Here is a 72,089-nt window from a genome sequence, read left to right on the forward strand (position 1 = left end):
ATCTAGTGTTTTAGAAATGTTACCCAAAATCGAAGTAGTTAGCATCAAATCGAAGAGGATGATGAGAGGATCAAGAATATGTAATTTATTTGGTTGCTAGCTCCCTAATCCGGATTTAGATGATGAATGAATGAATTTGGAAATTGGGTGTGTTCTTGCTAGAGAGAAAGAGAGAGAGAGTGAGAGATGGTTGAATGGTGGTAATTGGGGTAGACTAGGTGACCTAGTCAACTAGTTTGCCCCGTGTCAATTTTAGTCCCTCGAGTTTGTAGTCGGGTGCGGAAAATACCTAAACGGAATATTTTAAAATGCGTATTAACGGGAGATGTTATAAACATATAACGGAGTTTAAATTAGTATAACGGAAAAGAAAACGGAAAAAGGTGGGATGTTACACATATTGTAATAAGGAATAATTAAATTCATGTTACATTTTTTATGTTAGTCACTAAAGAAGCTTAGATTGACGGTTTGTGAGTTGATTAGTGGGTTGGAAGTATTAGTTATCAAGAACACATGAGAGAAAGGATAATATGACTTAGTGCAAAATGGATAATTAGTTCAATTAGGAGTGAGGAGGTTGTTTATATATGACAACCTCTTAAGTTACAAAACATACAAAGTTACCATGGTAAAAACAGTAATTACATTACATGATAAGAATAAAACCGTGTGCCACTAATCTATTACATAAACATATGTCAACAATCTCCCCCTTGGCGTGCGGTTTTCAAAAAATATCATCATCTAATCATCAGCTTTGGCTGGCACTTTCTGAGGCCTTTTTCTTTACTTCTTCCTCAGCTTTCATCGCCTTGATCACGTCACTTCCTGGTGTGTAATTCCTTTCATAGTGTTTGGGAATGATGAACTGTTTGAGGCTGGTGATTTTGTATTCGAACCTTGGAACATATTGTGAGCCTGTGAAGTAGTTTTTCTTTCTGTTGATTCCCAGTGAAGTGTCAAACTGCCTCATGTACAACCTGAATTCAAGAAGTTCATTAATGTGATTTGCCATCTCGTTTGTCATCAGCTTTGGGTAGTTCCCAATGTTTTCTGTTCGCTTGCATATGTCGAAGAACGTTAGTGCACGCTTGAGAGTCCCGTCAGAGTATTTTGGCAGCTCGGATTTGCGGATGAAAATTGGATTTTTGATCTTGTTGCGAAATATGAAACCTTCTTAGGGGCGTCTAAGCAATAGAAAATCCTAAATGAAGACAAATCCAGATCGCCGATGGTTTAAATTGGTGCGGAGAGCAGAATCTTCTTACAAATAGATTCGACACCTAGCTGCAGATCATATTGAGAAGCCAGTTTAATTATGTCTTTCATGAACCTTCTCACCCTTTCGATTGCCGTTTCGATAACCCAAGTATTTCTTATTTTGTTTCTCAACCAATTGTACAGAAACAATACGTCAACCGAATTGAGTTCAATCAGATCATACTCCGAGAACGTGTATTCATGGTCGTTTGAACGAATTACTCTAAAAAATGGAGTATACACTCTTTTAGATAATGATCTGCAGAACACACTGTTTATGACGATAATCGGATTCTCTTTCTGGTCTTCCATTTCAAACTCATCCCAGTTCTTATAAACTCTCCTTTGGTAACGGTACATTATCAACTTTTCTTTGTCATTGAGAAAATCATAACACCCGATTGGTTTGAACCTTTCAGCTACTGGCACGTTTTTGAGTTTATCTTCACTTACGAAGATCCTATAAGCTTGTTCCTCCAGCCAACAACCCTGTAATACTTCTTCAGATTGAGGTTCACCAAGTTTGATCGGAAGTGATCTGTGTTTGTTGAATTCTCCATGTTGAGGATCGGATGACGTGGATTGACCAGGAGGTGGTGGAGCGGTTGGTTTGGGAAACCTTGGTGCAGGTTCACCGGTGTATTCCTGAGTGACAAATCGGTCAAATTCATTCAACTCTTCCTCGTCCGGAGCTTCTAAGTTTATGTAATTTTCTTTAGTGAATGTTCCTTCAATGACCGTAGTAGGTTGGGGTTTCAAGTTTGTGACAAATTCTTCCTCTTCTTTTTCAGATTTTGGGATGATAAGCTGTGGTGCGGATGATATGATTGTTTCAGACTGAAAGGTGATGGGTTCGACGTCAGGATTTGTGTATTCCACCATAGCAAGGGTGGTTTCGGCTGAGGTAACCACTGCTTCGGATATTTCGATTTCGGTTTCAACTTCTTCTTTGACATCAACAAACATAACTTCATCTTCATCATCTTCATCATCAGAGTTGATTGTGATCACGTCATGTCCTTCGGGGGCAACATCATCTTCTTCTACCGTGTAGTCAACCCCTTCGACCATTCCTTCAGGCATGTCAGAGTCATCAACAATTTCTTTCCCTTTCCTGGAAGAGCTAGGTGGAGTTTGTGTTTGACTGATAGATTGAGTGATATGCACAGTGGATCTTCCTCCGATATTCTCCCCCTCATGTTGGCCGCCGGAATCGGGGTCATCATGTCACCTGGAGGAAGATGGTTGATCAGCATGACACGGGATTGGTTCAAGTACTAGTGGATAATTCGGGATGAGCTGAAGAGAGTTGAGAAGACCCAGGATAGCTTTCCTGATGTAGTCACCCTCAGAAAGATTAACTGAGAGAAGATAAGCGTGGAATTCGTTTTCCCGTTGAATGTACGTGAGATTTGGTTGATGAGTGATAGTCTGGGTGATAGGAGATGATGTCATGATTGGAGGTGATGACGGTGGTGGGGAAGCATTGAGATCAGGAGGTGGTGATGTTAATCGTGGTGGTGAAAGAGCCATGGAGATAATTGGTGAGGATGTGATGGAGCCCTGCAAAGAAATGTTAGTGAAAACATCCTGAGATTCTTGAAGAAACTCAGTTGTCCCCACTGTTGAGCTAGAGAGCTGAGCAGTGAGGCCTGATGAAACAGGACTTCCAAGCGATCTTAGAGAAGCAATTTTCGGAGATTTGCTAAGCTCTACACTTGTTGTTGCAGTCTGAGCTATAGACACTGAACGTTCGGTATAGGACTGCACCAAATCCTTGCGAGCACTAGATACATTTTCAAATTTTTTTTGGCGAATCTCATCTAGAGATGCCGATTCTAACTCATATGAAATAGATGTTTGTGCATCTGAGTGGCTTCCTAATGTCTGGGGGGGCTAACGTTTTCTTTTTGCCCCATCTCACTCCCGGTCCGCACATCCTCTCTTGATTTTTCAACCCCATCCTCATTTCCATCCTTATCACTCCGATCAATGTCCTGAAGAACCTTCTGGAGTTGTTTAGAGGTTACCTGCTTTGGTTTTGATTTTCTTTTAGGCCTATTTTCACCCTCAATTCTTTTCCCCGTTTTCTTTTCTTTGACCCTCGCTTGCTAAACCCCTCACCAGGTGTCCTATCAGCTCCTTGGGTAGGTTCCCTGGGTGGTAGGGGATCCATAGGAGCTCCTATCTCTCTTAAATAGCTCATTATTCTTGGATCGTCTCGTGGTCCGAGATTTAGTAAATGAGCATGTATGAGTTGAGCTTGAACATTTTTGGACCCTATTCTCTTTTGAATATATTTGATATATTCCTGCTCCACAAATGGTTCAACTTGATCTATAGGGATAGGTTCTGGAGTTCTGGCGTTGTCATCAATGATGCCTGAGAGAATGTTTGCGTAGAATCTCTGAAATTGAATGTACGATGGGAGAGGTGTTGAGTGTATTTCTATCATGCGATCCCAGATAACTCGGCCAAAATCAGCAGTTGGCAGGAACACAATTCCATAGAAGATCTTTAACAAGAAAATGGTGATGTGGTCGGATCCAGTCTGCATCGGGTTGAAACATCGGTTAACAAATATATACAGTACTGCCCATCGTTGTGCCATACGTTGTTTTTTGAACGCTCTTATCTTTGTGACCTCTCCATCATATCTAAGTTGTTGTACGGCTGCTAACATCTCATTCTCGGAAGGGAATGCATCATATTCAGCTCTTGCAGGGATGCCTAAGAATCTTCTCATGTCAGTTAGAGTGAATGAGACTCTCCGATCAGGGTTTTTAGTGACTAGGAAAGAAAAGGAGTCAGGGGTGTCATCAACAGATGGATGGTAAGTCATGGTGTCTCACATCAAGAGAAGCTGCTGCTCAGTAGCATGCTCGTACTCAGTGAATACATTGCGCATTGGGTGGTTTAGTAATATGGGGATCCAGTAGTCACATGGGGTGGGGACATCTTCATCGAAAAAGGCATTGTTCAACATTGCTGTTGTATCATGAGCATGGTTAGTTAAAACACAGTTCATATGGTGTGATTGAAAAGGTTGTGTCAAAAACATTTAATTATTTCAATTAAAATTTGTCAAAGACAGTTTTAAAACATTTCCAACACTTAGAAAATTTTGGGCAGAAACACTTTTTCGAGCAATGGAAGGTTTTCAGGCAACAAGGGGTTTTCGAGCATGCACCAGTACTCATTTTCAGACAGGTTTTCAGACAGAGCATTTCGAGCAGGGAGTTTTCAGGCACTACACATTTTTCAGGCACACTTTTCAGACAAACATGTCGAGCAGAGAGTTTTCAGTCAGTACTCAATTTTCATACATGTTTTTCAGACAAAATATTTTGAGCAGCAAGTTTTCAGTCATTGAACATTTTTCAGGCAACAATGGTTTTCAGGCAACATTTTTTGAGCACAAGAGGGGTTTTCATACAGTTATTTTTCGAGCACATAAGGTTTTCAGACAACAGCTTTTTCAGGCACATTTTTCACACAAAGACTTAAAGGTTTTCAGTCAGTCACTATTACGAGCACTGTTTTCGAGCGCTCGAAAACATGAGATTTTCGAGCACTCTGTCTGTTTGAGAACATATTCATTACTAAGCAGAAAAATCAACAAAGTATGCCAAATTGAGTTTTAATGAGTGAAATCTATGATAAACCTAACTCGATCAAAAGCATGAATTAAGGCCAAACCTTTATATGATCAAAGTTAGTCACGAACCCTAAAATTGGCCCCTTTTTCGAATTTGAAGTGACACAAGCATCTAACAATGAATTAAGGGAAGTAATCACGTGCTATTCATCACATATATGAACCATAAGTCAATTTATCCTATCAGATTGTAATTATAGGTGTAATTGAACAGAGCAAGATCTTAGGGTTCGAAACCCCATTGCACACAAAACAGAGATTAAGAACGTAATCATTCAAATCATGGCATGTTTCATGTATTTGGGTGATTACAGTGACTTTAAAGCTTCTATGAAACAACAAATTTAATCACACACACATGAAAATAGAGAAAAATACCGATTTGGTTGAAGAAAGATGAAGGTGAACAGTGATGATGACGATGGTGTTCTTAGAGTGCAAGTGGGTCTTGGTAATAATAATTTTAAAGTGAGATTTGAAAGTGATGGTTTAGAAAGTGAACTTTTCATCCTAATATAGACACGTGATGACTGAAAAATTCAATTTTCAGTCAGTGTTGCTCGAAAAACAATAAGACCAGATGCATTGCTCGAAAATTTACACTTTGGGCATTATTGCTCGAAAACCTTCATCATATGGACTTGCTCGAAAACTTTAAGCAGATTTGGATTTTAATGGGATTTTGGTACATCAAGATAACCTTTAAGAATTTTAAGAAATTCTGTGAAATAATCAAGTTAAAGTTTAAGCTTTAATTATTTTTTAAAATTTAATTTTCTCGGGTTTTAGCAGTTATTGAGACCAGGAACCATGAGGCAGTCATGTAGACACATCCTCTTGAGATAGTCACAAGGACACATCCTCCGTCATTTGTTGATTGTGATTTTGAGGCAGTCATTTAGATACATCCTCCTGAGGCAGTCACCAGGACACATCCTCCGTCATTTGTTGACTGATTTATTTGAGGCAGTCATCTAGACACATCATCCTGAGGTAGTCACCAGGACACATCCTCCGTCATTGCTGACTGAATGATATTAACTCCCCCTAGACAGTTGCCAGTTTCAGGAGAGCTAGATTTGAAAGAGCGAGTTTTACATTGTTATTTGTGTAAAAATCAGTTTAGATTTTGAAAATCACATTCACACCGGGTCTCACACTGTAATTTATGCGAGAGCCATCATTCTTATCTCCCCCTCAAAATGTGATGCATCAGATTTTGAAAAACTCAATACTCCCCCTAGGCAAGTGCATCACTCCCCCTAGGCACTTTCCAGGTTCCTAAATGGAAAAGAAATCAACCATGCCAATTTTACAAACCAGATTTTTAAATGTGGGTTCATCTAGTGCCTTGGTCAGTAAGTCAGCAAGTTGACTTTTGGTGGATACAAAATACAATTCAACATTCCCTTTCTCAACATGATCTTTAATAAAGTGATAGCGAATGTCAATGTGTTTGGTTCGAGAGTGGTGAACAGGATTGCTAGAGATAGCAATGGCACTCTGAGAGTCACAGTAGATCGGGATTTTGTGGAATCTGAATCCATAGTCAAGTAGTTGGGACTGCATTCACAGTACTTGGGAGCAACAGCTTGCAGCTGCAATGTACTCAAATTCAGCAGTGGAAAGAGAGATACAGTTTTGCTTACGAGAAGACCAGCTGACTAACTTGTGACCTAGGAATTGGAGACCACCAGAGGTGCTTTTCCGGTTTACTTGGTCACCACCATTGTAACGACCCGACTTTTTCGACTTGCTTTTGTGCCTTGTGTTTTAGCAAAACTGCGTATTTGTGCGTACTGTGATACTTTATACTCTGGAACCTTTATATTCATGGTTTACTTTCATTTATGTATTAAAACGTGCCTTAGAGTACGTAGGATACTTAACTTGTTCACTGGATGCTTTATGACCGTTAGTGTCACTTAACGTTTCGAATAAACCGCGAACTGCGCACACGTTTAACTTTTGTCATAATTGGAATATTACGACTATGAAATATTAATTATTATTTCATAATAATAATTACTTGGGTTTATGGATGCTTAATTACGCGTAGTAATTTAATTATGCTTACTAGTTAGTTTTGTTAGACTTTCTACCTTGTTGTACTTAAGCCCACCCTACTCTATCTAGTAGCCCATTTATTTAGCCCACTTATTAATTACTAGTGACCCATTAATAAGTAAGACAAATGCCCATTTATTAGAGAGAACATACTAGCATTTATATCAAGTATTATCCTTAATGTTGCATGAGATCCCAACATAAGCACCAACTTTAGACAACCATTAACTAAAAAGCAACTTTTTGTCCCCCCTTGTCCCCCTCCAAAATTTCGGCCATCACCACCACCCCCTCCCTCATTTCACTATAAATACAAGCCTTATTCCTCTCATTTTACACTTGCTCTCATTTGTATTTCACACACACTCACTCTCTAATTCTCTCTAGTTCTTTCTCTCTCTAAAAGTGTAAGTATTTTGAACTTTTCTTCTTCTTCTCCTTCTCATCATCACGAAATCATCATCATCATCTTCATGTGTCTAGCTTTTTAGCTTTTGATCTTGATTATATCTTGTAGATTCAAACATGGATTTGAATCTTTCAAGAACATGGAAGATTCAAGCTTTTTAGCTTTGAATCTTCACCCACTTTGTAGATCTATATTTTTTTACTTTAATCTTGCTATTTTGTTATAAAGATTCAAACTTGTGTTTGTAATCTTCATGTAACTTAAAGATCCAAGCTTTATGCTTCAAGATCTTCAAGAACAATCAAGATGCAAGCTTTCTAGCTTGGATCTTCATATCTTTTGTTGGATCTAAGTTTTCTAACTAATGATCTCATTATTTTTTTATAAAGATCAAAACTTGTGTTTATGGTCTTCATGTAACTTAAAGATCCAAGCTTTATGATTCATGATCTTCAAGAACACTAAAGGTTCAAGCTTTCTAGCTTTGTGACCTTAAAACTTGTGTGAAAGGGATCCAAGCTCTCTAGCTTAGGGTTCCATCACTTCATTTGACTTATATTTTGTTCATACTTATTTGATTGATGTAAAATTTGTAACTTTGTTTGTAAATAGGACTTGTATTTGTGTTAAGACTAAGGATATGATGTAACCTTGGTTCATCATCCATCTAACACTCTTAAATGAGTTGTGTTATTACTTGGTCTTAACATTTTGTGTATTGATGGTATAATCTTGGTCAAAAGTGATACTAAACCATCAACGAGTTGTACACTTGAAGCTACAAGCATTAAGGGATGAGAACCGTGATGAGCATCAAGCACTAAGAACCCCACCGGGGCACTTGTTTACAGTTTCTCGGGATCTTATCAGTAATCTGGGCTACTGTAAAGTTTATTAACAGTTAGTTCAGTTCGAGTAGATGATTTTCCATTTAGACCTCGTCTTAATCCGAGTTACGGTTTAGGATTTATGGCCTTCCGAAAGTCATTACACCCTATTAACGTTGTGCTGAAATTTCTGACATACTCTCACTTAAACCATCGCCACGGTCAAAAGAAGAAGATTTTGGTTTTGTAAATTTGTCAGCAACTAGGGGACTCACATACGGAGCCATAGCCACTGATTACGCATCTTTTCGATTTACGTAGAGGTCGTAACAGCTGACCGAAATCAGCCTATTGTTTCGATCTCTATTCTTGTCAAACTTACTTAGCTTTTATAATGATGAATGATGATGATGATGACACTTAAACTTATTTTATACACTATTAGAACTTATAAGGACAACCTATTGACCTAGTAACCGTAATTTAGGTTGACGACCTTTCGGACCGACTTACTACTTGCATACTTTCATTACCGACTTTACCGCTTTTATCACTGTGAGTTATAGCATCCCTTTTTACTTATACTATTTTTGGGACTGAGAATACATACGCTTTTTATGTTTTACTTACTTGACACGAGTACTTAAACTTTACATATGTGTGGGTTATACAACAGCATAAAGATTCCCCTTAGCACGATAACGTTTAACTATTGGTTTTTGAACCGGTAGACGCGAATATTAGATATGGATCCATAGGGTTTGACATCCCCACTCGGGCTAGTCGCGCTAGTATTTAACGGGTGTTTAATACTTCGAGGACATACGCACTCGCCAGGTGTAATTTCAGGGGGTGATATTTATATTTACGTTAAGTCTAGTTACCATGTGCCAACGGGTATACATATGCTTTTCATACTGTTTTGAAACATTGAAATCTCGTGGTCAATCTTATATTACTATTACAACTTAAACTATAGCTCACCAACATTATTGTTGACGTTTTTAAGCATGTTTTCTCAGGTGCTTAGAGGTTTGTTGCTTCCGCTGTTAGACTTGTTATCATGCTGTTTAGACTTGATGTTAAGGACCTGCTGTGTTAGATAACCGCTGCATAACTTAGAGATGTCTCAATCATGAAACTTTTAATTTGCATTCGCAACTTATGTTATTTGAATAATTACAATCAATTAGAACAATTACAAGCATACGAACAGTATCTATTGCAAGATGACAACAATTCCCCACCACTCAATCACATTGATGTACCAAGTTCTTCACGACCAAACCCTCCAATTGTTCAATCACAGGTGGATGGTACTCGAAATGCGCATCCCGGTGATCCGATTGTTGATCCGTTTATAAACAATGAAATGTTTGAAGATGATTTTCAAACGAACCCGTCTACTAGATCGAGTAATTATGGAAAAAACGCTATTCAACTTTCAACTTGGCCGTTGCAAGTTTCTCCATATACTTGTAGTTGTTGTCAAGTATTAAGAGAAATTTCACATACTAATGGTGTGTTTTGTGCCTTTTTCATCATCAAAATTATGAATTAATTTCATATTCCTCGTTTCAAATTTGATTAATTTCGTAACAGGCATCGATATTACAAAACTTGAAGTTCATGGAAGAATTGGAGTTATTTGTCACGCGATTCTTGATAAGTATAGTGTTGATCTTAATGCAAATGAAAACCAAAGTCACGAGTACAAAATGTTTGAGTAAGTTTTATTAATTAATTCCGCTATAAATATCATGCCATTAACTTGATTGTTCAGTTTGTGATCAGTTTTTGCAAGGAAAGTATAATTCGAGTGAAGAGTTTTCTCGAGGAATACTGCAAAGAACGAAAAACGAATGGTTACATAACGCTGCAAGATCCACTTTCTAATTATTACGAAGCCGTATGTGTTGGGTTGGATTGGATGGATAGTTTGGTCACTGATGATCTCATTCCTAATGACTCAGGTTATTCGTTTTCAAACACGAACAAATTTTTTGTAACATAATTTAGATACTAACATATGTAAAGTTTTACTTATGAACACATATTCTTGAAGCAGGTGGTCATCAAATGAACCAACCACAAGCAGAATCGAGTATAGCAAGACATCCAAACAGAACCAACCTTTCAATCCAGGTTAATTTGTTTACTTTAACTGATCTTTCAGTGTCCAGTATTATTATCACAATATATATAACTATCACAAAATAGCATAGTGGTTAGGTCCAAATATTTTCACAAGAGGTTTTAGGTTTTAACCTCACTAGCAGCGTATCTTGGGTGGGGTCAAGAAACAGTCACATAACCCAGTTAGGCCGCCTACATCTGATTAAAAGTATTCGCCATCCCCGAATAGCTTAAACAGGATAACCTTATTCGTTAATATCATGATTTACTTGCGTTTAGTGATCTATATCTTTAATTTAACTATTTGAGCAGAGGGAAAGAACAGGAAAACTAACAATGAGAGATCTAGTTAACTACTTCAATATTCCAATAGAATTGGCTGCAAAGGAGATAAATGTTTGTCCCACTGTGATCAAGAAAATTTGCCGAAAACATGGATTGTCAAGATGGCCATACAGAAAGGTTAAAACTAAATATTGACTAAACCACCATTATTATGTTAATAGTCAATTAGTCTAACATGTTTTGTCTATTGAAATGCAGATAAAATCGATTGAAAAGAAGATATCGGTGAGAGCTACATATTTAACCTCAGTTGATGTCGAAGAAAGATCTCGTGCTCAAGCCGACATCGATAAACTTAGACAAGAACTTACAGATTTGTATTCAACATTCAATGTATAATGTATATGAAAAGCATCTGTTGTAATACAAGTTACTAGATTATAAGATTTAATGAAAAGTAATACATATGTTTAGTTAGAATAAATTGCTTCTGTTAATAAGTTAACTTCGGTTTTAGTTATACAAAGTTGAAACAGAGAAACAAGAAATATGAAAGCCGGCTGCTTTACAAAACCTAAGATGATATCACATTAAAAAACAAACACCCTTAATATCATCATCATCTACAACACTAAATAATCCCTTTTCTTGAATTATCCGTACATACTTTTTCACCTATATAATAAACACAAATATGTTTAAACAAAATTATTCCGCAATGAAAAGTAAAGAAATGAGATTTTCCCAAACATTAGTTTGCGTAAAACAAGTGAAACAAGAAGCTGTTGAGGAATGGGATGATTCAATGCCGTTACCAGGAGACATTATCGAAGGCATTGCTGCTTCAAATGGTTGTACTCTAGAAGGCGTTGAAGAAAAGTCGTTTGTACCAACTAAAGTGAAATCAGAACTTAGATCACAACTAGCAAAGATTAGTAAAAGGAATGCAAAAGGTTTTGTTTGGTTGAAGGTTAGAAGGGGCAATCAGATGGTGAATCTTCGTGTTTGTGTAGTGCAAGAAAAGCGTTTTAGATTGAATCGAAAGTACAGTTTTTGTGCTGCTTCTAATGATAAACATATTGCGGTTTTAGATGATCTGGATGTTGATCAATGCACTGAACTTCAAGGTACATTTTCTTTCTTCATAATATTATAGTAATGCATTGTACTAATTCCTAGTTGTAAATTTTTCAAGAATTTTTAAATGTATAGTTTGTACACCAGTAAATATGTATTATAAAGTTGTACAGTACAACTTTCTAAAGAATGTTTAGTAGTTTACTGATAAATTTTAATTTTAGTGATGTACGTTACACCAGCAATTTGAAATGCAAAACAGAAGTTTTTGTAAGATCGCATAGCCCAAACACAATGTCTTACAATATAAGCCCAAGAGTCCATCCTTTTCTAAAACCAATTGGTATTAGAGGGACTTCCCCTTAGACTTATATACATACATTTGTTTTTATCTCCCTCCTATGTGGGATAGGTTTGCGCCCCAACAATCCTCCCCTCAAACCGAAGACCACATCACCGAGCCTCCCCTTCAACGATACTCCCGCCATCTTATATCACCGGTCTCTTTTCTTTCACTTTTCTTTCACTACCGGGACACGCCTCTTATACCGCCGATCTCTTTCTTTCATTTTTCTTTCACCATTGGGACACGCCGCACTTCCACGCTGGGAAGGAAGACTTTCGATATAGGCACCATGGCTCCATTATCGTTGGCAAACTGAGGGGTGTGCCATGTCGCACCGTGCGTTCAGGGGTGCGCCACCATCCTCCACCACATCGGGCTATAGCCTAGCTCTGATGCCATTTGTAAGGATCGTATAGCCCAAACACAATGTCCTGCAATTTAAGCCTAAGAGTCCATCCTTTTCTAAAACCAATTGGTATTAGAGGGACTTCCCCTTAGACTTATATACATACATTTGTTTTTGTCTCCCTCCTATGTGGGATAGGTTTGCACCCCAACAGTTTTGACACTTGTTTTGTCACTAAGTTTCTTGTTAATAGCCTTTCTTTAAAATTGTATCGATTTTTTGTGCAATGTATATGTAGACATGAGTAGGAGAGCGGTTAACGTGGTATCACGAGGGTTTAACCAAGAAGCGATAAAGTACAACTGGAGATGAAAGGTGGCTAATTATCTACCGGACCATCGGTCTACAGTTGTTAGTTCAATACTTTTCATGCCCCTTTCAGATGAGTACGATATCGATTCCATAACAACTAGAGCCATGGCTTGGTTCACTGCAACGGTTTCATCAGGAATACCTATTGTGTTCGTTAACATCCAAACTGAACAAATCATTTCCTTGGTAATATTTCCTTGAAACTTTTACCTAATTTATGTTTTGTGTAATTGATTTCAGGTTAATATCTAATGTACTTGTTCTGAACTTACATTGATTTTTTAGGATGGATGTCATTCGACTCGAATTCCTACTCATGGAATAAGGCTATGGTTTTTGCCAGGAATATCATAAATTTCATTTGAGTTAATACCAGAATACGGAGAAAATAGATTTGGCTTAGACGTAAAAAAAACCGATGAGGTACTTGTATCTTCACATTCCGGTATGCAGGGACAGAGGCTGAGTTAGAAAATTTTCTTAACGAGTTCATAAATATGAACACTAAGCCGCACATCGCGTTGCAGGGAGGGGCAATGGGGGAGGGGAGGTTTGACCACCCATGCCTCAGGATTGGGCCGGGTTTCTTCGTGGTCAGCAGTTTGGGGCAGGTTATGCAACTGCGGGAGATGAATGCGTGGGTGGTTCCCGAACTGTTGTTCAAAAAAAAGTTTTTTTTATTGGGTTCATAACTAGCTCTTCATAAGATGACTCCATTCCTGGGTAGGGGTATTTTTTTCATTTTACGTATGAGTACCATGGGTATTATTGTCATCTTATATAGGTATTCTTTTTGTTAGAGTATGGAGACATTTATACAAATCCATGCGCGGCGCGCTCCCTGCGCGCACTAGAGAAGTTTTGATCAGAAGGCCTGCTCGAAGTTTGGGAGTGTGCACGGCGCGCACGTTTAAGTGTGCACGGCGCGCACGTTTGCTGGCAGCAGCTGGCAACCTTTTTTCATGTGGGATCCGATTTTGTTTGATTCTCCTTTTGCTTTAGGTGCAAAGTGGATACTTTACACCTTGAATTGAGGCTGTGATCATGCTAATTCAAGGGTGTAAAGCTAGTTAGTTGGCAAACATGATAATTACTTGTCATGATGAAGATTCCTTGCTAGTTTATTAAGTGTTCTTGTTTCTCCTATAAATGGAGCTCATTGTATCTCATTGTAACACACCACTCTCAAATATTCAGTAAATAAACGATCTCTAGTTGGTCCGTGGACTAAAGCAATCATAACGATTGCATATAACCACGTTATATCTTGTGTCGATTTACTTTTTCGCATTTATATTCTTTCGTTCATTAAGTGGGTGAGTGATCTTGAAGAATCACTTGCGTTGTTTGGGTCCTAATATCCTAACACTTTTGTCATATCAGGGTTTTGTGTGCATTTACGCAGTGACCAAAGACTCGGCTGCTGATCGAGCGGGTTTAAGACAATTGTTTGAAAACTCGATTGAGACAGGGCACCTGGTTGTGATATCGCGGTTAGAAGGAAAAAGTGTGATGCCGACAATGGTTAGCTCAGATGGTTTAATACATTGTTGTGATCATGGTGATATAAGGGAGACTCTTGTTGGGGCGGTTAATCAACAAGAGTGCATAGGACTACACATCATGTCATGGCCTATGGCTCAAAATCATGGAGTTGGTGTTGCAGCCACTTTAAGACCTCCAATGTGATTCATATATTTCACATAGTGTTGCTTGTTAGTATTTGATGCAAAGTATCAAGGAAATTATACTTGGTAGAGATTTATTAACAATTCAATAGTCATCAGTGTGTTTAAAGGTTTTTTTTTTTTTTTTTTTTTTTTTTTTTTAGCATCAAGTACTTTTACGAGTATAATAATGTCTTCAATACTTTACACGAAATTATACCGATAATCTTTCTTTCAAAATAAATCTTCTATCACTTATTCGTCACGTTATGTCACCAAATCCAGGTTGATTGATGAATTAGTCTGTATATGTTAAAACAGATTATATATGTCAAGATTGGGAGAAATATTAATTGATTGATTAAATGATTAACTATTCGTTTTGATGGAATAATTAAATCACATATTGTAATAAGGAATAATTAAATTCATGTTACACATTTTATATTTTAAAAGAGTTGTACCAATTATCATTATCCGTATTATAATAATGAATTATCGAAACTGTGTTTAGTGTAACTATATAATGCTGCAAATGATTTTCCGTCACACGTCGCGAGCCATCTCTAAAACTAAAATACAGAGTAATATTTAAGGCATTAGCGAAATATTTTTCTGCACCAATGCGCAGATCTTTTGTTACGCATTAATATCAACATTCAATACAATCAAAAGGCACATGCTTTACCTGCCAAAAACAAAATGGTGGGTGCAATCTAACCAATAAACATATAAAGGCAAACACAACTAGCACACAAACGAAACATCTACCACAATGAGCATTCTAATATAAGTCGTCCCATCATTCATGGCGCGCTACAATTAGAGCTTACTTAATCAACATCAAATTTCATATTATCCCATTTGAGACCCCACATTTCTGCGACTTTAAAACTGGTTGACTTTTTTGACTTTCAGACTCAACATCTTGGTTCTAATATGTTGAACTATCACCTCCTTCAAATCATATACCTTTCTCTTCTTTCCTTTGAAAATCCTTTCAATTCCTTTCGTGCCGAACATTATACACCACTGAAGCAACCACCAATCTATTAATGATACCCCATATATTGAAAGTAAAGGGATAATCTGCAAGTGTGTTTACAATGTTATGCACACCATCAAGAAGCCCTCTAAATTGTTTATCCTTCATTATTTTCCACAGTTCATCAGCATAAGCGCATCTAAAAAATAGATGTTCATGTGAATCCACACATTGGTCACATAGAGCACACTTAATGCTCATATTTGAGTACCATCTATACAACTTATCTTGTATCACTGATGTCAAAGCTAAGGTATACGAAATAGTATTATTTTTAGTGCGAAAATACTATTAAATACGATACAATTTTACAAAAGATATTTATTTATTTATAGAATGGATATACTTAAACCTTGCTACAACACTTATAGGCAGTGTACCTAATCGTACAGTAGTGTAGTTTTTAGTAAGTCCGGTTCGTTCCACAGGGAATCTTTTTTTTTAAACAAAGCTCAACGCTATATTAATTTACATTTATAAAAATACAAACATATATATAAGTAATATTATTATTATAAAGGGGGGTTTTTACCATTTAATGACCGGTTTGTCGATTTTAAGACTTTAGTCGCAGTTAAAACCTAATGTAAAATATAAAATAAATACAAGACTTAAATTAAAGCGTAAAGTAAATAACGATAATGAAATTGCAATAAAAGTGCGATAAAATAAAATTGCGATAATTAAAAAGTACGATAATTAAAAGTGCGATTAAATAACAATAAATAAAAATGCGATAATTAGAAGTGCAATTAAATATAAAATAAAGGAAATTAAATATGAAATAAAAGAATTATGCTTATTTAAACTTCTGTAATCATGATGTTTGACGTTTTGATTTTAGTTTTATGCCCATGGGTTAATTGTCCTTTGTCCTGGATTATTTAATATGTCCGTCTGTTTTTTTGTCCATAACAGTCCATCAGTCATAAATATAAAGTGCGAGTGTCCTCGTCAAATTATTCTTATACACGAAGTTAAATATTCCAACTAATTGGGGATTCGAATTGTAACAAGGTTTTAATACTTTGTTTAATGAATACACCAGGTTATCGACTGCGTGTAAACCAAGGTTTTACTACTTTGTTAACAATTACACCAATTACCCTTGAATGTAATTTCACCCCTGTTTTAATTATTCTAGTGACTATTAATCCATTCCCGTGTCCGGTTAAATGAACGATTATTCGTACATATAAATACCCCGCCCATCGTGTCCGATCGAGTGTATATGGTAATTTATAAGGACGCCCAATTGTAAATCTTTATATTAACATTAACAAACTATCATTTAGTTAAACAAATATAAAGCCCATTAATAGCCCATAGTCTAATTTCCACAAGTGTCGTTCTTTTGTCCAAACCCCAATTATGGTACAAAGCCCAATTACCCAATTTTAGTGATTAGCCCAACATCATGATTACTTCGGATTAAATAAGCACAATAATAACTTAGCTACGAGACATTAATATAAAAAGGTTGAACATAACTTACAATGATTAAAAATAGCGTAGCGTTACACGGACAGAATTTCGACTTACACCCTTACAACATTCGCTAACATACCCTTATTATTAGAATTATAATTAAAATTAAAATATAAATTATAAATATAAATATAAATTTTACGTATGAATGAGGAAGAAAAAGATTATGAAAATGCGATCAAAATTCGGTTGGCTTTATAGGCAGTTTTTCAATTTGGGGCTCCGCGACTCGCGGCCATTTTGGCCTTCAAACTCCGCGAGTCGCGGAGTTTGAAATTCCAGCTCACATCTTGGAGTCTTTCTCTGCCGACGATTTTTATTTATAAATATAATATATATATAATTAATATAATTAATTATATATTATATTATATTTATATGCATAGTTAACTTGTAATTTTTAGTCCGTTGCGTCGAGCGTTAAGAGTTGACTCTGGTCCCGGTTCCGGATTTTCGAACGTCCTTGCGTACAATTTTATATTTTGTACTTTGCGTTTTGAATCTTGTACTCTTGTAATTTCGAGACGTTTCTTATCAATAATTGGAACCTCTTTGATTGTCTTTTGTTCTTTTGAGCTTTTTGGTCGTTTGCGTCTTCAATTCGTCGAATCTGTCTTTTGTCTTCATCTTTTATTATTTAAACGAATATCACTTGTAAATAGAACAATTGCAACTAAAAGCTTGTCTTTCTTGAGGAATAATGCTATGAAATATATGTTCGTATTTAGCATTATCAAATATTCCCACACTTGAGCGTTGCTTGTCCTCAAGCAATATCGTCTTGAAATACTAGAATCACTTCTTTATTCTTCACACTTTGTACATCAGTGATTTCTATACGGCGGTATAAACAATGGTAGTAACGATATGGTTTACAGTCCCACATGACTTTAAAAATTTAGATCCATTAAGGAAATTGGATCTTTATGAAAACATTTGATCTTTTGAAAATTAAATCTAGTTTTTACCCTAGATAAGTTTTCCGGAATAACCCTTTACCGGTGTTTGCAAAATATTTTTTTGTGGGTTTGGTGGGTTTTAGATTTGAAAATTTTAGCTCAAAACTTGCGGTTTTGTGTCACCCACTTGCTAACCTTGTATTTGGAAAGCAACACGTCCAGTTTACTTGTCCCGTATATTACCTTTCGGTAAACTACCGTCCGGTTGAAAGGAAAGCATTGAACAAGCAACTGTTAAGGCAATGTCCCCTGACATGCTTTTAGTTATGGTCTATAACGTGTCGGACGCAATTACTATCCTTGGTAGGAGCAATAGTAAAGCTTACCCTTATAATTTTTCGGTATGGCACAAGGTCCTGTCTTTGACCACTATGCAACCACCGTTCTTACGGTTGACACCCGATTTGGTTCAGGTGACCTAATGAATTCCAGGTGAATTCCTAGGATTTTACGTTCAATGGTAATGAACGCATTGAAAATAGGTTTTCAGAAAACAAATCGGTTTTATTTTTGATCAAAATATTTTCTCGTTCAAGCTCGAGTTTAGATATCATTGAATTCCATGAGTTTGTAATTCTCAATCTTTAAGGTCAATCTCAAGGATTGAGTAATATCAGGCTTAAAAGCTGATTTTTGATCTTTAAGGAGATTATCCTTTCTGGGGATCTGATTCATTAGTCTTATCAAGCTAATTTGCATGGTGCCCCCCATTGTACGAGATAAATCCTTCTCATGGTTAGGATAAATCTGACCACTTGGCGACCCTGTTTAATGCTGAGGTCCGTGGATTTCCTGCTGATTTTAGTAATGATTTTTCTAGATTTTTCGTCAACCTACAGCTGGTCTGGACGACAACTTCATGACCTAAATCAAGAAGCGCGTTTCTTTTTCGGAAGACTTTACTTCCTTTTAATGATGGAATTGATTCATCGTGTAGATCCATCTCTTCTTTTCTTTTATCGGGTAAAACAGTTTAGTTTAGTCCAAAGCAAAAGTATTTTCAGTTATTTGTTACAGATATATATGTGACATATGTTTTGAATAACTTGGAGAATTTTCCCACACTTGGCTTTTATTTTCCTTTTTATCGTCCTCTATTCCATTTTAAATGAATTTTAACATTTTAGTTTGTTTCTCAATTTATGTCCTTTCCGAAGTAACAATAATTTCGGTGTTAAAACCTAGTTTTATCGTTCATAAATATGTATAAACATGATTTGAATTCATTTAAATGAAAATTTTGAAAAATTTTACTAGAATTGGGTAGTCAGTATATAAGACCAGGGCTGTTCTTTATTATCAGAGAGCACTAGATTCTAATACAACTACTGCTTTACTAGTATTTTTAATGGTAACCAAGTGTTTAAGATAAAAATTTTAAAATCCGAAAGAATTTAACCCCTTCCCACACTTAAGATCTTGCAATGCCCTCATTTGCAAGAAATCAGTAACAATTTAAATTATTGAGGGTGATTTGTGTGAAAATGATTAAATTTTTACCAAAGTTTCCAAATATATTGGCGTTTGTTTGCTGAATGATAAATGGTGCACATCATTTGTTCATTCCGTCTTGTTGTTATTTCACATATATTTTGCATCTTGTCGTCAAAATTAGTTGCTTTTGCTGAACTTAATGCCAGTCTTTGAAAATGCGTTGTTTTACCCTGTTGTGTACATAAGATAAACTGCAAACATATATACATATTTTTGAAGTTTGGTATATTACCCCACATTCAAAAATTATTAAAATCTAAGAATAAAAGTTAGATAATTATAAAAATGATTACAATATTAACAAAAGTATTAAACGTATCAATAATTACAAATTATAAAATAAAATAAAAATAATAAGTAAACTAAGGATGATATTGGTACCAATAGGGGTTCCAGGCATAACCATAGGTGCTATAGAATGCTTCGGCAGGGTCATACGTAGGATACGGTGGCTGCATCTCTATAGACCAAGGAGGGAAGATGGGTTTTGGTGTAGGAATATAGTTTCTACCTATATGTTGGCAATGAGCTATGATTTGGTTCTGATGAACTTGTCAATCTTCAAATGCTCTCTGTCTAGCATTTTCGTATTCCTGAGAAGCTATAAACCTATGCATTTCTTGCATCTCATTCCCCCCTCCTACATTACCTTGCTGCTGGTTTCTCTCCACCTGTGGATGTCTACCATGGTATCGTACTGCGGCGTTATTTCGCCTCTTCAAAACTTTCGCACCATGGTATACATTTAAACCTATAGTATCGCGGGGTTCCGGTTCTTCTACTAATAATCCCCCCCGACTTATATCCACACCGAGATATTCACCAATCAAAGTAATAAAAATACCACCTCCTATTATGCTATGTGGTCGCATCCCCCGAACCATAGCTGATAAATAATAACCCACACAATACGGTATACTTACAGCGCTTTGTGGGTCTCGAATACACATATGGTAAAACAAATCCTGTTCATTTACTTTTTCCTTGTTCTTACCCCTTTGTGTAATCGAATTAGCTAAAAACCTATGTATCACTCTTAATTCGGCTCTATCTATATCCAAATAAGAGTAATTTCCCTCTTTGAAACGGTGATGGCTTGTCATTTGACTCCACACACCGTGTGTATCAAAATTTTCATCTATCTTTCTACCGTTTAGTATCAATCCTCTACAATCGGCAGACGCTAACTCCTCAGGCGTATATATACGTAAAGCCTGAGCCATGTCCAGTAAAGACATGTGGCGCATCGAACCGCCTAACAAAAATCTAATAAAAGAACGATCGGTTAAACTAGCTACCCGATCATTCAACTCTATACTACATAACAATTCTTCACACCATACTTTATATACAGGTCTACGTATGGTGAATAAACATACCCAGTCATTAAAAGTAGAATTACCATACCTCTGTACAAGTAATTCCCTAATTGGCCCGGCCAATTCTACAGCTTCTAAGGGTCCCCATTCTATGACCCTCGGTACCTCAACAACCTTAGAATGAAGAGTATGCAGACCCCTTTGATATTTTGGATAATCTATCCAAAGTCTGTCAAATCTCAGGTTCGGGTGCAATTCTTCCAAGTGCATATCGGAAAAGGTCATGACTGGATGAGGTATATCCTGCTTGTAGTAGTTATCCACCTCCTGTTGTTCCAAATTCTCAGCAGGAGCATTGCGGGCTTGGGATGAAGATTCACCCCTTTCATTCTGCAAAACACATCAAACACAATTTTTGTGCATCCAAATATGCATTAGTGTCAGCAAAATCATCAATCAAAATAATTACAATGACATTATCAATTTATATCAAACTTAAGCTCATTTTCACATTTTTATCAAATCTACACTTTTTCAAATAAGCATATACGAAAATGTTCGCCAAGTTCATAAGCATTCAACTCAAATAACATGTCAAAATAATCATTACTAGCAATTAAACAAGTCTCAAATGGCATTATCTTTCAAAAATCAAGTTCATGAATTTTAGACTTGAAAAAGTCCACTTTAATTCTCAAAATCATGTTTAGGCTCAAAGTTTGGATCATTTAACTACCTAGACATGTTACACTACTCAATTTAGCAACAATTCATGACAAAAATCGGCCATAACCTGTTTATATCAAAAAGCCCCAAATTTGCTCAAGAACACAAACCCTAGATTACTCAAAATTTGAAGTTTAAGGCTTCTAATCATGTTAAACAGCATCAATCTAGGTTATACAAGCATAATACATAAACAATTTAAGCCTAATTACACTAAAAAGCATCAAAATCAAATTGGGGAAAAAAATTGCTCAAGAACATCAAATTTCGAATTAAATGGTGTTTAGGTGTAGAAATTTACCGTTTTTCTTGAGTAATTCTTAGATAGCATCCTTCTCAACATGATTTTAGCAAAAGATTTGGTGATTAACGGTTTAAAAATTGTGATTTTTGGGGTTTTCTCTCGGGTTTTTCGCAGCTATTTTCGCAGGTTTTTAGTTTTTGTGGGTTGGGGACTGATCTGTTCTGCGGTTATATTTTTTTCCGATTTTTAGTCTCTCCGCGACTCGCGGAGATTTAAGCTCCAAACTCCGCGAGTCGCGGAGTTTGGTATTTTTTTTTTTTTTTATAATCATTAACTTATTAAAACAATTAAGTAATTAATTTTAAAATTTTGTTTCCCTTGTTATTTAGGACGAGGTAGTTTCGGATCGATGTCCTAGTCCGTCCTTCGACAAAATTTAAAAATTTGTCTTTTTGTAGCGATCGTTTTAAAAGCTTAAGATTTTTGAGTTTTTTCAATGTTTTTGGCATACTTTAATTCAATAAGATTAAAAATAATGATAATAAAAGTTCTCGTCCCTCCCTCGGGTAAAGCAATTTCGGTTCAAAGACCTAGTCTTCAACTTACGATGAATTTTAAAAATCATATTCTTAACTTAATGAGATAAAGTAAATTTTTGTTTTTAAATTCACACAACTTAAATATAAAATTCAAAATTAATATTAAAAATTCACACCAAACTTAAAATTTAAAATGCATAAAATTAAAAATTTATATTTTAAAAATTAAAAATTCACACCAACTTTAATTTAAAAATTTATAAATTTATATCAAACTTATATTAATTTTTCAAATATTTACAATTTTAAATATATTGTTTTTACAAAGTTTACAATATTAATTTAAGATTTAAATATTAATTTTAAAAACATGGTAAAAATAAATTTAAAAATCTTTTTGTCTTTTTATCAAACTTTAATCAATCAAATATTATCAAAAATATGCGCCCCTCTTTTCGGTAAAGTAATTTCGGTTCCAAGACCTAATTTAACTCATGACGAATTTTTGAAATATTTTGGTTTGATTGATTAAAGATATTTATACCTTAAGAATAAACGTTAAATTTCGCAGTGATGTAATAAATTTTTGAATGATATCAATAATTTCGGTCGCCAAACCTAATTTTATTCAATACCAATTTACCACTTTTTAGCGAACAAATTAGCGTTTATTATCAAAAGATTAAAAAATAAAAAAAAATAAAAATAAAAACTGTACAGACATACCTGTGAGATAGATTTCTTGGTTATATGATCCATCCCATTCATAAGATAGTCGGTTTAATTGATTTTCCATGGCTACATAGGCGTAACCTCGAGCATTCAGTATCTTTTCTTCTAAACATATGAACGGTCCGTCTCTGCATAAAGTAACAAATTCGGTATTTGAATAGGTTTGATTATTGGAACATTTACCTCCATGTGACCATTTTCCGCATTTGTGACATCGTTCTAGGTGTCGTGCTCTTCTTTTCGCTGCGGATTTTGATTTTCCTTTACCAAATTGTAACTTATTATCTTCGCATCTGGATTCTTTTCTAACTCCGTCCATTCTTTCTCTGATTACTGATACTATTTCACTCGGTAGTATGTCATTATTACGTTTAGTGATCAAAGCGTGTAGCATTAGACCATGGTTTAGTTCACAGGCAGTCTTCATTTCGTAAAAACCTAAAAAAATAAAAATTCAGAATGGGGGGAGAAGACTAGTTCTTTAGGGTCTGCTAGGGAAAGACCATTCGGGTTCCATTTTCGAGATTTACACAAAAACAGACAATCTAACTCTAACAGAAATATATATTATCCTTTAAAGACTTGATTCTCCCCACACTTAGTTAGCTGTGGTGTCGAAATTGTGATTAACTTCATTGTCGACTTCCATCGGACCATGTATGTAATGTTTAACTCTGTGACCATTAACTTTAAATTCAATCCCATTTGAATTTATTAATTCTATCGTTCCGTATGGGAAAACTCTTTTGACTATGAATGGTCCAGACCATCTTGATTTCAATTTTCCAGGAAATAGCTTGAATCGTGAATTGAAAAGAAGAACTCTGTCTCCTTCTTTAAATTCTTTTGAACTTCTGATTCTTTTATCATGCCATTTCTTCGTTCTTTCTTTATAGATTAACGAATTTTCGTATGCTTCATGTCTTAATTCTTCTAATTCATTTAGTTGACTTAATCGTAGACGTCCGGCTTCATGTAAATCAAGATTACATGTCTTCAAAGTCCAAAATGCTTTGTGTTCAATTTCTACTGGAAGATGACATGCTTTTCCATAAACAAGTCTAAAAGGTGTGGTTCCAATTGGAGTTTTGTAGGCTGTTCTAAAAGCCCAGAGTGCATCCTCCAATTTAATGGACCATTCCTTCGGATTTGATCCTACGGTTTTCTCTAGAATACGTTTTAAAGCTCGGTTGGTATTTTCAACTTGTCCACTTGTTTGTGGATGATATGCAGTGGAGATTTTATGAGTTACTCCATATCTTTTAAGAACTTTCTCAAGTTTATTATTACAGAAATGAGTACCCCGATCACTTATTAAAGCTTTCGGTGTTCCAAACCTTGCAAAAAGACGTTTTAAAAAGCTGACTACAACTCGTGCATCGTTAGTTGGGAGAGCTTGTGCTTCCGCCCATTTAGATACATAATCAATGGCTACGAGTATATATAGATTATTATGAGATTTTGGAAATGGACCCATAAAGTCAATACCCCAAATGTCAAATACTTCACATACTTGGATGACATTTTGTGGCATTTCATCACGTTGACTTATTTTTCCGGCCCTTTGACATGCATCACAGGATTTGCAAAGAAGGTGTGCGTCTTTGTAAATTGTAGGCCAATAGAATCCAGCTTCATAAACTTTTCTTGCTGTTAGTTGAGGCCCATAATGCCCTCCTGTTGGTCCTGTGTGACAATGGTTTAAAATTTTACTAGCTTCATCTCCAAATACACATCGGCGTATTATTCCATCGGGACAACTTTTAAACAGATGTGGATCTTCCCAAAAATAGTGTTTTATATCACTGAAGAATTTCTTTCGTCTTTGGTATGATAATCCTTTTTCAAGGAATCCACAAACTAAGTAGTTTGCATAGTCTGCAAACTATGGGATTTCTTTATAATCTATCTTCAATAGATATTCATCAGGAAAGTTGTCTTGTATGGCTGATTCATTTAGAACTTCTAATTCGGGATTTTCAAGACGAGAAAGATGATCAGCGGCGAGATTTTCTGCTCCTCTTTTATCTCGGATTTCAATATCAAACTCTTGTAAGAGTAAGATCCAACGGATTAATCTTGGTTTAGCATCTTGTTTTGAAAATAGGTATCTAAGAGCAGAATGGTCGGTATAGACCACCGTTTTTGCTAGAACGAGATATGAACGAAATTTGTCAAAAGCAAAGACAATAGCAAGGAGTTCTTTTTCAGTAGTTGTATAGTTCGTTTGTGCTCCTTGTAACGTCTTACTAGCATAATATATAGGTTGAAATCGTTTTTCAATCCTTTGTCCTAAAACGGCTCCCATTGCAAAATCACTTGCATCGCACATTAGTTCAAATGGTAGATTCCAATTTGGTGTTATCATGATCGGCGCATTAGTGAGTTTCTCTTTAAGAATATTAAAAGATTTGATACACTCATCTGAAAAGATGAATGGAGCATCCTTTTCTAGGAGTTTATTCATAGGAGTGACAATTTTAGAAAAATCTTTTATGAAACGTCGGTAAAAACCGGCATGCCCTAGAAAACTCCTAACTCCTCTAACATTGGTGGGATGTGGAAGTTTAGCAATTACATCTACTTTAGCTCTATCCACTTCAATTCCTTCTTTTGAAATTTTATGTCCAAGAACGATGCCTTCTTTAACCATGAAATGGCATTTCTCCCAATTAAGTACTAGATTTGATTTTTCGCATCTAATTAGCATTCGTTTCAGATTAACTAGACATGATTTAAATGTATCACCGAAGACTGAAAAGTCATCCATGAATACTTCTATGCATTCTTCTATCATGTCGTGAAAAATCGCCATCATGCATCTTTGAAAGGTTGCAGGGGCGTTACAAAGTCCAAATGGCATGCGTTTGTAAGCAAAAGTACCATAAGGGCACGTGAATGTGGTTTTCTCTTGGTCCTCGGGTGCTATTGGAATTTGAAAATATCCGGAAAATCCATCTAGAAAACAATAGTAACTATTTCCGGCTAATCTTTCCAACATTTGATCTATGAAAGGTAAGGGAAAGTGATCTTTTCTGGTGGCGTCATTTAATTTTCTATAATCAATACATACACGCCATCCTGTTACAGTCCTAGTAGGAATAAGCTCATTTTTCTCATTTGTAATGACAGTCATGCCACCCTTCTTAGGTACGCATTGAACTGGGCTTACCCATGGACTATCAGAAATTGGATATATCAAACCTGCATCTAGTAGTTTAATAATCTCTTTCTTAACTACATCTTGCATATTAGGATTTAGTCTTCGTTGGCGTTGCACATACGTTTAATGACCTTCTTCCATAAGGATTTTATGTGTGCAATACGAAGGACTTATTCCTTTAATATCATGAATCTTCCATGCAATGGCTGGTTTATGAGCTTTCAACACAGAAATGAGTTGTGATTTCTCATTTTCAGTAAGAGAAGACGATATTATTATAGGTAATTCAGATTCACCATGTAAATAAGCGTATTCCAAATGGTTTGGAAGTGGCTTTAACTCTAATTTTGGAGGTTCTTCTATCGATGATTTATATCGATATCTGTCTTCTTCTTTTAGCATTTGAATTTCTTCTGTTGTTGGTTCATATCCATTAGCTATAAGTGTAGCTAACATTTCAGCTTCATCAATTGGTTCATTACCTTCTCCTAAAGAACATTCTCCTGTTCCTTGTAATTCTGAAAATTCTTCTAATAATTCTGCATGTGCATCTATAGTTTGAATATAATAACATGTATCATCTGCAGATTGTGGTTGTTGCATTGCTCTATCAACTAAAAAGGTAACACTCTCATCCTCTATACTTAGGGTCAGTTTCTTACCGAACACGTCTATCATTGCTTTAGCCGTGTTTAAGAATGGTCTTCCTAATATGAGAGGAACTTGAGAATCTTCTTCCATGTCCAAAACAACAAAATCTACTGGAAATACTAAAGTACCAACTTTAACTAGCATGTTCTCCATTATCCCTCTAGGATATTTTATTGATCTATCGGCTAGTTGTATGCTTATTCTGGTTGGTTTCAATTCTCCAAGGTCTAGTTTAGCGTATAGTGAATACGGCATTAGATTTATACTAGCACCTAAGTCTGCCAATGCTTCTATTGAACTAAGACTACCCAGAAAACATGGAATTGTGAAACTTCCTGGATCAGATAGTTTTTCTGGTATCTTATTCAACAGCACTGCTGAACAATTAGCATTCATAGTAACAGCCGAGAGTTCTTCCATTTTCTTTCTATTTGAGATTAGATCTTTCAAGAATTTAGCATATCTTGGCATTCCTGAAATCACATCAATGAAAGGAAGATTTACATTTATCTGTTTAAACATATCCAAGAATTTGGATTGCTCGGCTTCAAGTTTTTCTTTCTTCATTTTACTCGGGTAAGGAAGTGGTGGTTGGTATGGTTTAACATAAGGTTTATCCTTAACTGTGTTATCTTCATTAACCTTTTCAACTACCGGTTCTTTTTCCTTATCTTGATCAGGTTGTGGTTCTTGTGGAGTAGGAATAGCTTCATCAGAAGTTACAGGTATTTCAGGTGGTTTAAGTGTTGTACCACTTCTTGTGGTAATGGCTTTAGCTGTTTCATTTCGGGGGTTAGCATTTGTATCACTAGGTAGACTTCCCGGTTTTCTTTCACCTATTAACCTTGCTAGGTTACTTACTTCTTGTTCTAGATTTTGAATAGAAGCTTGTTGATTTCTAAATGCTTGAGCATTTTGTTCATTGGTTTGTTTTTGAGATGTGAAAAACTGCGTTTGAGTTTCAACTAGCTTCGTCATCATATCTTCTAAATTCGGCTTTTTATCATCGGTTTGTTGTGGTGGTTTGTTTTGAAAATTAGGTCTTTGCTGATTATAAGTATTATTGGATACTTGTTGATTGCTAGGACCTTGTTGGTTGTTGTATGGAATATTTCGGTTATAATTCTGGTTTTGATTGTAAATCGGTCTTGGCGGTTGATAATTATTCTGATAATTATTTCCAGGCCTTTGGTTTATGTATGAAATATTCTCTCTTTGTTCCATTGTTAATTCAATACTGAGACAATCTTTTGTCAAATGTGGTCCTCCACACTGCTCACAACTAATTCGTATTGAGTGAATATCCTTAGTCATCTTTTCCATTCGTCTCTCCACAGCATCTATCTTTGCGGAAATGAAATCTAAGTCATGGCTAGAATCGGCTCTAGCTGCTTTAGATGATCTAATGATATCTTTTTCTTGGTGTCACTCATGTGAGTGGGAAGCAGTGTTATCAATAATTTTGTAAGCATCAGTTTCGGTTTTCTTCATAATAGAACCACCAGCTGCTATATCTATGTCTTTCCTTGTAGTGATGTCGCATCCTTGGTAGAATATTTGTACTATTTGACAGGTGTCTAAACCATGTTGCGGACATCCTCTTAACAACTTTCCATATCTTGTCCACGCCTCATATAGAGTTTCATTCGGTTTCTGTGTAAACGTAACAATTTCTGCTTGAAGTCTTACGGCTTTAGATGCAGGAAAGAATTGTTTAAGAAATTTGTCAACTAAAACGTCCCATGTATCGATCGCCCCTTCAGGTAACTATTCCAACCAATCTTTGGCTTCTCCCTTTAAAGTCCAGGGAAATAACATGAGATATATCTGTTCATCCTCCACTTCTCGGATTTTAAATAGTGTGCAGATCCTATTAAAGGTACGTAGATGTTCATTTGGATCTTCCTTCGGCGCACCACTAAATTGGCATTGATTAGTCACCATGTGTAGAATTTGTCCTTTGATTTCATAATCTGGCGCATTAATGTCTGGATGAGTAATTGCGTGACCTTGGCCAGTGCGTTTAGCTCTCATTCGGTCTTCCATACTTAAAGGTTCCAGATTCTCCATAATTGAATTTGTTGAATCGGTATCACTAGATGATTCTGATTTAATGGTTCGTTCCTCAACAATCTCTATTTGAATGATTGGTGGCTCCGGAGGAAAGTTTAATGGTTCAGGATCTACGAACCGTTCCTGAATATTCTCCGGATTCTCAATTGTGAGGTCGGGTTCAAAAAATGGATTATCGGAAATTTGAACTGAAGTACTTGGTCGACTGGATGACGATTCTAAAGAAAAATCAACGGCGGTAATATTTGATAAATGTCTTGATCTAGTTACAGGTGGTGAACGTACAAAAGGTGATGAACGTCTTGCTCGGTGCATTCACTGAATATCCTATTAGTTTTAAAAAGGAAAGAAAAATTATAATAAGTTATCCAATCAATAGACTTTTCTGATTTTGCCCACGTTTCGAATAGCCAAAAGATGCAGCAGAGGGGCAGGATTCGTTTGGTCTCAATATAATTGAGGACTGTTTGGCTCCAATAACCCGGTCCACGTACAAATCCAACTATTACTACGAACCAGAAAATTTTGATGTCTATTAATTTAACCACTTAAAATAAATTTTCGTAATTTTAAGAAATTTAGATAAGAAGTAGAATAAAAATCTATGTCCTAAAAACTAGAATAGCGAGAAATAAGAAAGAAAAAGAGTTCGTCGCAAAAGGTAGAAAAAGAAAAAATGGTTGAAAAAAAATGACGAAAAAAAAATAAAAAAAACAAAAGAAACTTATCAAAACTTAAAAATACTTAACTAACCTAACCTTATTACTACAACTAACTTAAAATTATAATCGCAAATTGAAATTACTAATTGGAATGATAATTGATACATAGTAAAAGGTGTCTAAAAATATTAAAGCTTACAAGAAAAACTAAATCCCAAATGGAAATAACTTAAAAAGAAACTAAAACTTAAAAAGGCGTCGCAAAATTCTAAAGCACCTAAATCTTAGTCTAAAGAAAAAGCACTTAAGGAATTCTACGGCAAAGCCTAAAAATCTAGGAGTAAAAATAACTATAGCAAAAACTAAGTTTAAAATTAAATATGAGCTAAAAATACAAATATTATGCTACAACGATTAAAAAGGGACAAAATATAAAAATATATAAAAAGTTGTAAAAAGTACAATTTTTATAAAAATATTATTTTTATATTATTTATTTAATAAAACTACTAATTTTACAATTTAATAAAACTAATTAATACTAAATACATAAATTAAATAAAAAGTAAAAGTTAAAATAAAATTAATTATAATAATAATAATAATTAGGGTTTAATAATAATAATAATTAATTAATACCCGTAATTAATGCTGGTTTAGGGTTTTTTGTCGCCTGTCAGAAAGTCTCCGCGAGTCGCGGCAATTAAAGCATCAAACCCCGCGAGTCGCGGGGTTCCAGAATTCAGCTGACAGGTTTAAATATTCGACGCGTTTTTTCTTTATTTATTTTTTTTTATTTTCTGTTTTCTGTTTTTTCTATAAATAAAAGATATTTAATAAAACTTATATTTTTATAAACTAAAATAAAAATAAAGAAACTTATAAAACTTAAATATTTAACAAAATCTTAAAAATACTTATATTTTTGTTTTTCTTTTTATATTTTTGAATAATTAAAACGACTTTTAATAGAAGTAAACTAAAAATCCTTTTTTTTTTATATATTAGCGTTGCGCTTCCGGCGTTTAAGAGTGTTCCCCGGCAGCGGCGCCAAAAATACTTGATGTCAAAGCTAAGGTATACGAAATAGTATTATTTTTAGTGCGAAAATACTATTAAATACGATACAATTTTACAAAAGATATTTATTTATTTATAGAATGGATATACTTAAACCTTGCTACAACACTTATAGGCAGTGTACCTAATCGTACAGTAGTGTAGTTTTTAGTAAGTCCGGTTCGTTCCACAGGGAATCTTTTTTTTTTAAACAAAGCTCAACGCTATATTAATTTACATTTATAAAAATACAAACATATATATAAGTAATATTATTATTATAAAGGGGGGTTTTTACCATTTAATGACCGGTTTGTCGATTTTAAGACTTTAGTCGCAGTTAAAACCTAATGTAAAATATAAAATAAATACAAGACTTAAATTAAAGCGTAAAGTAAATAACGATAATGAAATTGCAATAAAAGTGCGATAAAATAAAATTGCGATAATTAAAAGTGCGATTAAATAACAATAAATAAAAATGCGATAATTAGAAGTGCAATTAAATATAAAATAAAGGAAATTAAATATGAAATAAAAGAATTATGCTTATTTAAACTTCTGTAATCATGATGTTTGACGTTTTGATTTTAGTTTTATGCCCATGGGTTAATTGTCCTTTGTCCTGGATTATTTAATATGTCCGTCTGTTTTTTTGTCCATAACAGTCCATCAGTCATAAATATAAAGTGCGAGTGTCCTCGTCAAATTATTCTTATACACGAAGTTAAATATTCCAACTAATTGGGGATTCGAATTGTAACAAGGTTTTAATACTTTGTTTAATGAATACACCAGGTTATCGACTGCGTGTAAACCAAGGTTTTACTACTTTGTTAACAATTACACCAATTACCCTTGAATGTAATTTCACCCCTGTTTTAATTATTCTAGTGATTATTAATCCATTCCCGTGTCCGGTTAAATGAACGATTATTCGTACATATAAATACCCCGCCCATCGTGTCCGATCGAGTGTATATGGTAATTTATAAGGATGCCCAATTGTAAATCTTTATATTAACATTAACAAACTATCATTTAGTTAAACAAATATAAAGCCCATTAATAGCCCATAGTCTAATTTCCACAAGTGTCGTTCTTTTGTCCAAACCCCAATTATGGTACAAAGCCCAATTACCCAATTTTAGTGATTAGCCCAACATCATGATTACTTCGGATTAAATAAGCATAATAATAACTTAGCTACGAGACATTAATATAAAAAGGTTGAACATAACTTACAATGATTAAAAATAGCGTAGCGTTACACGGACAGAATTTCGACTTACACCCTTACAACATTCGCTAACATACCCTTATTATTAGAATTATAATTAAAATTAAAATATAAATTATAAATATAAATATAAATTTTACGTATGAATGAGGAAGAAAAAGATTATGAAAATGCGATCAAAATTCGGTTGGCTTTATAGGCAGTTTTTCAATTTGGGGCTCCGCGACTCGCGGCCATTTTGGCCTTCAAACTCCGCGAGTCGCGGAGTTTGAAATTCCAGCTCACATCTTGGAGTCTTTCTCTGCCGACGGTTTTTATTTATAAATATAATATATATATAATTAATATAATTAATTATATATTATATTATATTTATATGCATAGTTAACTTGTAATTTTTAGTCCGTTGCGTCGAGCGTTAAGAGTTGACTCTGGTCCCGGTTCCGGATTTTCGAACGTCCTTGCGTACAATTTTATATTTTGTACTTTGCGTTTTGAATCTTGTACTCTTGTAATTTCGAGACGTTTCTTATCAATAATTGGAACCTCTTTGATTGTCTTTTGTTCTTTTGAGCTTTTTGGTCGTTTGCGTCTTCAATTCGTCGAATCTGTCTTTTGTCTTCATCTTTTATTATTTAAACGAATATCACTTGTAAATAGAACAATTGCAACTAAAAGCTTGTCTTTCTTGAGGAATAATGCTATGAAATATATGTTCGTATTTAGCATTATCAATCACTAACCTTTACAGCATTGTAATTCAAAATAGAAAAGCATGCTTATGAGTAGCTTGTGGGAACCAAATAACATGTTACTAATTCACCAATGGACTATTCTCCCATAAATCCTTCCACACTTGCAAGGTTTTATACTTGCATTTCTTACCATCTCTAGTTATCCACATAACTTGATATGCCTAATCATTTACACAGGAACATCAATAGTGTACAACATTGGATACATATCCCTTCATTCATCTGGCCATTTCCACTACTAACCTTGAATTATATGAGCAACTTTCATTGAATCTCCCAATATGGTTTATTATCTTTCTCTTCTAGTTATATAATGATCTAAAGTTTCAATTGAGCTCCATTTATCAAACCACACAGATATTAGCTATCCTAAACCAATTTCATGAAGTATCTGAGGTTTAATTCTATCTCTTAATACAAGCAATTGTCTCCATCCCCAGCCCATCCCCAGCTATCTGAATTCTCCTCTTTAACCTGTTAAATGCTTCTTCATTTTAATTTTACCACATTGACCTATTTAGCCCATAAAAAATCTTCCTGTACAATTATTTTTCAATAACTATTTTATCATCCGGGTTTCAATCCACTTTTTCAAAGGTTTAATTCCCAATCCATCTTGATCTTTGTGATTACAATTATTTTTTCATGTTACTTTAGCTTTACATGTGGAACTATCCCCTTCATTTCACAAAAAACCTTTAAGCACTTTCTCAAATTCCCCTAATCATGGTATCATATAGACAGAGGCCCAATATTTATGCGTTGACGAGTGTATAGAAGTTATAAGTTGAATTATACCGATAATTTCTTGTTTCTCAATATTGCACCTTTGTTTTAATCTGGCATATAGTTTTTTCTGGTTAAAGAACAATTTCCCGGTAAATATATTAATTCGACTAATAAGATTTCTCTTATTATTTTTCTACTCTATAAAAAATTGAGTAATAAACGTTAGTATAATTTAGACTATTTTTAAATTAAAATCAACACTTGATAAATATATTAATTTTGTTAAGGATTGTCGTTAACGTGCTTTAAGTTGTTGTACATTTTGATAATTGTCATTGTAAAAGTGATTGGTAATTGAGGCAAATTTAATTAAAGATCTGTGAGGTCACGAGACACTGCTAGTTTGTAAATTTTAGAAGAAAGTATAATTTAAATTGTTTAGAGTACCACTAAATTTAAATGTATGACCCCATATATTTTTCAAATATATAGTTTTTTTAATTTTATATGACACACTAAATTATACCACTCGGATCACATATATTTTCGAATTTATAATTTTTTTGAAAGTAAATTATCACTAAAATAACATTCTAATATAGTTAGTAGTGAAAAAATTTCGGAACCCATTGAATAATAATTTTTAAATCGTCACTGATTGTTAACCTCTATTTGCAACGACTCAATATATGTTAACGACAGTCTTTACGGCTATAAAGACTGTCGTCATTAAAATTCTAAATATATTTGTAACATGATATCTTCAACGTGCAACAAACAATGTACCATATATTTGTGATGAAACAACGTGCTATAATATCTACATCTTAATTTATACATTTTTTTTCGACAATATCAAGAAAAATAGATGGTGACCAAACGATAGTGATGATTGATGAAAACCCACTGATCACACCCACGGGTTATCACACAACTTGCTCAGTTCCAAATATTTACATTTTAACCCTCAAACTTTGCTCGAAATTTCAATTTTGACCCGAAAACTTTGCTCGAAAATTTTTAGTTACTTTTACATATATGCAGCAAAATCCTATGAATCATTTGAATTTTACTGATACTATCTTTTGTTGATTTAGAATTGTTATTCCTAAAAAGTTTTATTTATGGATGAAATTTTTCATTCATATCCGTATTCATATCCACTTAGTTTATTCATATATCTATCATGAATCGGGTGGACAATTAATTTTCATCCATGGATATTACTTTCTAGAATAGTTATTTTTAGAAAGTTATATGATGGAAACTTTTTTAAAATAAAAATATATTTTGGGTGTTAATGAATATGTTCATGGATGAATGAATCTTTTCATTTATATCTATTTAGATTCATCCATATCCTTATTCATATCTGTTTATGTTCATTCATATACGTATTAATAATCACTTACATAATTCATATCCATCATAAATCGGGGGATCGGATAGTTATTGTCATCTCTAGTTTTTTTTTTCATTGACGAGAAACTAATACTACTATATAACTAAATATCGTTCATAAAAAATGACGATCCAAACAAGAGCACAATCATTGCCTTCTCTAATAGTAACACGTCTCCCTAGTCATTTATTATGAACTTAATCACTATTATAGTTATATCCATCCAGGTATTTCAAAATTTATAATTATACTATTACTATAAATATGTAAATGGTAGTAATAAATTCAACATGGTTTTTGATAAATGTATTTATTGCATTAACAGATAATAAATAATGTGAATGAATTTATCAAAAGTTTTGTTGGATTATCCATCTATAGTTTCTATTAAAATCCTATAATGATGATGTTATTATTAGGTTAATTCTTTTGTTAACAAAAAATCAAAAAATAAAAGAAAAAAATCTAAGTATGGTGGGTGATGTTATTAATCTAAATAATTTTGTATTAAAATTAAATCTTATTAATTAATTACTATTATTAAATCTTATTAATAATTATTTTAATTATTAAAATTAAATAATTTTGAATTATTTTAATTAATTATTTTGAATTGAATACGAGAAGGTATAAAAGCTAAGCAGAAAGAAACCAATTATAAATTTATATTCAAATTTACACTTTCAAAATAAAATAACAATCAATATTATCTCTTATGATTGGATGTGGATTGTTTATTATGCATATAAGGTATTTGATGAAATGTTCAGCTGACGAGTTTCTTAGTCGGACTCTGTGATTCTATGGGTCATTAAACTAAATGACTTTAGCATTTACGTCCACTTAATACCTAAAACGTATCATTAAACTATTTCGTTTAAACAAACTCGTGGTTCCACGGGTCATTTCACTAGTATATAAATATTATGAATTTTGATAAACAGAAACCATAGTAAGTTTCTGAAGATTTTGTGGGCTGAAATGTCGAATTTAATATTTTTGGGATATACAATTACTCCGTTTTAAAGTATGTTTTCTGCAATATAAGAAAACTACAAGTACTTAAATGCAAATTATAAGAAACCTGAAAACGTATAGCAACCGCCAACCGGTGAGAAGTTAAAACAAAGCCCGCATTTTGACTAGATAATCCTCGTAAGCTCAAACACGTGTGTATCACATGTATAATAGATGCTTTATTATTACTTACGTATTTTTTTGCAAAAAAATAAAATAAATAAATACATAGATAAAAAAAATGTTTTGCCATATTTTAAAACAATAGATGTAACTAAATTTATGTGTCTAATTAAAAATGTGTATTAGGTGATTGATTGATAGCACTGACAAAATTTACTTATTAACCATTAATAACTTGGACAATATTCTAAGTGTCTTTAAGACATATAAGAAGTTATGGTCATAGCTATTCTTACGACTATTAACTACTATGGCTTTGATCAAATATACGCCAAGTTTCTTAACTTAAAAATAACTGCTCTTTAGTTTATTAAGAGAGATTCTACGATTACAAATCTTATGTTAATACGGAGTATATGTTAAGTCAATAAAATAATAAGATAGGTCAATTAAAATACTTTTTATTACGAGTACTATTTAGAGCTTTTCTTCTACATGCAAACTCACACTTGTTACACGAATATTTACAATAATTCACGAGATATTTTTATAGCAAAACCCGAACCTTTAATCTCTTAGCTGGAAGAGTCAGCAATATAGGACCAGACCAATATATGATACGTACTAGTAAACTATATACTCCGTATTAATTTTGTAAAATTTTTATAAACATAGAATTCCTCACTTCACAAAACGAAAGTGAACAAACAATAATATATAACCATTATTATTAAATGCATCTTTCTCGTATTAAAAACGATTTAATTTTGTATTGTATAATTGATAACTAACTTAATGCCCGCGAATTCGCGAGGATTCTTTATTGAACTAGTCAAAGATTAAATTATGATTTACAGATGATTTGATTAATGCATCATCAAATATCAATATACAAACGTTTTGTATAGTAATGCACACTCCATAAAGCTTGTGTACATTGCAAAAATTTAATTTTGAAACATAACTTCATAAAAGAAATAAAGGATTGTTTTAATACTATTAAACATATATACAGTTACATACAATGTATGATGCATACAATCATATCATGAAAAGTAAACAACTTACATTATTAGTTGTACTTACATTATTAGTTGTGCCAATTTCACTTGATAAAAGTCCACCTAGCTAGGCTATATCATTTATGCAATTCCCTAAAAGAGTAAAATATAACCAGACAAACAGAAAAAATACTACACATTCTTATTCCATTTACTAAACTAAAATCACAAACTGATTAGGTAAACGTGAATAACATCACTTGATAATTTAACTTAACAAAATTTGAAGTACTTAAACACATAGATTTTGCTAGAATTTTATATACATAAGAATTATCTATGAAGTATATTTATTTCATGAAACAATCTCCTTATCTACTCATAACCATAGCTACTATATTACCTGTTTAGACCCACTCAGTTAGAACCCACTAACTCTGGGTCATTCACCCATATATCCCACCATAAAACCATCGATTTAATATGCACTTTCATTCGTTCAAAGCTTCAAATCTACACCACTTGAGGCTATCCAACACTTCTTAATTTTTTATCTTCAATAGGCAAATGTAATGTGTTTAAAATTGTTCAAATTCAGCTTGTTCTACTATCTTCAATTCATCTTGTGTTGGTCCACTTTCCATATTAAGAATTTTTTTTTTAAATAAAATCAACTTTTTACAATGAAACGCCAAAGTTAATAGACAGTGAACTGAAAACATAGTAGAATTGTGTTATATAGTTATTTCATTATTAAACGTTTATATCAACATGTGTTGTGGAGAAAGGACTCTTAATGGAGGAATTATATGGAGAAAGAGGTGACAACCTCAACCCATACACTAATAAATGGGCTAATTAGAGATATGCTTCAAAGATGATATAATAGGTAAAAAAAAAAAAAGAATTGTGGTTATATGTTATAAGTAATAGGTTATAGGTCAAAATGTTTAAAAGGGCTAAAATACTGATTTTGCTGTGTAATATATGGGCTGAAAAGTAATAGAAATAAAGCCATGGAAGCCAATGTTTAAGACGATTACTCATAATTATGAAAAAAATAAATGTGCGCCTTTAAAAATTATAATGCCTCAAAATACATACACATAAAACCAATCATAAGCAAGGTTAGCTCAAACTGATGCTTAATGCAGTCATCTTAAGTTGCATAATAGTTACATATAAAGATTACAGCCAATTACTTATGTACTTATGTTTAAGATATAAAAAAAGGTTTTTAAGATTAAATTAAACACACAATGATAATATGAATTATACTTTAAATTTATCTAGAAACAGTTACGAAACACATACTCATAACCAGTTACTTAAACCAAAGTAAAATCAGTGTTAGAGTAATGGTACGTACATTTGATTGTTTACGTAATTATCAAACATGATAGCACCTGCAAGTATTACTCTAATCTGCAACTATAACAACAATGGTTATATCAAAACCCGTATCGTATATTAAAACCAGTATCCTATAAGAAGTAATTGCACTAATGGCTTCTTCTTTTCAGCTCTTTGTCTCTTCTAATAATGGATTTTATTAACAATAACTTTCATGAAACGATTCGAGTTATATTCAATAAGCAGATAATAATAGTATAGTATTAGTATAAGACATAAAACAGACCCTATTAGCAAGACTGAACTTGACCCACTTACATATAATGGGGTTATACTACCAACTACATGATCATACCGTTCTATATCAACGATTATGAACTATGTCGTATATGTATGAAGACATAACCTGCAAGCAAGATCAACCAAAAGATGTCAGAGCGACGCTCAATAAAATAAAATACAACAATTATTCACGACTAAAAATTGGGTTGTATTTTATTATTATCGTTTAGGAAGTGATGTGCTAAATAATATTTTATGAATAATTACAATAAAATTACTAAAAATATCATAGTTGATAAAGATTACTACCTTCCTCTACTAACTTTTATGAATTTCAAATTTCAAAGTTTTAAGGATTACTAATCATATCGTAGTTAACAAGGATAACTTAAAAACAGATGTTTGATATTTTTTAATCAATTGTAAGGTTTAACGAAGGTTCATAATATTCATGTTAAACATACTTTGATATTATTGTTTTTGTTTTATTCAAAATAATGATTGTATCTTTTGAAGGTGTAGAGAAGTGAATCAAGATTATGTAAGGTATAACCTCAACCCCCAAAATATTGAAATATAATATCTTTTATTTGAATTTGAATTTTGAATTGGACATTAATTATATACATAAGACACATTAATTTGATTGATATTTAATAACATTGACTTTTCGACTTTGTATTTTAAGGAAAGGTAGTAATTGTGATTTTAAATTTTAATTAGTATTTGTAATGTTTAGAATTAAAGGGTATTTTAGAGAGGTTAAATGCTAATAATGATTTATTAGCTACTCGTCGTAATATGTTTCATAGGATGATTAATGATCATTGAATCAAAAGGTAAGATGAAGTAATTAATTGATCCAATAGTTATTAAAGGTTGTTTTTTAAAAAGTTATTACTTAATAAAGATCCTCTATCATACACCCTTATATATGTTTAACAAAAGCTTAATCAAACCATCTTCTGTTTTGATGCAAGATAGGAGTCGTGTCTAATTCTAGCAAACCATCTTCTGTTTTGATGCAAGATAGAAAGCCGAGGATCGAAAGAAAAAAGATGACTCTTGACGAGGAGTTGGAGGTGTTTGGAGACGCTTGAACGTTTTGTGTTCCGGGTTATGGCGATTTTTGTTGTTGTTGTCTTATGATGATTATGAACCTTGATCTTCCGATTACCGGTAAGATTGGTTTTCATATTTTTCGTAGAGTTTTTGTTTCATTGTCCTTTTACCGTTAATGTTGGAGTTACGAGCTTTGTGTAGTTGTTGTTTAGTTGTGCTCGGGTTTCTCGATTTATAAGTTTAAAGGAGGTTTCATTTTTGATGAACCCTCTTTCGTTATAAACAAGTTTGTCCTTTTTTCGCTGAAAAAAAAGCTTAATCAAACTATTTAAAATAGAAAACATATAACTATCAACTATAATCACCAAAAATAACTCACAAAAATGTGAAAAATTCATGAGAACTTACAGTAGCGTTGGATTTCATGACCATCGATTACGAATTGTTAATTACACTATCGCATCGAGTTCCTACACGTATCTTCAATAAATTTGTAAATTCAATGATGGAACGATGTATAATTAAGATAGATTAGGGTTAACACCAACAACCCTTTTAATAATCGATGAGATTGACACCATTAACAGATTACATTACAAATGATGATTATATGTTTCACAAAATGAGATTGACCTCGTTCATCTGAAATTAAAATCATCACAAACAAATGGAATGTAGTCATAACAAATTTCCATTCATGTTCATCTGAATTAAGAACCTTAATACAAATAACATAAATCAGAAAGTTGTTATATGTATTAACATAGCTCTTATGAACATCAGACTTAACAACCCTAATAATTGAAATTTAAATTCAAAACAAAACATAAATTAGATGTATCAAAAGTGTTGTGATAAAAAAATATTAAGAACATAAATTAGATGGATCATATGAGTTGTGATAAACGAAAAAGTTAAGAACGGAACGTTACTTACAGATTTAAATATATGAATTCAATCGATGAAGGTTCTGATCAGATCGGAGACGGATATCGCATGAAATAATTTAGGAAGATTCATGGATGAAGATGATTTCAGTTACACACTCTTGGTTTTACGGATGAAGAGAGTTGACCAGATGAAGAAAAAAGCATCAAGAAAGATAGATGAAAGAAAGAATAATGAAGGAATATAAACATATCGATGAATATAAAAGCCTAAATTAGTAACATATAAATTGCATTAATATGATTAAAGTATTTTCCGCTAATTATTTGAAATATAAATTCGTTAATTTGAATTTGGATTTTGAATTACACATTAATTATACACATAAGATTGTTTAATTTGTTTGAAATTTAATAACATTGAATTTTAAAATTCGTATTTTAAGGAAATGTAGTAATTGTGATTTCGAATTTGAATTTGTATTTACTAACACACGGAATTTCTTTTTTCATACCTAAATTAGCCTAGCAATACACATTAATGTAATTCAATTGTGATTTAATAAAAAGAAAAGGTTAAGATCACTACTTAATACTTTCAGTTAATTAAGTTCTTAATAAATGTATTTAGTGTTTTAAAAATATTAAAAAAATACATAATGTAGACTATGTGATACAAAATACATCATTTGATTCATTCGTATAAGAACAAAAAAAAAAAAAAAAAAAAAAACTGAAACCCTTAATTCTGAAAAGTGTTTGAAATCTATGTGATACAATGTTCCAAGAGTCCAAAAATTTATATCCATTAATCGACAATACTAAATACATGCAGTGTATTAAGGGAAACAAAAACTAATAAAAACGAATAAAGTACAAATCTCTATGATTTATGTACCAGAGATGACATGCAATACAACAGATAATTTTCAAGAATATGTATGAGGCAATTGAATATTAAAACCTTAAAATTGAAACGAAAAATAAGTAAAAACTACCTAATGTTTGCAATTGAACATGATTGGACACAAGATGTTAGTGCAAGTATGCTACTGGCAAATGTTTGCCGGAAAATGATTAAAGATGAGTGATTTGAAGTTGCGATGTTTGGGAGGAGACGACTGCAGGAGGTGATTGCGATTGTAGGAGTGTGATTGTAGGTGACGATTTCAATGTATATAATATAATGGTTTCTTATAAAATACCGTTATTAGCAAAGAATTATACATTAAATAAATTGAATTGCAATTTAATTAAAGAAAAAAGTCAACTGCCTTAATTAGCAAGTATTAATGTAATTTGAATTTAAAATATGCATAGAACCTTGCAATTTAATGTTATTGAAAGGGTAATTTAGTAATCAAGGAATTGAAGCCAAGATTATGAGTTCACAATCAAGTTTAAAAAACAATGAACGGTCAAGATCATAGATGAGAATTGAATGGATGACTAAAATTAGTGGTGACTTATTTTATTGATCTATTTTACTTTTTTTTATTACACTATATATAAAAGGGAAGGGATTGATCTTTTCCTTTCGATTAATGATATGCATGCTTGTTCAATTTAAGGGCATTTTAGGTTAAAGAAATATATATCATCCATGTTTGAAGTTGATATAAAATATATATATTCTTAAATGCTTTTTTTTTCTTTCGAAAAGTGATATTACAATAAAAAATTATATTACGAATTAATTAAGCATATTTTTCCAGTAGTTTCAGACATAATTTAAATCTGCTTAACACACTTCCAAGTTTCATTTCACCAAACCAGTCACCCGGTCAGAATAAAGACCACCTTAACAACACATAAAAATGCTAACCGACACGTGTAAATCCACCTGATCCAGAAGAAAACTTGGTTCCAAAAAATTAACCGCCCCCACTCTGTTTCCACTGTATTCTGTTATAAATAAATAATTAATCTAAACATAATCCGAATCTAATCCATTTGCAAATTTATTTCTCTCTCCATTCTCCGATCAGATCTCCATTTTCATCCCAACAATTTTCACTACCTTTTAGTTATTTAACTGATCTTTGTTGCAAACATGAGTCTAGGAATGGCAGATAATAATCACGGAACTGATCATATTCATCTTCCCGCAGATGTTAACTGGGATACGTTAGATAAATCCAAATTCTTCTTCCTAGGTGCTGCGTTATTTTCGGGTATTTCGGGTACGTTGTATCCGAGCATCGTGTTAAAAACACGACAACAAGTGGTTGTTAAAAACACACCTTGTTTAAAATTAGCGGTTACGATTTTAAAAAACGATGGTTTTAAAGGTTTTTATAGAGGTTTTGGGACGTCTTTAATGGGTACGGTTCCTGCAAGAGCACTTTACATGGGTGCACTTGAAATAACTAAAAGTAGCGTTGGTTGTGCAACGGTCAACTTGGGTTTGACTGAAGCTAAAGCGGCTGCAATCGCGAATGGTGTAGCTGGTGTGACTGCTGCCACGTGTGCACAATTGGTTTGGACTCCAATTGATGTTGTGACACAAAGATTAATGGTTCAAAGTAAGGGAAAAAATAGTTTGAGTGGTTTTAAATATTATAATGGGATTGATGCTTTTAGAAAGATTATTTATAAAGATGGGATCAAGGGTTTGTATCGAGGATTCGGGTTATCGATTTTGACGTATGCACCATCCAATGCGGTTTGGTGGGCGAGTTATTCGATGGCTCATCGCGCGATTTTGGATCGGGTTGGTTGTCATGGAAACGGGTTGAGGCCCGATTCGAAGGGTGTGGTGGCGGTTCAAGCTGCGGGTGCGGTTATGGCGAGTGGGTTTTCGGCGTTGGTTACAATGCCTTTAGATACGGTTAAAACCAGGGTTCAAGTATTAGATGGAGAAGGGTGTAATGGTGTTAGGAAAACAATTGGGAAGTTGATTAAAGAAGGTGGATTGAGTGCTTGTTATAGAGGATTTGGGCCAAGATGGGTTTCAATGTCATTTTCAGCAACTATAATGATCACTACTTATGAGTATCTTAAGAAATTGTCTACCAAAAATCAAGATTCTTGTGGTTCCCTTCAATGAAATCTACCAAAAATTGTTAATCTTCAAACTTGTTGCATTCTTTTTTTCTTACTAGAAAACACTATGTTATAGAATATATTAAATTTCATTTTTTTTAAGAATAATGTTAAAAGTTTGATGATAAGATTGATTATTAGGGATATGCTAATTAAATATTTGTTAGCATTAGTTTTAGTATTGATTTGTGATCCATAGTATGCAAGTTGGTAATATAGTATAGTATATGGGATGTTGATACGTTGTACACATATTACATATCTAGCTTTATTATGTTACACATTACACTACAACAAATTAGTTGATATTCCACGGTTTTTTTCTTCACATTTGGTTGGAATGTGAACATAAATTTAAGGATGCTCACACTTGTGAGTGTGCAAATTTGTTAACACATTTGTTGGTGTGAATAAATCATGTATGTTAAGAATAAATCACGCTTATGTTTGTGAATAGATATGTTCACTTTTATGATTGTGAATGAATATATCTAAACTTTCCTCACAACTTTAAATGTGTAAATTATATATTTTTTCCTCACATTTTTTATTGTGAAAAAACTGTAGCTAAATATTCACGCTTTTAAATATAAAGAATGAAGTAATAAAAGCTTACATTTCTAGGAAGCGTGAATATATCCGCAAATATATACGCCGTATATTATAAACATTTCATTACAGAGTATATATCATTATATTTCATCCAATCATGTATGCACAATAAAATGACTATCCTGTCCTTTATCTTTATAATAGTGAAACAAATGTCCAGTTCCTTCACTAAAGCCCCAAATTCTAGGGTTTATATCATCCAAAAACGAATTTCCTAAAACTCACATCTCATCGCGATGAATCGCAAGTCTTTATCTGATCACTTGCCGCAAACTGAAATACGTCAATAATCTTCGTTCTCGATAGCCGGATTTAAGAAGTCTTATCATCTCACAGGTATGTTTAATGTTTCTATAATTCAAGTTCACAACACTCATAACGTTAAACATGAACCTAATCGTCAATCGATGATATATTATATGTATGAAGCATTCGATCGAGTTTTGATGATTTAATGGAGTGATATTCTTATCGGCTCTCGATTAGTTGATCAAGTTCTCATGTTTTAAAGGTAGGTTTTTAGTAAAACCTAATTTTCGTTCTTCTCTGAATTCATAAATTGAGAAAGCGTTAGATCACCTCTCGGTGATTTATGCGTCAATTTCAGATTAAATTTCTTTAGATCTTGTGCATATTCATTACAACTCTTATGAATTAATTGTAGCCTTTTAGTAGTTCTGAGAGAGTCAACACAAGTGTTAAATTCTTAATTTTTTAAAGTCTTGAGATGATACGTTGAACACTGATATAAGAAAGATTTTAGTTATTGATTTGTCATTTTTAGCAATTTTGTTCTCATTTTTAGCTTTAAATTTATTGATTCTATGAATCTTATTCTCCCATGTAATTTATTCTATAGAGCAAGTGGAACTTAATGTAGCTATTATACTTGACTTATTATGATTACATTGTTGCTAATAAAGTGAATATTTGGGCATGTTTAAGGATACAAAGATTGGTGATGGCTTTCTATTGTTTGTTGTTAATGGTTAGTTCTTTGAAGAGGGTTGTTGTTGCTGTCCTCAACATTACTGGCTCCAATTGTGGTTGATCATTTGTAAACACTACTCTTCTAGGTAAACAAGTGTCGTAACGTTCTCCACCTGATTTACTGATTGATAATGAAAAGTCTATTATGACTTGGTACGTATCTGTATATCAAATTGTTTGACTATCAGTTAGATGATTAGATCTAAAAAGAAATACGTTTTGTAGCATGCAACTAGTAAGTTCCGTTTTTTCAATTTGAAAACAATTTTATACTATAGTCCAATGGGCTTAATAGCAATGTTTAGCTTTGATTTTTTGGATTGGGGGAGTTGCTTTGACAGGTGGTCTTGTATCTGCAATGGGATACATGGAGTTTGAGAATAAAGATGTGCCAGAAATTAAGTTTTTGAGTGGAACTTTGTGGGATACATGGAGTACAAATGTTGAGTCTGCTCGGGATTTAAGGTTTTTTGGATGGAGAGGTTATAAATAATTACGATCAGGTACGAGGTAATGATAACTGTGACATTTTGGCTTACATTTCTTTGTTCGACGTTACCCTCAAGGGCATACAGCGGTGCCTTAACGCGGACTTTCTTTGCGTCAGCGGAATCTGCAGGAGAAGTGCCATCCCGCAGAAAAGCCACGATGGGCGTCATCCATGTTGAGCTTGATTCCTCAACTGGTGCCACTAAAGGCATCATAACAATGGATTTCGCATTGAGTTCTTCTATTAGAACTTTCTTCCCCATATGATCAAAAGCCAAGGCAGCCAGTTTGCTTAGCGCATCCGCTTTCTTATTTTGCCCCCGCATTACGTGGGAGATTTGAAAAGCTTCAAACTGGTCAACGAGGTTGTGAACAAGCGATAGATATTGCTGCATGGCTATGTCATGCGCTTCGAAATCTCCGCTGACTTGACTGCATACTAGCTTTGAATCCACATAAGCGTGCAAAATTTTAACATTTAACTTATGCGCAATGCGCATACCTGCTAACAGAGCCTCATACTCTGCTTCGTTGTTTGTAACAGCAAAATTAAACCGCAGTGCGTATGTATGCTCTTCGCCATCCGGGCCTGTTAAAATTACACCCGCACCTGCACCAGATGCGCTGCACGCACCATCGGTGTACAATTCCCATGGTGACAAAGTTGGTGCAGGTGGATCCTGATGTTCTGCTGATGCCTCGACATCCGCAGGTAATTCTGCTAGGTAATCAGCAAGTATTTGACCCTTAACCGCACTGCGCGAAGAAAAAATTATTTCATGTTCACCTAATTCAACTGCCCACTTAGCCATTCGGCCAGAAATCTCAGGCTTGTATAACACCTGAAAGAAAAATGATTGCGTTAGTCAATGCGGTAACCCCGGTCATTGCCGCAAAGTAGGCGTTTACCAACCTGTTTGATTGGTTGATCAGTTAGGACCACGATTGGATGTGCTTGAAAATATCGGCGCAAACGCCGCGCCGTATGGACCAGCGCATATACAAGCTTTTCTATCGGTGAGTAGTTTACTTCGCTTGATGTCAGCGTCTTGCTTACGAAGTAGACCGGCATTTGCGTCTGAGAAAAATCCCAGTCGTTAAGTTTCTGCGATATAAATAAAGCATGTAAATTAATGGATTACCTTTCCGCGATCCGCGATGAGGACTGAGCTGACAGCTTCCTTCGATGCCGCGAGGTACAGCGTTAGCGTTTCTCCTGATACTGGCGCAGTAAGTGTTGTTAATTCTGCAAGCACCTTTTTCATCTCCTGAAAGGCTGATTCCGCTTCCTGAGTCCATACGAAGTCTTTTTTCTTCAAACAATTTTTCAAAGTATTGAAGAATGGCAACTGTCGTTCTGCGGCTTTCGACAGAAACCGTGTGATAGCCGCAAGCTTCCCCGTTAGACTCTGCACATCTTTCTTTGTCTTCGGAGATGGCAAATTATCAATGGCTTCAATCTTTTTGGGATTGGCCTTGATACCCCGCGCTGTCAGCACATGACCTAAAAACTTGCCTTCCTCTTCCCCAAAACTACATTTTAGCGGGTTAAGCTTCATGTTGATCCTGCGCAGAGATGCAAACGTTTCCAGGATGTCCGCGAGCATGTCTTCCTCGGTGTTACTTTTAATTACCAAGTCGTAGACGTACGCTTCAAGATTTCTACCGATTTGGTGCTTGAATGCTGCGTCAATTACACGCTGATAGGTCGCGCCAGCATTCTTTAAACCGAAAGGCATCTTCGTGTAACAATAAATACCCTGCGGCGCATGAAAAGCAGTCTTGTCCTCATCTTCCGCAGCCATTAAGATTTGGTGATAACCCTTGTATGCGTCCAGAAAACACTTGTACCTAAATCCCGATAGTGATTCTACCTTCCAGTCTATCTCCGGGAGAGGGTAATTGTCCTTGGGACATGCCTTATTAATATCTTTGAAATCAACGCACATCCTCCAGTTACCGTCAGCCTTTTTTACCAATACAGGATTTGCAACCCATGTCTGATAACGCACTTCCCGCAGAATGCTTGCTTTGACAAGGTTGTCCACCTCTGCGCACAACCAATCACTGCGGTCTAGAGCCATATGCCGCTTCTTTTGCCTAACGGGTGTCAATGATGGATTAACATTTAACTTATGTTCCGCAATATCACGCGGAACCCCAGTCATGTCTGACTCACGCTACGCGAAAACATCTGCGTTTGCGGACAAAATTCCATGCAATTTGGCCTTTGTTTCGGCTGACAAGCCTGCGCCGATTTTAATTCTCTTATCCGGATGCAAGCGATTTGCTATGACTGCACAATTTGCTAGTTGTTCTCCCACGCTAGGAGTGCTTATAGGCGCAACTGAGCCACACAACTCGGTTGTTTGATGTGACGCAACCGTGGCAACGCCTCCTACTGTGGGAAACTTGATCAAACCATGCACTACCGATGGTATGATGTTGAAACGCCGTATGAAGTTTCTCCCTAGCAGTGCGTTATATCGTGAAGTTGAACGAACCACATAAAAATCGACCAATTCATGCCTGATCATCTGCGGGTTCCTGTCATCCGCAAGCTCTACCATTAATTCTATTCGGCCTAGCGGCCACGAGTTTTCTCCGGAAAACCCTGATAGCGTAATATCAGGCTGGCGTAACTGCGCTTTGACTTCTACCGGAAGGAAACGATAACAATGCTCATACATAATATCGACACCGCTGCCAGTGTCAACATGCATGCGCTTAACCTGGATTCCGCAATCAGGGATGCGACACTTGATGATAATGGGCTCATTAATAGAATCAATTGACATTACAGGAGGGAAAGTGATTGGGAGAAGCTCCCAATCTTGGTGATCGTTGTACTTTCTCCGCTGGCTGATTTTCTCTGCGTCAACCATGTTAATGGTTAAGTCGGCATTTTTCGCTTTGTCAACTTTCTGCCACGCGAAAGTCTTAGACTTCGAAGCCTTTTCTGCGGCCTTTCCCTTGTCCTTTTTAGGTGGTTTTAGATGATCCAATTTGCCCGCGCGAAGCGCTTCCAGAACCCGTTCCATCAAGTTTTTACACCGATTGGTGTCGTGACCATAATCGTCATGAAATTCACAATACTTTGTTTTGTCCCGCTTGCCAAATTCTGTAAGCGGAGTTGGAACCGCGAAGGTCGCGCATACTGGCTCCGTTGCCAAAATTTCCTTGGGTGTTTTGGACAAACTTTTGAGTAGCGCATAGTTCTGATTATTGATGCCGCGCTGATTATTGTTTCGATAATTGCCACTTGATTTCCCTTTATCATTCCTGATAGGACCACCGCTAGGATACCTTCCGCGAGAGTTGTTACCACGATTTTGATCGCGCGAACGATCATCATCGTCCTTCCTCTCGTTGCGTGAGCTAGCTGTTGGGATGTCATTATCTTCGCCACTCCGCATATAGTCGTGGCATTCATTAAGCGCCTCAGCATAAGTTGTTGGGACTGTATGGCGCAGACGCCTTACCAGTGTTGGATGACGTTCTGAGTTTATACCATGTATGAGTCCGGAAATCTGTTGCTCTGGTTTGAGATCTGGTATACGCAGGCACTCATTAGTATACCTTGTGAGAAATTCGCCCAAAGATTCCTTGGACTTCTGCACGATGTCATGGCATTCAATGTGAGTGCGCTTGCGTGGTCTCTGATTCCGATATTGCAGCAAAAACTTTGTCTGCAGATCCATAAACCCGGCAATACTACCCGCCGGCAACTTATTAAACCACTCACGAGCAATACCCTGTAGTGTCATAGGAAATATCTGACACGCAACCGGATCCACCCAGCCTTGAGTGCGCATTGCGCCTTCGAAACGCTGTAAAAAATCATCTGGATCGGTCAGGCCATTGTAAGTACCCAACGTGCTAGGTATCTTTGGTGCTGATGGAAACGGGTATGCGGATATATGCGGAAGAAACTTGTCAAAGGTAGTCGGTAGCTCGAAGGGTGGTTTAACAGGATCCCCTTTCAAGTTTGCAAAGAAACGCTTCATCATGTCCTGAACAAAGTCAGGTTGTGAAAATAAGTGAACCATATCAGGAGGTGCGGCCTGCATGAATTGACTTGCAAGATTTGCCTGCCCTTGAACATTTTGCCAAGGTTGACCCTGCGTCTGCGGATATAACCAAGGCTGCTGCGTTGGAAAAGAGGGATAACTTGAAGACGCAGAGTACACAGGTGGCTGTAAAGGAAGCGAAACCTGTGGCGCAGATATCTGCGAAACTTGAGGATACACACTTAAAAGCCCAACTGTATGCGCTGTGCTTTGCTGCTGCGCTGTTATCGGCGCCCAATGAGAGTTTGCATCTGGGATGACACCAAATCCCCAACTATTAAGTAACGCCTGCGCATCCGCAGGAGTTAAAAATTGTGAAACTGGGCGCGGTGGTTGCCAAGGTTGCAACGGTGTAAATGACGAATTCTGCTGAATGCTCTGCGTATGCAGAGGTATTGAAACAGTGGTACTGTAAATAGGTACCTGGCCGCAGCAAACCACATGCGGCCCCGTTGTTCCACCGCTAGTTCCTGCAAAGATGACCCTTGGATCCACTGACGAAAAGTCCAGCCGCGTGGTTGTGACTGGTGAGTTTGCTCTTGGCGGTGTAACCCCGTCTGAATATATCGGCTTGTACCTCTGAAAGGGTTCGCCGGATATAGGTGGAGGGTATATCGTGTACCCCGCCTGAATAGCGGCCCCCGTAGTCATAACCGGTGTATGTTGACTACCAGATGGTGCGTTCTGAACATCTGTTTGGGTATGTTCCGATGATTCCTCGGAAGTCATGATACTGTTGAAGAAAAAAAATTCAAAAATTTTGTAAATAACGAGTCATACAATTCAAAACCTTAAAAGAAAAAGCAATTAAACAGTCTTGAATTAATTCGACTCTCAATGAAAGCACCACTTGATCATGCATATTTTAACCGTGGAGTTTAATATGCCTGCTCAATACATAAGGAGGGGTTTAAGGATCTTAGAACGTGGCTCTCCGGTCCGGCTACCGTGAATAACCCTGGCCGACATGATGATGTCGGCGGGGTGGCCAAGTGATTAAGTCCACCTCTGATAACGGTCGTCGATCAAGAGGCCCCAAATAAGGTCGTAGGTACTAGCTTACGAAAGACTAACCTGTTAACCTTGAAGAGATGCTGAATGATGCTGTTTTGCGTAATGTATCTCGTGTGCGATAGTTACGTAATATATGCCGTGTCTGGTAAATGATGATTAGGGTTGTATTTATAGGCAAACCCTAATTCTAGAACCGTCCCAGATCACGTTAATCTCATCCATAACTGACTCCCCCGAATCACGGATATAATTATGGAAAAGATATTTACTTGACAGCTAAGCAACCGCCGTACCGGGAACAAAGGAATCAGATACAATCCGCATACCGCACACAAGCACACGCATACACACACTATTAAGCGCCCGCATGCATATGAGGTGCGCATGCGGGTTGCGGTATCATTAGAAAACAATTTTATACTATAGTCTAATGGGCTTAATAGCAATGTTTAGCTTTGATTTTTTTGGATTGGGGGAGTTGCTTTGACAGGTGGTCTTGTATCTGCAATGGGATACATGGAGTTTGAGAATAAAGATGTGCCAGAAATTAAGTTTTTGAGTGGAAATTTGTGGGATTCATGGAGTACAAATGTTGAGTCTGCTCGGGATTTAAGGTTTTTTGGATGGAGAGGTTATAAATAATTACGATCAGGTACGAGGTAATGATAACTGTGACATTTTGGCTTACATTTCTTTGTTTGATGCTCTTTGCATATTAGGTTCATGGACAATGGGCTCTTGCTATGCCTCTCTTTTCTTACAAAGCACAAGATAATCTTCGCATAAACCAGACATAAATAACTTTGAAAGTTGATAATCAGAACAAGATTGTGGATTGGGAGACCTTAACACCTCCATTTTTTAGTAAGAGTATCCTTAACACCTCCATTTTTTAATTTTCTTTTTCTTTTTTGAAAAGGAAGATAATTTCATACATATAACTACAAATACATGTACAATAGAACATGCAACTCAATCTGGATCAATAGGATAAGCAGACAAAACCCTACATACACAAATTTGTACTAGACATCGATCAGTGCACATATGGAGGAACCCTCGACGAGACACAAACTTTGAATTATACTTACGATCGTAAAGAGACTGAGGAAGCATTCTTTCAACTGGCACATCTGGTTATCCAACCCTAGATCCTTTGATGCTATTTTTACTAAGAGAACTGCGGTTAGTTACTTAACGATAATATTGTAAATTACATGATTCGTTTGTCATATACATAATTATAGTCCAGTTTCGTGTGGGTTGGGTGTTGCGCCAACGCATGTACAACCGAGCCCTTGTACATTTGTAAATAATACAATAATAACATAATGTTGCCTTTTCAAAAAAAAAAAAAAAAAAAAAAAAAAACATGCTAGACAATAATAAACACGAGACGTAAAATGGAGACCGCGGCGGATTTTGAACATGATTTTCAGAGGTGCCGATTTTGAAGAAAAATTTCAAAAGCCTAATCTTTGAACATATATAATGAACGGTCATAGGTACATTTTTTTTTTTTTTTCCTTTCAGCAAAGATGGAACCCATAGATTAATCAAAACCGTCATCAAAACGATGAAGGGAACACATACAAAAATTGACAAACGGCTTGTACAACACACATTAAGCCGAATGACATAATAAACCGGGATTTATATCCCAAACGTAAAATTGATGACTATAACAAAACTTGAAATGTGAAGCCCATAAAAAAAACCTTAAGCTTGATTTATTATAAAGTGTTATAATTCAGTAGGCTTATAACTACCTTTAGTGGTTTGATTCTTGATGTTATAATTCAGTAGGCTTATAACTACCTTTAGTGATTTGATTCTTGATTTAAAATACTAATAATGAAGTGTAAGAACAAAGATGATAATGGAGAGAAAGAAAGAAACACTTTGTAAGTGTGAGAAATGGTGCAAGTTTAATGCTTGCATTCATGGCTATTTATAGCAAAAATATCACAAGTTTAGGTAATACAATAATATTACTTTTGTGTATCAATAATTGACTATCCATTTATATATATATATTTATATATTATAACACTCCCCCTTGGATAGCAATTTTGTTTGTTGAAGATCAACTGTAAGTTACTGCCTCGTTAAAAACCTTGCTAAAGAAAACCCAGTGGGAAAAACTTTAGCTAAGGGAAAAAGAGTGCAGCATGGAGTTGACTCCCCCTCAAGTAGACATCGCTTCGGTTGTTACATCTTTTGAACATGTCTCATGCCAATGTTATGAACGTGTGTTCTGAAAATAGCAGTTGGAAGTGCTTTCGTGAAAAGATCAGCAGAGTTTTTGCTGGATTGAACATATCTCATTTCAATCTCGTTGTCCTTAATGAGATTTTGAGTGTATGAGAAGAATCTAGGAGGTATGTGTTTGGTTCGGTCACTTTTGATATACCCTTCTTTCATCTGTGCTATGCAAGCTGCATTATCTTCATAGATAATTGTTGGACTTTTATCGCGTTCTAGTCCACAAGAATCAGTAATGATTTGTGTCATTGATCTCAACCAAAAACATTCCCGAGTAGCTTCATGTAATGCAATCACTTCGGCATGATTTGATGATGTAGCAACAAGTGTTTGTTTTTGAGAACGCCATGATATTGCAGTACCTCCATTTAGGAATACATATCCAGTTTGAGATTTAGCTTTATGTGGATCAGATAAATAACCTGCATCAGCATAACCAACCAAATCTTGTTTTGATTCGTTAGAATAAAATAATCCTAAATCAGTAGTTCCTCGAAGGTATCGAAATATGTGTTTGATCCCATTCCAGTGTCTTTTGGTAGGAGCAGAGCTGAACCTTGCCAACAAATTAACTGCAAAAGAAATGTCAGGTCTTGTACAATTTGTAAGATACATAAGAGCTCCAATTGCACTAAGATATGGTACTTCTGGTCCAAGAATATCTTCATGATCTTCACATGGACGAAATGGATCAGTTTCAACATTGAGTGATCTAACAACCATAGGAGTACTTAATGGTTTTGCCTTGTCCATATTGAAACGTTTCAAAATCTTTTCAGTATATGTTGTTTGATGTACAAGTAAACCATTAGGCATATGCTCAATTTGTAAACCAAGGCAATACTTGGTTTTTCCGAGATCTTTCATTTCAAATTTTTTCTTTAGAAGTTGAATGGCTTCATAGATCTCTTTATTTGTACCTATGATGTTAAGATCATCAACATAAACAGCTATGATCACATATCCGGATGTTGTTTTCTTAATGAAAACACAAGGGCAAGTAAGGTTATTTGTATACCCTTTGCTTATCAAGTAATCACTTAATCGGTTATACCACATACGTCCCGATTGTTTTAACCCATATAAAGATCTTTGTAATTTAATCGAATACATTTCTTTGGGTTTTGCATTTGATGCTTCTGGTACCTTAAATCCTTCAGGTATCTTCATATATATATCACTATCAAGTGATCCATATAGGTAAGCAGTCACAACATCCATGAGATGCATTTCTAAATTTTTAGAAACTGCCAGGCTGATTAAGTACCTAAAAGTAATTGCATCCATAACAGGGGAATAAGTTTTTCTTCATAATCAATTCCCGGTCTTTGAGAAAAACCTTGAGCTACAAGTCTAGCTTTATACCTTGTAACTTCATTTTTCTCATTTCTTTTTCGGACAAAAATTCATCTGTATCCTACAAGTTTCACATCTTTAGGAGTGAGAGTGATGAATCCGAAAACTTTTCTTTTATTGAGTGATTCTAATTCAGCTCGTATTGATTCTTTCCATTGAGCCCAATCATGTCTATTTTGACATTCAACCATAGATGTTGGTTCTGGATCATCATCATTATTCATGATGTCATATGCAACATTAAATGAAAATTTCTCATCAAGATTTTTCATTTCATTTCGGTTCCATAATATTTTTGAATATGCATAATTGATTGCAATTTCTGTATTGACATCATCAATCTCCTCTGCAGTAGGAGTACTGATTTGTGATTCTTCTTGAACACTTTCTTTTACTTCATTATCAGCTGATTTTCTTTTTCGAGAATTTTTATCCTTTGAACCAATTGGTCTTCCACGTTTCTGACGTGGCAAAGATTCATGAGTGACGTTATTGCCAGCTTTTGGAATTTCAATTCGAGCTGGAGTATTTACTGCTGGTATATATGATTTTGTCACCGTTTTTGTATCTGTAAATGCATCAGGCAATTGATTTGCAAGTTCTTGTATATGCATTATCTTTTGAACTTCTGTCTCGCATTCTTTTGTGCGAGGATCAAGATACTTTAATTGAGGTTCACACCATGAAACATCATTTTCTTTATTTTTCATTTCTCCCCCTAATCTAGGGAACAATGTTTCATTAAAATGACAATCAGCAAAACGTGCTGTAAAAACGTCACCTGTCATAGGTTCAATATACCTTAATATTGAAGATGTTTCATATCCAACATATATTCCCAACCTCCTTTGAGGACCCATTTTTGTACGTTGTGGTGTCGCAATTGGAACATACACTGCACAACCAAATGTTCTAAGATGGGAAATATTTGGCTCTTGACCAAAAGCAAGTTGTAGGGGGGAATATTTATGACTTGCACTTGGTCTGATGCGAATCAATGCAGCAGCATGTAAAATTGCATGACCCCATATAGATACAGGGAGTTTTGTTCTCATTATCAATGGTCTAGCGATTAACTGTAAACGTTTAATCAATGACTCGGCTAAACCATTTTGTGTATGCACATGAACAATAGAATGTTCAACAACAATTCCTATAGACATGCAATAGTCATTAAATGCTTGAGATGTAAATTCACCAGCATTATCAAATCTCACCCTTTTAATGGTGTAATCAGGAAAATGAGCTCTCAATTTAATAATTTGGGCAAGAAATTTTGCAAATGCCACATTACGGCTTGATAACAGACAAACATGAGACCATCTGCTAGATGCGTCTATTAGAACCATGAAATATCTAAATGGTCCACATGGTGGATGAATTGGTCCATATATATCACCTTGAATTCTTTCAAGAAACATTGGTGATTCTTTCTCAACCTTAAGTGGTGAGGGTCTAGTTATCAATTTTCTAAGAGAGCAAGATGTACATGGAACCAGTGTATCATGATGGATTTTTCTATCCTTTAGTGGATGTCTATGAGTACATTCAATAATCCTTTTCATCATTGTTGATCCTGGATGACCTAATCTGTTATGCCATAAACTGAATACACCAGGATCAATATATTTTTCGTTAACTACCATATGTATTTCTGGTACATTTATATGTGTATAATGTAATCCAGAACTAAGTCTTGGCAGTTTTTCAACCACATGACTCTTGTCAGTGATACTTAAATATTTCTCATTTTCTGTTGTCACTGACTGATAATCATACCCATTAAGGTATATGTCGGAGAAACTCAATAAATTTCTGCTTGACTTGGGAGAGAATAAGGCATCATTTATTAAAAATTTTGTACCATTTGGTAGTATGAAATTTGCCTTTCCTATCCCTTTTATCAAGTTAGCAGGTCCTGATATTGTATGTATAGTTCCTTCCGTTGGTTTTAGATCAATAAAATATTTCTCGGATTTAAGTATAGTGTGTGTAGTTCCACTGTCTGCTATACAGAGATCTCCACCACTTGATTGATGTTGTATTCCAGCAAAATTCATATCGAACTTCATATATAAGAAATAAATAGTGAGTACATTAATATTACACAATATTTTAAACGCAAATAGATAGTACTGAAACATTTAGCAAACATAATGACAAAGACAGACGATATTAAATCGTTTATTTTTCGAAAGACACACAACTTAAACATTCAAGAAATCTTCATATAAATCAGATGGTTTCTCAGTGACTGTTGGATCGACGTTATCCACAAAGTTTACTTCCTTTTCTTTATCTTTCAGCGAATCCTGATACATCTTAACAAGATGTTTAGATGTTCGGCAAGTATTAGCCCAGTGGCCCATTCTACCACATCTGTAGCAAGATTCTTCAGAATTTTTAGAAGAATTTTCTTCAACATCTTGTTTAGTGGGCTTGTTTTGTGGTTGATATTTATATTTTCGTGGATTATTATTTCTTTGACCACCACGGCAACGACCACGACCACGTCCTCGCCCATTACCATTACCATAAGGATGGTTTCTACCATAGTTATGGCTTTTGGCATGATAATGGTGATGGTTATTATAACCACGACCTTGCCCGCGTCCTTGTCCCTGTTTATAATTATTTGCAGTATTTGCTTCAGGGATTGCAAGTGTACCAGTAGGACGGGATTGCTGATTTTTCATTAATAGCTCATCATTTTGCTCTGCAACTAAGAGATATGAATTAAGTTCAGGATATGTTTTGAACTTTAGCATTCTCAAATTTCTTTGCACTGTGATGTTTGCAGCATTCATTGTGGAGAAAGTTTTCTCCATCATGTCTGCATCACTTATTTCATGTCCACAGAATTTAAGTTGTGAACATGTATTATACAGAGCTGAGCTATATTCATTTACTTTCTTAAAGTCTTGGAACCTTAATGTTCTCCATTGTTCCATAGCAGCTGGAAGTAAAATTTCTCTTTGATTATTGAATCTGCTTTTGAGACCTTCCCATAAAACATGGGGATCTTCTACAGTCACATAATTATTTTGTAAGCATTCATCAATATGTTGATGAATAAAGCAACATGCCGTTGCTTGTTCTTTTTCAGAACAAGTGTTGTTTTCATTTATGGCTTCAAGAATACCCATTGATTTAAGATGCATTTTTACTTTTATAACCCATGGCATGTAGTTGTTTCCAGTTGATTCTAAAGGAGTAAATTTAAGCTTTTCCAGATTCGACATTTTCTATTAAAATAAACAACATGATAAATTATAGTCACTTTATATTCATAAGTATATAAAAATTAAACATAAATTTAATATAACATAAATGATAAGTAGGTGACAGTGTCGACCATATGTAAGCAATCATTAATAAATGTTATATAACATAAATATAAATATTAGTAAACATAAATGATAATTAGGCGACAGTGTCGGCCATATAAATGTTAGATAATAGAAATATAAATGTTAGTAACATAAATGATAATTAGGCGACAGTGTCGGCCATATAAATGTTAGATAATTGAAATATAAATGTTAGTAACATAAATGATAATTAGACGACAGTGTCGACCATATATTATTCAGGTGGTATAACCGACCATATATCATTTAGGTGGCAGAGCCAACCATAATTAGTATTAAGATTATCGTGCTGATAACGTGTTATAATTCAGTAGGCTTATAACTACCTTTAGTGGTTTGATTCTTGATGTTATAATTCAGTAGGCTTATAACTACCTTTAGTGATTTGATTCTTGATTTAAAATACTAATAATGAAGTGTAAGAACAAAGATGATAATGGAGAGAAAGAAAGAAACACTTTGTAAGTGTGAGAAATGGTGCAAGTTTAATGCTTGCATTCATGGCTATTTATAGCAAAAATATCACAAGTTTAGGTAATACAATAATATTACTTTTGTGTATCAATAATTGACTATCCATTTATATATATATATTTATATATTATAACATAAAGCAAGTTGTTTATTATAGATTTATTTTATAGTACAATCATAAAGAAAGGATATTCAATTTAAAATTATTTATCAACTCGGACCTGTAACCGTTGCAAAAAAGGTCTCCGCACAAATAATTCAACCTTTTTAGGGTCAAGCTATTTCTGCTTGTTTCATGTGGCGAGATGAAGGCAGCCAACATCTTATCATCTATCAAGAGTGAAAGTTTATGACCAAAAACAACCCGTTGACCATATTCCATTTCCACGTGTCTGAGAATCTGAGATCACAAACAAAATTGTTAATGAGAGTACTTATCCTGTCAAGCTCTCATTAGGTTCGTCTTGTGGGCAGAGGCGAATCTAAGTAGAGACCCGTGAAGTTACGAGACACCACTAGTTTATAATTTTTTAGTTAAAAATTCTCTTTAAATTGTATAGGACGCCACTAAATTTAAATGTATAACCCTATATATTAGATCTATGGTTTTTCTTTTATATTGTATAGCACATCACTAAATTATATTACTCGGACGCCGTATATTTTTTGAATTTATAACTTTTTTTGATTGTAAACTATTACTAAAATAGCATTCCAATATAATTAATACCGAAAAAATAATTTTCGGGACGGCATTGAATTATAATCCTGGAATCGCCACTGTCCGTGGGTGTCCTTGTACAATTTCATCTTTCGTCGTTACTAGAGCCGTTCCACACTACTATATCCTTGACCTTTGCATCTTTATTTTTCTCCAAACTAAATGAAACTAAATAATCATGTACATTTGAACTTCAGCTTCTCCCCATTAAGCCACTAATCATTCCAGAATGACGTATTTTCCCATCTCCAATTACTTCAATGAAATAGCTCGTAAATGGAAGTCCCAGGTTGTTCATTTCATGAACGGCAAAAACAATTAATGGAAGCCCATGACCCACTCGCAGAACGATGAAAGAATCATCCTCCCCCGATAGTCCGCCACATAAGTTCATAACATGTAAATGCTCTTTATAATTTTAACCTAAAGTATGTTGGTTTCGGTTTTAAAACTTCCGCACCATTTCCCTAAAAGTGTCAAATTTTTTGGGTTAAGAGAACCAAGATTTAGACCTCTTTCCCATAAGGGAGAAGAATCTTTTCCCATTTGACCCACACGATTTTGGAACCCCGTACTCCCAAAAAAAAAGGGACGTCTCACACTCTCAGGTTTTTTTAACACAACAAGGCGGGGCACGAAATAGAGAGCAATAGTAAAACAGAAGACTACTTAGAACCTATTTCATAAGAGTTAATCGTCCACCAAATGACACTTATCTTGGCTTCTATTCCGAGAGACTTTTCTAGAATTTATCGATTACCGGCAACCAATTCTTTAAATTCTTCAATTTAGCACCAACTGAAGCCCTAGATTAATAAAAGACAAGGAACCGATCCTACAACCAAGCCTAAGAGCTAGGGCTTCATCATCATCTTTGGCAATGTAACCTCGAATAGTTGACCTCGTAAACCCTAAGATAGTTTATAACACTTGGGAAATTTCAAGAGACTGCTCGCATTCAGTCTACTCCTTTCACCAAAAAAATATAGTGTCATCTGCATAACCATATCCAACCCGACCTCTACTCCTTTTAAGAGACCCCTCTCAACCGCCATATTTGAAAGTAAATTTGGCCGCTATGATAAACAAGCGTAAACGCCTGACCCAATCGAACTTTACCTCTCCCAAAATCAAATCCACGAATATTTAATGACATAATCTTCATTGATAAAAAAGAAGGAATCGAAAATAACCTTACAGAAGTTACAGTTTACCGAGATTTCCTCTCAGTCCACCTCAAGGCCAGTTGTACCCAAACTCATGAACTCTGAGATGGTATGCTTACTATCACTTCTTTTGCTCATGCGAGTCACTCTTGGATCTCTTTGCTCTTTTCTTTATTTCACAAGTATTACAACCCCCTTCCTCGTTCTCAGTGGCGGGATCTCTTTGCTCTTTTCTTTATTTCACAAGTATTACAACCCCCTTCCTCGTTCTCAGTGGCGGAAATAGTAAGGGGCAGAGGGGGGCAGTCGCCCCCAGTGGATTTGCAATTTTCAGTGTAAAAATTTTGGGTTTTTCGACTTTGCCCCCAGTGAAATTTTTTTTTTCTCAAAAGCCTTCATATTTTGTCCCAAAACCTTCATATTTTGCCCCAAAACCTTCAAATTTTGACCAAAAATTTCTAAATTTTGCTTAAAAACCTTCATATTTTGTCCAAAAACTTCCATATTTTGCCAAAAAAACCTCGATATTTTACCAAAAAAGTTACATTTTTAAAAAAGATTTCGCCCCGGGTGAAAAAAATTTCTGTTTTCGCCACTGCTCGTTCTTGCCTTTAATTTTCCATGAGCTTTTCGTGCCTTTTTTTTTTTTTTTGGCATGGATAATATTTGATGACGCATGCAAATTACCAATGGATCTCCAACAGCAATCATTATATGCCTGAGTCTGAAATATACGAATATGATACGTTGGACTTCGATTTCCTCTTAGTTTTGTTCCTGGTCGATCCTTTACCATTTAGGTTAAGATGAGATGACGATTTTTTTTGGGGAGGAGCAGTATCTTCTACAAATTCACCATTAGATGGTGAGAGATTAACCCTTGAACCACATTTTTTGTCCATGGATCCCCTTGTTTGTGACTGAACTTTACAATTTGAAAGTTGACTTATTGACGATATAGGATGCATCAGTATTATCATTTACAACAGGCCGTTCAACATCAGGCCCAGATCCAGCCAACTTTCCAGTAGAATTAGGTTCATCGTTATCAACGGGCCCATTTATAATCGGCCCAAATCTTGATTGATTTTAGTTCTATTTAATATTTATGTGTTAATGTGTTATGTGTTATTCACAGTTTAAAATTATACGAGTAATTGAAGATGAAACCAGTTTAACAACATAAATAATTGTTAAATTTATTTTATGAGTTACAATGTTTTTACGGAGGATCTCAAATCCTCAATTTTTATGAGTTACAATGTTAGATATACATCAAAGTCAATTAGACTTCCTTTATTATTAAAAGGTCATTTTTATCACCATTATTATTTACTGTATTTTTGAAAAGTAGATCCACTAACTTATTCAAATTCACTTCAAAATAATCGGATATATGTGAAATACCTACGTCAAATACCTTGCAAGTAACGGGAATGAGACTCTTCACTGTGATGAGAAGTGTAAAAGCTCGAACTGGCGCTTACATTTGCGAATAGACTTCCAAATAACGGGAGAACTTTTAAGTGGCACGTACAATTCGCGTCAAAGCACGTTAGTAAAAAAAATAAGTTGTGGTCTAGTGGTTCACCCCTTTGTACTTGTGCATTGGGATGTGGATGGGGAGGTCTCAAGTTCGAGTCCCTCCCCTTAAAAATATTCGTGGGATTTATTTCCCGAAAGCCAAATTGCCCCGGGAAAGGTTTTACCGACCCGTATTCAGGACCCAGGTCCGACCGCATGCCCCTCAGGATGGTTTAAGGTTCGGATTCCTGTAATGCGGTTCGGGTTTTCTGCTCGAAAACGCGTGCATGCGTGGTAAATGAGAGTATTCGATGACAACAACTTGCCTTTAAAAAAAGAAAAAAACTTATGAGAATGGGTGACAATTTATACATATTTTTCCGATAACGTGAGATTAGGTATTTTAATTAAATTAGATAATATAATAGTATAAAATTCGAAATTGTATGTGTAAGGCTAGATTATTATTTTTTTATTGTAACACCCTGAATTTTATACATCAGAAAGTGTCAGTAAAATTGTGCATCAGAAAGTGTCACTGAAAGTCAACATAACACTTATGCATTTTCAGAATTTACATCAGAATCAGAATCTGTCAACGTCAGTCCCTGAACTTCTGAATTGGAGCTGGAAAACTGGATATATCGCGTTTGAGTGAGGTATATCGCGTTTCAGCTTGTCGCGGAACGCGACATACATGACCAGAACGCGATGCCTTAAAAATTCAAGTCCTGGTCACTTCATCGCGTTCCAATTGAGTTTGTCGCGTTGGGGTGTCGCGAAACGGGACAATGTGGCAGACCTGATGTCTTGAACTCGTTTTTAAGGGGATTTTGGAGGGTGTTTTGGTCCTTTCACTTTGGAGTCGGATTTTTGGCCATAAAACTGATTCAAACCTTATCCCAACCTCATTTCTTCCTCTTTTCTTCACCCTCACACACATCAAACCCTAGAAAGAGAGTTAGTGGTTCTAGAGAGAATTGGGGATTTGGGGAAGAAGAAGAGTGATTCGGGTCGGGTCTCAAGAGTTAAAGTTGTTCACCTCGTTCACAGCTACGTTGTGGTAGTGTTGGTAAGATCTAACTCCGAATTTAATTGTTTAAGGTTCTTGTTCATGTTTGAGGTTTGAGCTAGTTAGGGTTATAGACCCCATTTCTCATGAAATTGGGGGTTTTGTAGTATGTATTGTGTATGTAAATCCCATTATTTTGGGTTTAGGGTTTGATGACGAATTTGGAAGTATTTATCATGATTTGGGTGTTAAATCACTAGATTGAAAGGTTGTTAGTGATTTTGATGTTCTTAAGAACAAAGTTTGCTAGTCAAAATGAGTTTTTACTTGGTTTGGTGTCAAAATGAGTTATGAGTCAAGTTTTGGTGAATCAAGTGTGTAAATACTTGATTTAGGAGTTAATTGGTGTTTTGGAAATATAATCACTAGTCGTTAGTGATTTTGGGCGTTTTTGGAACTTATGTCAAAATGGGCAAGTTGATTGGGTCAACTTTGGTAATGACACTAATCTTGGATTAAATGAGTGTTAAACACTTTTGTTAAGTGTTAAATGACGTCTTTGAATGAATGTAATTGTGGGAAGTGATTTTGGGTTACAATGGTATTTTAACATAAGTCAAACGTGGTCAAACGCAAAATGGGTCAATATTACACGTGTTGGGGTTTTTGGTGTAAGTGGCGTTTGAAATAATTACTACGTAAGTAGTGATTTAGTGTTAAGACCTAAGTTGGTCTAATTGGTGTCAAGTATAATTTGGGTTAAGTTATACGTGCTTGAATGGGTCGGAATTACCACCCTTAGTGGTAATTGGTAAAGTCCATTTTTGGAGTCTAAATGGGCGGGTGGTTGTGAGCTAGACGAAAACCCTTGGCTAAGGGTGTTGGTGTAAATTCTCTTTTAGAGAATGTGTGTTTATGTGTATCGTACCAATATGTGTATTATAGGTAAAGGTTTGCTCGGTTGCGTTTGGAGGCGATTTACATACATGACTTTTGCGGGCATTTCAAGGTGAGTGGAATAATTATATATGTATGTATACGGTTTATTTATTTGCGGGGTATGGGTTTAAAGTTCGATGTGACGATACCATATCCTTGTGTGTGTTATTGTTCGATGAGGGTTTAAAGTTTGGTGTTGACGATACCTCATGTATGGATTTAAAGTTCGATGTTGACGATGTCATACCCCTATTGTTTTTTGGATGAGGGTTTAAAGTTCGGTGTTGACGATACCTCATGTATGGAGTTAAAGTTCGATGTTGACGATGCCATACCACTATTGTAGTGATTTGATGAGGGGTTAAAGTTCGATGTTGACGATACCTCATATGTGGGTTTTAAGTTCGATGTTGACGATACCACATTAAATGGGGCGGATGGGGTTTAAGTTCGATGTTAACGATACCATTCGCGGGGCTAGCCTTGTATACTAACGGATGTTTTGAACATCGATATTTTGTGTGTTGCTTATTATTTAGCATTTATATTGTTGAGATTATGTGCTAATGATGATGTTAGTTTGTACGTTTGAAAATGCTAGCTTGTATGCATTGATATGCGGAATTTATGCGTGGTTGTGTAAGTGGGTGCAAGTAGGTAAATTGTATATGTATATATATAATTATTGCATTCACTAAGCGTTTTGCTTACCCCTCTCGTTGTTTACCTTTTTACAGGTATTGTGAATGTGAAGATAGCTAGTTATTAGTCTAGATGCGTGGGAACACTTGGGCTCGATGAGGTAGCTTTGAATATTGGACGCGGATTGGGGATTCGGTAGTCCCCGGGATTATGCTCTTGGTATCGGGTTGGGCTATCGTGTATTAACCCGTATTTCGTGTGATTGGGTCATTATTGCAAATTCTTTTGTAATATGTCATTTGGGTACCAAGAGTCATATTAAAATGTTAAATGTGTCATTATGATAATGCGTATTTGGTTAAAACTATTTGAAATGGTTTATGTAAAGTGGATGTTTAATGTGACCTAACTTATAAAAAAAAATGTGCTTCGTTTTTGGTAAACGGATTTGGGGTCGTTTCATTTCTCTAGTAAAATCGAAGTCTTTTTTGTCTTGACTTATTGATTCATTTTCGATTAGTTTTGTGATTATTAAATGATGATGCATTATATTATAGTTTATCAATTAGTATCAACGAAGTGGGGCGTCGCGCATTGCTACTAGGAGCGTTTGATAAATTCGATAGACAAAAGAAAAAAGTTTAAAAAAAAAGAAGACAAAAGTAATAAGTACCAACGAGGTGGGGACACCTCGCATTGAGGTTGAGGAGTGTTTGATAAATTCGATAGAAAAAAAAGATGGTAAAAATAGGTAAAAAAATTTAAGTTTTACCAAAAAATAAGAAAAGACAAAAGTGATATCATTGATAAATTTATGTTTTAATATATGTGTAAATAAATGTAAATGTGAATTTGATAATGAGATATTATATAGATATATTTAACTCGAAAAATATTGCCATGAACATAAAAAGGATACTAACTAGGGAAAGTTATAGAGGCAAGGTGTGGGTTGATGAAGTTTATGACTTTGATGTTTTGAATCGTGTTTTGCTTCGAAGTTTTGATCAAAGGCTCCTCGAATCTACCAATCGTTTCGTAGTTTCTAGCGGGTTTTCAAGTGATTTTGCTCATGGTCAATCAGAAGGTGCACTAGCTACGTGTAATGTCTCAAATGCCGCTATTGTCTTGAATAATGCTAATGTCGTGAATGTTGATGTTGTCGTGACTGCTGTTACTGCCTCGAATGTTGTTGCTGGCAGGACTAATGTTTCTCCTATGATTGATGTGGCTACCGCGTCTGCTGCTTCTTTCGTGACTGATGCTACTACCGTGACTTCTACTCATGGAAGGGATAAACCGATTGAATTAGTTGATCCCGAGACCGTCGTTGACGCTCTCGCAGGTAACATCACAGAGGGTTTCAATGAATTGGCTGAAACGGTGACTGAACCACATACGTTTATCAGCCCTTCGATTATTACACAAAAGGTGTCTTTCATTAACAAGGTTGACAACAATGTTTCTGCTTCTGAAAAGTTTTTGGTTCCTTAGATCAGCTTGACAGCGACCTGAATGGGCCCAATCCCAACGTTAATGCTATTGTGGATGAAGAGTTGAATTGTTTGTATTTGGACTCAAGGTTTATCAGGTCTGAGTGTATTGGACTCCCTTCGCCTCCTCTTTTGGTCACGAACAGTATAGGTGATGCACTTTTGGGAGACAAATATGTCAACTTTGTGGAGCTTATGAACATAATGTCGAACGTGGTTGATTTGAAAGAAGATAAAAACGAATAATCAAAGTAGTGTTGTTCATAAATGTTCAAAAAGAAAGACGAACGATAAAGTCGCTTCGTGTTCCTATACTTTTAAAGATAATGGCGATGAATTGGATTACAGAGAATCCATTCAAAATTTGTTTTTGGAAGCTTAAGTTGCTACTCAGTTTGGAAGTGTCCTCGGATCAAGGATCGTTTCCTCCCTCGACATATACTTGGGCTGATAATGGATCCTAAAGTGCGCTTACCTTCAAGATTGATAATCGGTCGGGTAAAAGAATTCGACGGGGATCATTGACGGTAAATTAAAAAAAAAGCCGGTACTTAGGTTGATTAAGTTTTTGTCTCATTCTGTTTCGTTGAATCATATGTTTATGTTTTGAGCTAAGGTTTGTTGTTATCCTTATCAGGTTCATGTCGTTATGTTATACAGGGTAATTTTTGTATGATTTCGTTTGAATTAGTTAGATTGATTTACCACTTTCTTTTTCAAAAATCAACAGTTTCATTCTTGTACTATTGATTGAAGAAGTTTTTCTTTTAAAAACATATTCGTTTTTCACTAAAAAAAAAGATACATCAATATTTCTAAAACCAAAAAATTCCAACATCCCGAAAGCAAGAAAAAAGTATTGATCTAGATCACAGTAACATAACAAAAGAAGATTAACAACAAACCAAATTAACAAACTACCAGTAGCTAAATCATCAAAATCCAAACCACGTTATTCATACCACCAAACACACTACCCTAATACCATAATCCCAATTGACATAATCAAGATTACTCAAGCAACCAAAAATTAATCCCCTTTACTTAACCTGAACCTGAATCATCTTGGGCTTTTTAGGCTCCGATGGAGGTAATTTCTCAACGATAACAGTTAACACTTCGTCTTGACAAATAGCAGATATTTTGTCCGTATTCGAATTTTTCGGCAACGAAAACTTCCTCATAAACTTGCCAATTCTTCTCTCCATCCTCACATACTTTACGCCTTTATTATTTTCTTCATGTTCTCTTTTTCTTTCTCCACTTATTACCAAAACGTTGTCATCTTCCACTTGAACCTTGACATCCCCTGATTTCAATCCGGGCATGTCAATGATGAAAACGTATGAATTTGGATACTCTTTCACATCTGCTGGTGTTGCAGCCGTTGTTCTTGCGTCTGGTACGTATGCTCGAGTGGGTCCTGCGTTGTTGTTAGTGTTACTAGATTTGTTGTTGTTGTCGTTTGCAGCTTCGAGGATGTTGTGAAGGTTGTAAAGGAAGAACGGAGTGTCAAATCCCATTAAACTGACGCCCATTTTTTTTTTTATTGTGGTTGATGAATTAAGATTGTAGATGAATCGTTATAAGATGACGAATTGCAGTTAAATTGTTGTATGATGACGAATTGTCAATTTAATTTGCGTGGTGAATTTATTTACAGGAAAGGAATGTAAAGAAGAATGGAATGAATCTTCTAAAACGAATAAAGGTTCTAGTCGTTTATGTTAAGGCGTGGTTTTTCCTTCCTAAAATAACAATTTTTTTTCCCGAAAATAACGAAAACTTTATAAAACATAACATGTTTTTAAAAAAGAAACGAATTCAACGAAAAACACAAAAGAGGAACCTCGGAGAGGCTCGTACCTAGAAAGTAGTTACTATCGAACTACCTATACCGAGCCTCAACTAACCTAAACCGAAACCAAACAAAAACTAAATAGACGATACAAATAAGTACAAACACCAAAGATTACATCAAATCAAGAAACATGAACCGAAAAGAGAACTCAAATGTCCTTAATGAACACGCTGAATTTAGCCATTTCGGCACCTTGAATAACTCTCTCCTTCCGCGTATGGTGATTCTTGTTCCTAACCAGTGGATGTGGGATTTCACCATTCTCGGCCATACTCGTCATCATATTATCAAAAGCCGCGAAAGCCTCATCTGTCATACCATACTTTGTCATCTGTAGTGACCCTAAATTTTCCATGATTATATATTAAATGAAAACTATATTTGCATGATTAAATGTTTTCAACATGTTAAGCAATCAAACTTGTTAAGACTTGATTAATTGAAATGAGTTTATGTAGACAATTGACCACCCCGTTTGCCTGATGATTCACGAACGTCATAACTTGTGATAATTATATAATCGTTTTATTTTTTTATGATGTAAGTTTTTATTTTATATATATATATATATATATATATATATATATATATATATATATATATATATATAAGAAGAAATACAATTAAATCAAAAATGTACAACTAAAACGCTATTCGCTACAGTAAAACACTGTTCGCTACAGTAAAACACTATTCGCTACAGTAAAATACTATTTGCTACAGTAAATTTTTGCTACAGTAAAATACTATTCGCTACAGTAAAAAATACTATTCGCTACAGTAAAAACCTATTTTGCTACAGTAAAAACTATTTGCTACAGTACACTATTTACTCGTATTCAATCCGTATTCGTACTCGTACAATACACAACTTCTAAATGGTATATACACTTCAATGATCAGCTCTTAACAACCTTAATGAGTCACCTAAACATGTGAGAACTATCATTTGACAACTAGCATGAAATATCTAACAAAAATACAAACTAATGGAACCTTATATTCAAGGGTAGGATCACGTTTTTCTTCACCAACCATAACACTTTCACTTTTCAACTTTCATGCATCAAACTTATCTCTCTCAAGTTCTCTCTTGGTGTTCTAAGTGTTCTTCATCCTCTTCAACAAAATTTAGCTCAATCTAGTTCATAAATCCTAACCTATATCAACTTTCAAAACAACTACTCAAGTAAACTTCAAGAACACTTTTAAGTTTGCAAGTCTACTTTCAAGCTTTCTAATCCATTCTAAGTAATCATCTAAGATAAAAAAACCTCTGTTATTTACAGTAGCTTATCATTCTAATTCAAGGTAATACTCATATTCCAACTTTGATTCAATTTCTATAACTATATCAATCTTAATTCGAGTAGGAATCTTACGGGAATTTGTTTTCGTGTCATGATTCTACTTCAAGAACTTTCAAGCCATCCAAGATCCTTTGAAGCTAAATCATTTCTTGTCACTTTCAGTAGGTTTACTTACTAAACTTAAGGTAGTAATGATGTTCATAACATCATTCGATTCATATATATATATATATATATATATATATATATATATATATATATATATATATATATATATATATATATATATATATATATATATATATATATATATAACTATCTTATTCGAAGATTTAAACTTGTAATAACAAGAACATAGTTTAGTTAATTCTAAACTTGTTCGCAAACAAAGTTAATCCTTCTAACTTGACTTTTAAAATCAACTAAACACATTTTCTATATCTATATGATATGCTAACTTAATGATTTAAAACCTGGAAACACGAAGAACACCGTAAAACCGGATATACGCCGTCGAAGTAAAACCGGAGGATGTTTTGGGTTAGATAATTAAAAACTATGTTAAACTTTGATTTAAAAGTTGTCCTTCTGGGAAAATAATTTTCTTACGAACATGAAACTATATCCAAAAATCATGGTTAAACTCAAAGTGGAAGTATGTTTTTCAAAATGGTCATCAAGACGTCGTTCTTTCGACTGAAATGACTACCTCTTACAAAAATGACTTGTAACTTGTATTTCTGACTATAAACTTATACTTTTTCTGTTTAGTTTCATAAATTTCAGTTCATTATGAAACCATAGCAACTTGAATCACTCAAAACGGATTTAAAACGAAGAAGTTATGGGTAAAACAAAATTGGATATTTTTGCTTGTTGTAGCTACATGAAATTTGTAACAAATCTATTCTAACCATAACTTAACTAACTTATATTGTATTATACATGTACTCTAACATATTATGTAACTTTGATAGACCATAGACACGTATATAATGATTTGACATATCATATCGACCCATCTATATATATTATTTGGAACAACCATAGACACTCTATATGCGGTAATGCTTGAGTTAGCTATACAGGGTTGAGGTTGATTCCAAAATAATATATATACTTTGAGTTGTGATCGAGTCTGAGACTTGTAGACACTGGGTCGTGGATTGATTCGAGATAATATATATTGATTTATTTCTGCACATCTAACTTTGGACAACTAGTTGTAGATTACTAACGTTGGACCGCTAATTTAATAAACTTAAATCATTAAAACGTAATAAAAAATGTTGTGAATATAACATGCAGTTTTATAAATGTTTTACAAAATAGACACAAATACGTAAAACTACATTTTATGGTTGAATGATCGAAATCGAATATGCCCCTTTTAGCTTGGTAGCCTAAGAATTAGGGAACTGGCCCCTAATTGACGCGAATCCTAAAGGTAGATCTACGGGAACTAATAACCCCCATTCTAGAATTTGGAATGCTTTAGTACTTCGAGTTTATCATGTTCGATAGGTGTCCCTGAATGATGGGGATATTCTATATGCATCTTGTTAATGTCGGTTACCAGGTGTTCACCATATGAATGATTTTTATCTCTATGCAGTTTGCGAAATGCCTGATATGAGATGGATGTTTATGAAAAGTGAAATCTTGTGGTCTATTATTACAAATTGATATACATATAGGCTAAACCTATAACTCACCAACATTTTTGTTGACGTTTTAAGCATGTTTATTCTCATGTGATTATTAAGAGCTTTCGCTGTTGCATGCTAAATTAAGGGCAAGATTTGGAGTCAGCATGCTTGTATGATAATGTTTAAAGAAAAACTGCATTCAGAAAATAAATTGTTGTAATATATTATCGTAACCCATTATGTAATGGTCGTATATAAACGTTGTACTTTAGATTACCATTATTTGGTAATCTACACTATGTCTTTTAAACCTTTATCGATAAAGTAAAGGTTATGGTTGTTTTAAAAATCGAATGCAGTCTTTGAAAAACGTCTCATATAGAGGTCAAAACCTCTCAACGAAACCAATTAATATGAAACATTTATAATCGATATGAATGAGACATTTCAGTTGGTATCCGAGCGTTGGTCTTAGAGAACCAGAAATTTGCATTAGTGTGTCTTATCGAGTTTGTTAGGATGCATTAGTGAGTCAGGACTTCGACCGTATTTACTTGAAAAACGATTGCTTAACATTTTTTGTTGGAAACTATATATTGTTAACATGTAAATATTATGTGATATATTAATCTCTTAACGTGTTTTATATTGTGTGATAGATGTGTACCTCTAGTACAAATCCCATCACTCACCTAATAATAATGAAGAGTTGAATATATATTGGGAAGATTCACAAATTTCCGAAGAGGAACCGGAAGAGGAGGAACCGGAAGAAGAGGAACCAGAAGAGGAGGAACTGGAAGAAGAGGAACCGGAAGAAGAGATTTCGGAGGGGGAAATATTAGGAACCACAGTAAAACAGATAAGTAAAAGAAAATCCTCAACCAATGGACCAAAGTTAAAAATGGTCAATGGTGTTTCCGCCAAGGAAGCAAAATATTGGGAAAATTACCAGTTTTCTGATGAATCGGATCTCGATGAGGATTCCGATGATGTTATAGAAATTACCTCGACTCAATTTGAAAAAGCAAAAGAAAACAATAAGGGAAAAAGCATCAAAATAGAAAAACCCGAGACCAAAAACGATGAACTTTATGTTTACATGAAGTACCCTGATGGGGTGTATCGTAAACACCCGTATTTCTTAAACTTTCACTATAACCCGGGAACATCTAAGCCACCAGGTTTTTCTAGACCATTTGAGAAAAGAACGGCTCATATTAAGGGAGCACCATATATCCCTAGGAAATTAGAGAAACGAACCAAGTCCGAAGAGGAAGAAACGAGTGAGTTGGAATAAAGAGTTGTAATCATGTTGTGTAATATATGTATTGTAGTGTGCTTGTATTTTCATGTTATATGTAAAAATTGCTTGTATTGTTTGTTAATTATCTTTTACGAATCTAATCCTCGTCTATTTTACAGTATAAAAACACACAATGGACGTTAAGGATAGACAACCGAATATTTTAGAAGATCTACCCGGGGACATGATTGATGAAATCTTGTCTAGAGTCGGTCACAGTTCATCGGCACAATTATTTATGGTGAAATTAGTTTGTCAAATATTTGAAAGACGTTCCAGGCATGCCTTAGTTTATAAAAGGCTTTCCTTTAATAGATGGGGT

At 34.7% G+C, this 72,089-nt stretch overlaps 3 protein-coding genes and 1 long non-coding RNA gene across 6 annotated transcripts; 3 read left to right on the forward strand and 1 right to left on the reverse strand.

Annotated features, from left to right (window-relative positions):
* The first annotated feature begins 4,412 nt into the window (after positions 1-4,412).
* LOC139887782 (uncharacterized) lies at positions 4,413-11,103 on the forward strand. Its single transcript, XM_071870838.1, has 8 exons — positions 4,413-4,510; positions 4,601-4,779; positions 9,418-9,744; positions 9,827-9,950; positions 10,019-10,197; positions 10,293-10,369; positions 10,673-10,822; positions 10,904-11,103. Exons 1-8 carry the CDS (start codon positions 4,413-4,415, stop codon positions 11,042-11,044), a joined length of 1,275 nt encoding a protein of 424 aa, XP_071726939.1. The 3' UTR covers positions 11,045-11,103.
* Positions 11,104-42,464: 31,361 nt separating this feature from the next.
* Positions 42,465-43,561, forward strand: LOC139890713 (uncharacterized). Its single transcript, XM_071873623.1, has one exon. The coding sequence runs from the start codon at positions 42,512-42,514 to the stop codon at positions 43,505-43,507; it is 996 nt and encodes a 331-aa protein (XP_071729724.1). The 5' UTR covers positions 42,465-42,511; the 3' UTR covers positions 43,508-43,561.
* Positions 43,562-44,213: 652 nt separating this feature from the next.
* LOC139890714 (uncharacterized) lies at positions 44,214-52,181 on the forward strand. Of its 3 annotated transcripts, XR_011773426.1 has the most exons (5): positions 44,216-44,451; positions 44,545-44,626; positions 45,109-45,608; positions 51,398-51,542; positions 51,641-52,181. It is a non-coding gene; the product is annotated as an uncharacterized lncRNA (long non-coding RNA). The 3 variants fall into 3 exon arrangements; XR_011773427.1 differs by having other exon boundaries at positions 44,214-44,451; positions 45,061-45,608; positions 51,398-52,181; XR_011773425.1 differs by having other exon boundaries at positions 51,398-52,181.
* A 14,500-nt stretch (positions 52,182-66,681) lies between these two features.
* Positions 66,682-67,179, reverse strand: LOC139887783 (17.9 kDa class II heat shock protein-like). Its single transcript, XM_071870839.1, has one exon. The coding sequence runs from the start codon at positions 67,177-67,179 to the stop codon at positions 66,682-66,684; it is 498 nt and encodes a 165-aa protein (XP_071726940.1).
* Between the last annotated feature and the right edge of the window lie 4,910 nt (positions 67,180-72,089).

Source organism: Rutidosis leptorrhynchoides, chromosome 2 (assembly GCF_046630445.1).
Source record: "Rutidosis leptorrhynchoides isolate AG116_Rl617_1_P2 chromosome 2, CSIRO_AGI_Rlap_v1, whole genome shotgun sequence".
NCBI classification, from domain to species: Eukaryota; Viridiplantae; Streptophyta; class Magnoliopsida; order Asterales; family Asteraceae; genus Rutidosis; species Rutidosis leptorrhynchoides.

Bases quoted from the DNA above. Each gene is read 5' to 3' on its own strand.
- LOC139887782 (XM_071870838.1), top strand. From the start codon at position 4,413: ATGGAAGGTTTTCAGGCAACAAGGGGTTTTCGAGCATGCACCAGTACT. The intron at 9,951-10,018 runs GTAAGTTTTATT...GTTTGTGATCAG, and splicing joins CACGAGTACAAAATGTTTGA to TTTTTGCAAGGAAAGTATAA. The intron at 10,198-10,292 runs GTTATTCGTTTT...TTCTTGAAGCAG, and splicing joins TCTCATTCCTAATGACTCAG to GTGGTCATCAAATGAACCAA.
- LOC139890713 (XM_071873623.1), top strand. From the start codon at position 42,512: ATGAGTCTAGGAATGGCAGATAATAATCACGGAACTGATCATATTCAT.
- LOC139887783 (XM_071870839.1), bottom strand. From the start codon at position 67,179: ATGGGCGTCAGTTTAATGGGATTTGACACTCCGTTCTTCCTTTACAAC.